The sequence below is a fragment of the Hemitrygon akajei genome, unplaced genomic scaffold (genome assembly GCF_048418815.1).
Source record: "Hemitrygon akajei unplaced genomic scaffold, sHemAka1.3 Scf000133, whole genome shotgun sequence".
Lineage (NCBI taxonomy): Eukaryota > Metazoa > Chordata > Chondrichthyes > Myliobatiformes > Dasyatidae > Hemitrygon > Hemitrygon akajei.
The window spans coordinates 92,119-164,207 of record NW_027332019.1 but is presented as its reverse complement, the minus strand read 5'-3'; the positions used below and the strand labels follow the sequence as shown (position 1 = coordinate 164,207).

Genomic DNA, 72,089 nt, shown 5'->3' with positions numbered 1-72,089 from the left:
TTAGTTGCTTCAGGTGTGATAGAGTAGGTGGGGCCAGAGGAGGAGGTGTTGCATTGCTTGTCCGAGAAAATATTATGGCGGTGCTTTGGAAGGATAGATTAGAGAGCTCCTCTAGGGAGGCTATTTGGGTGGAATTGAGGAATGGGAAAGGTGCAGTAACACTGATAGGAGTGTATTATAGGCCACCTAATGGGGAGCGTGAGTGGGAAGAGCAAATGTGTAAGGAGATAGCAGATATTTGTAGTAAACACAAGGTGGTGATTGTGGGAGATTTTAATTTTCCACACATAGATTGGGAAGCTCATTCTGGAAAAGGGCTGGATTGTTTAGAGTTTGTGAAATGTGTGCAGGATAGTTTTTTGCAACAATACATAGAAGTACCGACTAGAGATGGGGCAGTGTTGGATCTCCTGTTAGGGAATGCGATAGGTCAGCTGACAGATGTATGTGTTGGGGAGCACTTCAGGTCCAGTGATCACAATAGCATTAGCTTCAATGTAATTATGGAGAAGGACAGGACTGGACCTAGAGTTGAGATGTTTGATTGGAGAAAGGCTAACTTTGAGGAGATGCGCAGGGATTTAGAAAGAGTGGATTGGGTCAAGTTGTTTTATGGGAAGGATGTAATAGAGAAATGGAGGTCATTTAAGGATGAAATTATGAGGGTACAGATCTTTATGTTCCTGTTCGGTTGAAAGGAAAGATTAAAGGTTTGAAAGCGCCATGATTTTCAAGGGATATTAGAAACTTGGTTCGAAAAAAGAGGGATGTCTACAATAGATATAGGCAGCATGGAGTAAAGGAATTGCTCGAGGAATATAAAGAATGTAAAAGTAAACTTAAGAAAGAGATTAGAAAAGCTAAAATAAGTTACGAGTTTGGTTTGGCAAATAAGGTGGAAGTAAATCCGAAAGGCTTCTACAGTTATATTAAAAGCAAGAGGATAGTGAGGGATAAAATTGGTGCCTTAGAGAATCAGGGTGGTCAGCTATGTGTGGAGCCGAGGGAGATGGGAGAGATTTTGAACGATTTCTTCTCTTCGGTATTCACTAAGGAGAAGGATATTGAATGGTGTAAGGTGTGGGAAGCAAGTAAGGAAGTTATGGAACCTATGACAATTAAAGAGGTGGAAGTACTGGCGCTTTTAAGAAATTTAAAAGTGGATAAATCTCCGGGTCCTGACCGGATATTCCCCAGGACCTTGAGGGAAGTTTGTGTAGAGATAGCAGGAGCTCTGACGGAGATCTTTCAGATGTCATTAGAAACGGGGATTGTGCCGGAGGATTGACGTATTGCTCATGTGGTTCCATTGTTTAAAAAGGGTTCTAGAAGTAAGCCTGGCAATTGTAGACCTGTAAGTTTGACATCAGTGGTGGGTAAATTAATGGGAAGTATTCTTAGAGATAGTATTTATAATTATCTGGATAGACAGGATCTGATTAGAAGTAGCCAGCATGGATTTGTGCGTGGAAGGTCATGTTTGACAAACCTTATTGAATTTTTTGAAGTAGTTATGAGGAATGTTGACGAGGGTAAGGCAGTGGATGTAGTCTATATGGACTTCAGCAAGGCCTTTGACAAAGTTCCACATGGAGGGTTAGTTAAGAAGGTTCAGTCGTTAGGTATTAATGCTGGAGTATAAAATGGATTCAACAGTGGCTAGATGGGAGATGCCAGAGAGTAGTGGTGGATAATTGTTTATCGGGATGGAGGCTGGTGACTAGCGGGGTGCCTCAGGGATCTGTTTTGGGCCCAATGTTGTTTGTAATATACATAAATGATCTGCATGATGGGGTGGTAAATTGGATTAGTAAGTATGCTGATGATCCTAAGGTAGGAGGTGTTGTGGATAATGAGGTGGGTTTTCAAAGCTTGCAGGGAGATTTATGCCGGTTAGCAGAATGGGCTGAACGTTGGCAGATGGAGTTTAATGCTGAGAAGTGTGAGGTTCTACATTTTGGCAGGAATAATCCAAATAGAACATACAGGGTAAATGGTAGGGCATTGAGGAATGCAGTGGAACAGAGAGATCTAGGAATAACAGTGCATAGTTCCCTGAAGGTGGAGTCTCATGTAGATAGGGTGGTGAAGAAAGCTTTTGGAACGCTGGCCTTTATAAATCAGAGCATTGAGTACAGAAGTTGGGATGTAATGTTAAAATTGTACAAGGCATTGGTAAGGCCAAATTTGGAATATTGTGCAGTTCTGGTCACCGAATTATAGGAAAGATATCAATAAATTAGAGAGAGTGCAGAGACGATTTACTAGGATTTTACCTGGGTTTCAGCACTTAAGTTACAGAGAAAGGTTGAACAAGTTAGGTCTCTATTCATTGGAGCGTAGAAGGTTGAGGGGGGATTTGATCGAGGTATTTAAAATGTTTAGAGGGATAGAAAGAGTTGACGTTAATAGGCTGTTTCCATTGAGAGTAGGGGAGATTCAAACGAGAGGACATGATTTGAGATTTAGGGGGCAAAAGTTTAAGGGAAACACGAGGGGGTATTTCTTTACTCAGAGAGTGATAGCTGTGTGGAATGAGCTTCCTGTAGAAGTAGTAGAGGCCAGTTCAGTTGTGTCATTTAAGGTAAAATTGGATAGGTATATGGACAGGAAAGGAGAGGAGGGTTATGGGCTGAGTGCGGGTAGGTGGGACTAGGTGAGATTAAGAGTTCAGCACGGACTAGGAGGGCCAGAATGGCCTGTTTCCGTGCTCTGATTGTTGTATGGTTATATGGTTACTCACTGCACCCAGCAACAATGCCCCGAGCTCCCTGGTCCCTCACGTGTTTATCCAGCCTCCCCATTACATTCAATCTCTGATGTTCCATTTCAACCACTCCTGTGGCACTGAGTTCCACATCCTCTTCACTAAATTTCTTGTGGGATTTGTTAAAAACCTCCTGGCATTTTATCTTTGACTGAAGGTCTCCCCATAAATAGAAACATAGAAACAAAGAAAACCTACAGCACAATACAGTCTCTTTGGCCCACAATGCTGTGCTGAACATCTTCTTACTTTAGAAATTACCTCCAGTTACCCATAGCTGTCTATTTTTCAAAGCTCCATGTACCTACGTAGAATCTCTTGAAAGACCCTATCGCATCCACCTCCACCTTCGCTGCCAGCAGTTTATTCCACCCAATCCAAAACACTTAGCCCGGACATCTCCACCATACTACTTTCAAGCACCTGTGTCTTCTCGTGTTAGCCATTACTGAGGTACTTCTTCCACCTTCGCGCAATCAAATCCATCACTAATCTTAAGTTGTTCCATTTTATCATTCTGACATCTTTTCCAGATGAAAATGCACAGCCTGTCCTGTCTTTCCTGTAAGCTTCATCCTCTCAGTAATGGTCTAACTTTCAGAAGCATTCCCTGTAATTTACCCCATGGTTCTGTATTGCTGGTGTGTGTTTGTGACTGTGGGAGTCGGAATTTTCAACACCTTGTAATGATTTGGATTAAATTCATGATGTGGACAGTAAGTCCAAGTCGAATCAGATTTGTGTTTTATTTATTTCAGGAGGAAGCTCGTCGGAACAGAAGGTAGGACATGATATTTACTGACACCCTGTATGGATTTGTAAAATAGTTCAAAATTCCAGTTTATCACCAGCAGTTTAATATTTACAGAATCAGTGACGATGTCCAGGAATTGTCAGTGACAGATGAGGCCCTACCGGTTGAAAAATTCTATCATCCCTATTTGTTGGACACAGTGCTGAGAGAAAAACTTGATGCTATTAAGCGAGGTAAAACTTACAAAGATTCATTTTTCCTTGTTTATGAGACACAATTCAGTTATAATTTGAGGCAAAGATTGTCTGTAATACAGGGCTGAAGGGGACTTGAAGTTAATTCCACATCAACCCCACCGACCGGGAGCCATCACTGTCACACAACATGCCAGTCAATATAACATAGAAATACAGTTGTCTCAGCATGAGTTAATCAGTCTGATGGCCTGGTTGAAGAAGCTGTCCCTGGAGCCTGTGCTCCTGACTTTTATGCTGCGGTACCGTATCCCGGATGGTAGCAAGTGCTACTGTTTGTGGTTGGAGTGACTCTGGTCTCCCAAGATTCTTCAGGCCCTTTATACACACCTGTCTTTGTAAAACAAGCTGGCAAACAATATCAAATAGTTTTTCAAGTTTTGTAAACAAATAAAACAGAGATGAGAGTGGATATAGCACTGCTAGAAAATGAGGCAGGATATATAATAACGCGGGATAAAGACTTGGCAGATAAACTAAATATTTTGCACCAGTCTTCACCGTGGAAGGCACGAGCACTGTGCCCGCTGTTGAAGAGTGCGAGGGAGAGAAGTGAGTGCAGTTACTGTTACAAGGGAGAAGGTGCTCAAAAAGCTGAAAGACCTAAATGTACATAAGTCACTTGGACCACATGAACTGCACCCTAGTGTTCTGAAAGAGGTTGCAGTAGACATTGTGGAGACATTGGAAAAGATCTTTCAAAACTGTTGGACCCTGGCATGGTGTCAGAGGACTGGAAAATGGCAAATGTCACTTAACTCTTTAAGTAAGGAGGAAGACAGCAGAAAGGAAATTATAGACCAGTTAGCCTCACCTCTGTGGTTGGGAAGAAATCGGAGTCAGTTGTTAAGTATGAGGTGATGGAATACTTGGTGACACTGGACAAGATAGGACAAGTCAGCATGGCTTCGTTAAGGGAATATCCTGCCTGACAAACCTGTTGGGATTCTTTGAGGAGATTACAAGTAGGATAGGTAAAGAGGATGCAGTGCGTGTTGTATATTTGGAATCTCAGAACCAAGTTCAGTGGCCATGGTAATACAGGAAAGTTACAGGCATGGTTAGAACATTGGCTGATTGGTAGGAAACAGCGAATGAGAGTAAAGGGATCCTTTTCTGGTTGGCTGCCAGTGACTCGTGTTCCACAGGGTTCAGTGTCAGGACACCTTCATTTTACGCTGTATATCAAGATTTAGCTGATGGAATAGACCTTAAGATATAGGAGCAGAAGTAAGCCATTCGGCCCATCGAGTCTGCTCCACCATTCAATCATGGGCAGATCCAATTCTTCCAGTCATCCCCACTCGCTGTTTTCATCCCATACCCTTTGATGCCCTGGCTAATCAAGAACCTATCTATCTCTGCCTTAAATATGACTTGGCCTCAACAGCCACTTGTGGCCACAAATACCACGGATTTTCCACACATTGACTAAAGTAATTTCTCCGCATCTCAGTTCTAAAAGGACGTCCTTCAATCCTGAATTCATACCCTCTTGTCCGAGAATAGATGGCTTTGTTTCCGAGTTTGCATACGATACAGAGATTGGTGGAGGGGCTGGTAGTGTTGAGGATACAGGTAGGCTGGACAAGGACTTGGATAAGGAGTGTGGGAGAGAAAGTGGGAAATGATATACAATGTTGGAAAATGCATGGGCATGCACTCCGGTAGTAGAAATAATGTGCGGATTTTTTGTTTCAAATGGGGAGAAAATCCAAAAAGCTGAGATGAAAATGGACTTAGCAGTCATTCTACAGAACACACTAAAGGTTAACTTGCAGGTAGAGTCAGTGGTGAGGAAGGCAAATCCAATGTTAGCGTTCAATTCAAGGGGTTTAGATAGCATTCAATTCAAGAGCAGGGATGTGATGCTGAGACTTTATAAGGCAATGGTGAAGCCTCACCTTGAGTATTGTGAACAATTTTGGGCTCCTCATCTAAGAAAAGATGTGCTGGCATTGCAGAAGGTTCATTTCATAAGGATGATTCCAGGAATGAAAGGGTTCTCATATGAGGAACGTTTGATAGCTCTGTGTCTGTACTCGCTGGAATTTAGAAAGATGAGGGGGGGGATCTCATTGAAACCTTTCGAATGTTGAAAGTCCTAGACAGAGTAGATGTGGAAAGGATGTTTCACATGGTGGTGGAGTTTAGGACAAGACGGCACAGCCTCAAGATGGAGGGGTGTCTATTTAAAACAGATACAAAGAAATTTGAGCCAGCGGCTGGTGAATTTGTGGAACTTGTTGTGTGTATTTAAAGCAGAGATTGATAGGTTCTAGATTGGACACAGCATAAAAGGTTACGGGGAGAAGGCCAGGTACTGGGGCTGAGGAGGGAAAAAACGATCAGCCATGTTTGAATGGCGGAGCAGACTCGATAGGCAAATGGCCTAATTCTGCTCCTGTGTCTTATGGTTATAAGACCACTACACTGAAGCATTGTGAGAATGAGCTCGAACACAGCAACAAGCATTGACATGGGTCAAGATTTCATCTCGGGAGAAGCACACACAGCATAACCGGCATGGCAAAGCTCCCTCACACACACACACAGGAAGGATTGGCAGATTGTAGTCAGAGCCTCAGCAATGTATACTTACCACACAGATATTTACCACAATCAACACACACACACACACACACACACACACACACACACACACACACACACACACACACACACACACACACACACACACACACACACACACACACACACACACACACACACACACAGCAACACAACCCATACATACTATTAGAGTGTGACACACGGCCACAGAAATAGGCACTAATTCCCATTTAGGATTGAAATCTGCCATCCTTACCCAGTCTGTCTGTTCTGTGGCACTGAGCTGCCCTCTGACGTGACGTCACATCAACACTTCACAGACAGACTCCGGGGTGAGATTCCTCAGGAGGATGATCTCGGAGGGTTTTATGGATGTTTAACCCACGGCCCACTTCATCAATCTGAAAGACTAAGATGTCTTCTAGAACATGTCTCATTGGCCTCTGTTTGCCCCTCTATCCCTCTAACCATTTCCTATGTGTGTACCTGCCCAAATTTATTTTAAAATATTTTATTGTTACCTGTTTCTACAGCGTCTGATGGCAAATTCCATTTACCAACCTCCCTCTCCCATAGACCACATAAAAATTTCCCATCTCACTTTCAATCTGAGCCCTCTGGTTCTGTACTCCCATTTCTTGTAAAAAAAAATATTTAAGCCCCTTATGAATTATTTACCTCAATAACGGGCCATACCTGAACATCCTACACTACAGCTGAATAGTCCAAGTTTATCCACTCTCTGCTTTTATCCCAAGCCCCCCCCCCCCATATACAGTAGCCAGGTTAGAGATGGGATACAAATTACACCACGAGATGGAAAGAAGGCAAGGTGACGATCTGAATGGGGGATTTCAAGAGGTAGATTGGGATGGTGCTGTATTCCATGAGGGAGAATTTGTAGAATGCCTCCCGAGATGGCTTTTTAGAACAGCTTGTGGTTGAGCCCAATGGGAGAAAGAGAATTCCAGTGAAGGATTTGTATAATGAACCAGATATGATTTGGGAGATTCAGTTCAAAGAACCTTCAGGAAGCAGTGATCATAAAATGATAGAATTCACCCCACAGTGTGAGATAAAGTCAGATGTATCAGTATTAGAGTGGAGGAATGTTAATTACAGAGGCATGAGGGAGGAGCTGACCAAAGTAGATTGGAAGGGGACATGAGCAGGGATGATTGCAGAACAACAAAGACTGGAGTTCCAGGGGCAATTCGGAAAGATGAAGTATTATTATACAGGAAGGATGAGGTAACCGTGTTTGACAAGGGAAGTCAGAGACAGCATAGAAGTGAAAGAGAGGGCTTACAATAGAGCAGAAATCAGCAGGATGTCGGAGTATCGAGAAGATTTTGACAACCAACAGAAAGGAATTACAAATCCATAAGGAGAGAAAATGAGTTATGAGAGAAAGCTTACCAACAATACTCAAGAGGACACAAAAATGTAAAGAGTAAAAGAGAGGCAAGAGTGGATATTGGACCCCTAGAAAATGACACCAGAGAGGAGAAATATGACAAAAGACATGGCAGAGGTACTTATTTAACATTTTGTGTCAATCCTCACTGTGAATGATACTAGATGAATGTCAGAAGTGTGAGAGTGTCAGGGGACAGAAATGAGTGTTGTTGCTGTTACTGAAGAGAAAGTGCATGGGACAATTGAAGATCTGAAGGTACCTGGACCAGATAGACTACATCCCAGTGTTCAGAAAGAGTTAACTGAAGAGAATATGGGGTCATTAGTAATGATCTTTCAAGAATCACTTGATACTTGGTCATTCAAGATTAGAAATTGGAAAGGTCACCTCAGACTTTAAGAAGGGAGAGCAGCTGAGGAAACATTATACGTGAGTTAGTCTGGATGTGGTCTGCTTGGGAAGATAATGGAATCCACTATTAAGGACAAGCTTTTGGGTACATGGAAGTTCATGATAAAATAGGGCAAATACAGCATGCCTTCCCTTAAGGGGAAATCTTGCCTGGCAAATCTGTTGGAATTCTTCGAGGAACACAAAGCCAAGATAGACAAAGAACGATTTGGATGACAGAACTGTTGCCTTTGTGGCCAAGCTTGCAGATGATATGAAGATAGGTGAAGGGGCAAGTAGTGCTGCAGAAGCTCAGAATCTGGGGAAGGGCAGAGACAGATCAGGAAATGGGCAAATAAGTGATAGATGGATTATCGGGTAGGGAAGTCATGCATGCACTTTGGTAGAAGGAATAAAGGCATAGACAATTTTCTAAACAGAGAGAAAATTCAAAAATCAGAAGTGCAAAGAGACTTGGGTGTCCTTGTGCAGGCTGAAGGTTAACTTGCAGTTTGTGTCAGTGATAAGATCGGCAAATTCAATATCAGAATTCATTTCGAGAGGACTAGAATACAAGAGCAAGGATGTAATGGTCAGACCACACTTAGAGTATTGTGTGCAGTTTTGGGACCCTTCTATTGGAAAAGATGTGCTGGCATTGGAAAGGGTACAGGAGGTTCACAGGAATTACTCCAGGAATGAAAGAGTTCACATATAAGGAGTGTTTGATGGTTCTGTGCCTATACTCACTGGAGTTTAGAAGAATGGCTGATTTATTATCCCCCTCAACCCTATTCTCCCGCCTCCTCCCCATAACTTTTGAGACTCCGACTAATCAAGAAGTTTACTTATCAACTTCTGCTTTAAAAATCAAACAGGAGGAAATCTGCAGATGCTGGTAATCCAAGCTACACAGGTCCTGATGAAGGGTCTCGCCAGATCTCTCTGACACCTGTCGGGAGAGAGTTGATGTTGGGAGGATGTGGGTGGGTCGAGAACGGTAAGCACAGCCTGCGACTATAGGGATGTCTATTTAGGACAGAGATGAAGAGGAATTCCTTTATCCACAGGATAGTGAATCTGCCTCAGGCAGCTGTGGAGGCCAAATAATTGAGTATATTTAAAGCGGAGTAACACACACAAATTGTTGCGGGAACAGCAGGCCGGGAAGTTTCTATGGAAAGGAGTAAACATTCGACTTTTCAGACTGAAACTCTTCATCAGGAATTGTGTTGCTTAAAGGTTCCCTGAAAATTTATCCCCTTTCCTCATGAGGGGCTGCACGTGATGGGGTTGTGGGAAAGGGGACAAAGGGATCCTCATCTGCCATCTTTGCCCCCTGCACCTTCTCATTACGTCTACACACACAGTTCACCCACAGGCTTTCCACCCCTCCCCCTCCTGGTTCAATCTGCCATTCATCTCTCCCCTACTGGTTCCCATTATCACCTCCTTTACTGTCTCAAACCATCAAACTCCCCCACTTCACACTCACAAATGAATGGGAACATTGTATGACGGGCCTGTTCCTGTGCTGTACTGCTCTATGTTCTCTGTTCCCTGTTTGAAAGAATGAGGGGAGATCTTATGGAAACACAAAATTCTTTCATGGGTCAACAGGCATGAATGAGGGAGGATGTTTCCCCTGTCCAGCGGAAAACCCTTGGGGAGACATTAGTTGTCCAACCGCTTTTGTCGAATCAAAGGTTCGTGTCGGCCACCCGACCGCGCCTGAGGCCCAGCGGCCTTTCCCCCGGTCCCGGGGCCGCCCTGCCCAAGTCTCCCCCCGATCCCCGGGGACTCTCTAATTCTCTGCTTCTCCCCCCAGTCTCTGTCACCCTGGATGTGGAAACGGCGAATCCGCGGCTCGAGGTATCTGAGGATCGGAAGAGTGTGAGATGGACCGGGTCCTGGAGAAATCTCCCTGACACCGGGAAAAGATTCACACACTGGGCTTGTGTGCTAGGATCGGAGGGATTCACATCGGGGAGACATTACTGGGAGGTGGAGGTGGCGGGGAATCGGAGCTGGTGGCTGGGAGTCGCCGCAGAGTCTGTGAAGAGGAAGGGATGGGTTAGCCTGAGACCGGAGACCGGATTCTGGGTCATCGGGCGGTATGGTGACGTGTTACATCGGGATTATGACGTGTTCCGTGTTCTCACCTCCCCCGGGGCCCATCTCGCTGCCGGTCCCATCCCCGGGAGGGTGGGAGTTTATCTCAGTTACGAGTCCGGGACAGTTTCATTTTACAACGCGGAGACCAAGTCCCATCTCCACACCTTCACTGGGAATAAATTCACGGGGAAACTTTATCCTTTCTCCGCGACCTGGGATGGAAACCAGTGGCTGAGAGTCTGCTCCAGTTCCGCTCCGGGTCTGTAAACGGGTCGGGTCCCGGGACCGGCGTCAGGAGTAAAGTCCCTGTAAATATAAATGTGCGGAGAGTGCAGCTAAAACGTGGCTAATGAGATGGTGCAGGAGGGAGGGTTTCATGTTTCTGGACAATTGGCCTTTGTTCCCGGGAAGGTGGGACCTGTTCCGACGGGACGGTTTGCCCCTGAACTGGAGGGGGACTAACATCCTTGCTGGTAGATTTGCTCGTGCTGCTCCAGGGAATTTAATCTAAATTTGCAGAGGGAGGGGAACCAGAGTGTTAGAGCAGATAGTGAGGTGGAGGAGGATAAAGGTCATGCGAGGACTGCATGTATAGACAGAAATCAAAGGTTTATACATTAGGTTGTAAATTAATTTTCAGAACTTTAGAAATTGTAGAAAACAAAGATTTCCAAAAGAAAATAATGAAGAGCATAACCAGAACATATGTGAAAAAGTGGCTACTTCAGTTTTACACCTATCGCAATAATTGTCTATGTTAGGAAATATTTTGGACAGTCTCTCCTTTGTTAAATAGTAACAGTGAACAATTTTAAATTGAATTAAACAGTGACTGGCACATATCAAAGAAGAATTGACCATCTTCATTAACAAAGGTCATATTAAGTTCTCTCTCCCAAACTTATTTAATCTTTAGTGATTAAGGGGATCTGTTTTTCTTTTTGCAGATTTATTTATTTTTATTTTCATTTATTTTGTGATGGTCGATTGATGACTTTTGAAGAGTTAATTAGCAAGTATTCTCTCATACACATTTTCTGCAATACCTTCAGGTTAGACATTTTTTACAAAAATAATTATCTAAATTTCCATATATGCAGGAATCTGATTTGATAGATAGATAGATACTTTATTCATCCCCATGGGGAAATTCAACTTTTTTCCAATGTCCCATACACTTGTAGCAAAACTAATTACATACAATACTTAACTCAGTAAAGAATATGATATGCATCTAAATCACTATCTCAAAAAGCATTAATAATAGCTTTTAAAAAGTTCTTAAGTCCTGGCGGTAGAATTGTAAAGCCTAATGGCATTGGGGAGTATTGAACTCTTCATCCTGTCTGAGGAGCATTGCATCGATAGTAACCTGTCGCTGAAACTGCTTCTCTGTCTCAGGATGGTGCTATGTAGAGGATGTTCAGGGTTTTCCATAATTGACCTTAGCCTACTCAGCGCCCTTCGCTCAGCTACCGATGTTAAACTGTCCAGTTCTTTGCCCACGACAGAGCCCGCCTTCCTTACCAGCTTATTAAGACGTGAATAAGAATCCTTTAGTAAGAGGTTGCATTGGCAGAATGTATAATTTATTTTTAATACATTAATACAAAAAGATAACCTCCCACCTAAGGTTTATACATGATAGAAATATTCGTTGTTTCAGACGTGATAGAGGGGGAGGGATGAAAGGGGGAGGAGTGGCATTACTAGTCAGGGAAAATATCACAGCTGTGCGTAGACCGGACAGCCCGGAGGGCTTATCTACAGAGCACATATGGGTGTAGCTGAGGAACGGGAAAGGTGTGACCACACTAATAGGGGTGTATTACAGACCGCCCAATAGTCAAGGAGAGTTGGAGTAGCAAACCTGTATAAAGATAGTAGACCAATGTAAGAAGCAGGAAGTTGTAATAGTAGGGGATTTTAACTTTCCTCATATTAAATGGGACTCCCAAACTGTAAAAGGGCTTGGATTGTGTGAAAGGTTTTCAGGAAAGTTTTCTAAATCAATATATAGAGGTACCTACGAGAAAGGATGCAATACTTTATCTCCTATTAGGAAACCAGACAGGTCAGGTGACAGAAGTATGTGTAGGTGAACATTTTGTGTCCAGTGACCATAATGTCATTAGTTTCAAGTTAATGATGGATAAAGATAGGCCTGGTCCTCGAGTTGACGTTCTAAATAGCAGAAGGGCTAATTTTGTGGAAATGAAAAAAGATCTAGGAAGAGTGGATTGGGATAAGTTTTTTTTCCTGACAAGGATGTGTTCACTAAGTGGAAGGCCTCCAAATGTGAAATTTTGAGGGTGCAGTGTTTGCATTTTCCTGCCAGGATTAAAGACAAAGTTAACAGGTATAGGGAACCTTGGTTTTCAAGGGATTTTGGCGATCTGGTAAAGAAAAAGTGAGAAGTGTATAGCAGGTAGAAGCAACAAAGAGCAAATGAGTTCCTTAAAGAGTATAGAAAACGTAAGAAAATACTAAAGAAGAAAATCAGGAAGAAAAAAAGAAGACATGAGGTGGCTTTGGCAGATATTGTGAAAGAAAACCTGAATGGGTTTCTACAAGTATATTAAGAGTAAAAGGATAGTAAGGGACAAAATTGGTCCCCGAGAAGATCAGAGTGGTCGTCACTGTGTGGAGCCTTACGAGATGGGGGAGATCTTAAACAGTTTTTTTACATCGGTATTTACTCAGGAAACTGGCATAGTGTATATGGAAGGAAGGGAAACAAGCAGTAGTGTCATGGAGCATTTGTAGATTAAAGAGGAGGAGATGCTTGCTGCCTTACAGCGAATAAAGGTAGATAAATCCCCCGGGCCTGACTTGATATTTTTTCAGACCTTAAGAGAGACTAGTGTAGAAATTGCAGGGGCCCTGGCAGAAATATTTAAAATGTCCTCAGCCACGGGTGCAGTGCCGGAGGATTGGAGGGTAGCTCTTGTTATTCCATTGTTTAAAAAAGGCTCCAATAGTAAACCAGGTAATTACAGGCCAGTGAGCCTGCCATCAGTAGTAGGTAAATTATTGGAAGATGTTCTGAGAGATCAGATTTACACGTATTTGGACAGCCGAGGGCTGATTAAGGATATGTATGGCTTTGTGCATGGTAGATCGTGTTTAATGAATCTTGAAGAGTTTTTCGAAGAGGTTACCAAGAAAGTAGGTGAAGGAAAGGCTGAGGATGTTGTCTACATGAACTTTTGTAAGGCCTTTGACAAGGTCCCACATGGGAGGTTAGTTCAGACATGAGGTATCCATGGAGAGGTTGGAGAGATTGAAAGAGTGCAGAGATTTACTAGGATGTTGCCAGGTCTTCAGGATTTGAGTTACAGGGAAAGATTGAACAGGTTAGGACTTTATTCCTTGAAGCGTAGAAGAATGAGGGGAGATTTGATAGAGGTTTACAAAATTACGGGGGGTAAAGACAGTAAATGCGAGCAGGTTCTTTCCATTTAGATTAGGAATGATAAATATGAGAGGACATGGCTTTAGGGTGAAAGGGGAAAGCTTTAGGGGGAACATTAGGAGGAACTTCTTCACTCAGAAAGTGGTGGGAGTGTGGAATGAGCTGCCATCTGACGTGGTAAATGCGGGCTCACTCTTAAGTTTTAAGAATAAATTGGATAGATACCTGGATGGGAGAGGTCTGGAGGGTTATGGACTGGGTGCAGGTCAATGGGACGAGCGGAATATAAGTTTCCGCACAGACTAGAAGCGCCAAATGGCCTGTTTTCTGTGCTATAGTGTTCTATGGTTCCATGGAGTGAAATAAACACGACATGAGAATTGTCGATCGATTAATTTTAACTCGTTCATCGCATCTGTCAACCGAACAGAAACACCGGGGATTCAGCAGCAGCTGCGGACGGCGGGTCCTGAGCTCCCCCGGGTCCTAAAGTCCACTCGTAATGAGACAGGTTAAATGGGACAAGTGGGGGCGGTGCTGACCGGAAAAGACAGTGAAGATTGTTCATTAAGTTCATCTGCCATTTCTTTGTCCCCCATTACTACTTCACCAGCATCATTTTCCAGTGGTCCAGTATCAACTCTCATCTCCCTTTCACTCTTCATGTAACTGAAAACTAAACTTTTAGTATCCTGATTTATATTATTGGCCAGTTTGCCCTCATATTTTGTCATTACCATTCTTAATGGCTTTCTTCGTTGCCTTTTGTTGGATTTTAAGAGCATCCCAATAATCCAACATCCCACTCACCTTTGCTACCTTATATGCCATTTCCTTAGGTTTAACACAATTATTACATGTCTTTTCCAGCTCAAACTGTGAATTAATTTAAAGTCAGTCCCATAATTTAATAAAGTTTTTATCTGAAAATTATCTACCCTCGCAAAGATTGTACTGAATACTGCATTTGATTTTCTTCAGCCTTATACGCTTCATATTGAAATAGTATGTGTTTCGACAGTTTCATAATGACAAAATGTACATGACACAGAATGTTTTCCAATTAGATACCATTGGAGTATAAAATATTATGGAGTATAAAATGTGAAATGCTAAAATCTATGTGCAATGCTAGAGACAATGGTGTGTTGGTATATGCTAGTGAGAGGTGGCTGGGAGAGGTCGTCAGCTTTGAAGTTGGCTATGTGCTAAACTTGTATTATTTGCTGTGTAACCAAAAACTGTGTGAAATGCTAAAAGACAATGGTGTGTTAATATATGCTATTGTCGTCTACATTCAATTGGATACATGCAGAGCCCATAGCAATCAGCGGCTAGCTCAATGACTGTCTCAGCTTTGATTTGCAAATTAAAGTTTAACCCTTCTTGAAGAATCTTCTGCGTCTCCTGGTCATTTGTAAAGCACGAAAAACCACGACAATACAAGGCATAATTAAGCATAGTGTGGGCATTTCTATGTCATGTCAATATCATTCATTCCCTTGTTTTAAGCCCTTCTTCTATAAACCCAACAGGTTTATGTATTCTGTAAAGGTGTCTGTCCTTATGTCCATTATCCTACATGTCTTGCTATAAGCCCCTAATTCTTAAAAGTACCAACTCTTTAGCTTCTCATTTGCTAAGTGGAAGGTCTATATCCACAGCTTAACATTTAACAGCTTTTGTTGCTAAACAGTCAACCCCATCATTTCCCTCAACAGTGTAATGTGCAGGGCCCATAATGTGCAGACATAAATCAAACTTTATATATGAAATACCATTTGACGAGTTTCCAGCAGTCAATTTGACTGTGGTGAACTACACACGCCCCCCCCCCCCGCCCCCGCTGACTGCTCCTGTGGCTCCTCCCACGGACCCCGGTATAAAAGCGATTGGAGACTGAGCCCTGGCCTCAGTCTCCAGGATTGAGTGTGGTGGTCAATTGTTGCTTGATCTTTCTTCCAGCCAATAAAAGCCTATATCTCGCCTCACGTCTCCGAGAGTTATTGATGGTGCATCAATTTTATTGGCTGGAAGTTTTAAAACCTGGAAAGTATTTTACGTCCGGAAAAATTAGACTTGAACCCCCAAGCCCCAGAAGCAGCTCTTGCCTTTGAACTCTGGCTTGCATGCTTCCAATCATACTTGGAAGCGATTCCAGTGACTGAGCCTGCCACAATGTACAAAATACTACTATCCAGAAAAAGTCCAAAAGTATTCTCCCTTATCAGAGACCTGCCGACCTACCAAGGGGCACTGGACGCCCTCAAAAGACAGTACCTACGGCCGGTGAACACTGTCTACGCAAGACATCGCTTAGCGGCACGGCGACAGCGACCCGACGAGTCGAGCGGGCAGTTTCTCCGAGCCCTACAGACACTCGTGCGAACTTGCGACTGCAGAGGACTGACGGCGGAACAACATGTGGAGCTGCTAGTACGAGACGCCTTCGTTACGGGGATCAGGTCAGTGTACGTGCGCCAGCGGCTGCTGAAAAATGGCGATCTTACCTTACGCTCGGCGATCGAGTCGGCCGACACGCTGGAGGCTGCTCTACACAATGCTGACGCTGTCCAGCCACGCGATCCCCACGAACTCCCCGAAACCGACCACAGTCGCTGCCAGTCGTAAGTCCGCGCAGTGTTACTTCTGCAGACTCGAAAAGCACTCCCGAAAACGCTGCCCGGCCCAAGAAGCGACCTGCTCCAGCTGCGGGAAGAAGGGCCACTTCGCCAAGGTCTGTAAGTCTGAACCGCGAGCGGGGTCGGGCAGCGCTGCGTGTGAGGCATGGGGGTCGCCATCTTGGTCGTTGCCATCTTGCCTGCCCGCCTCGTGCGAGGCATGGGGGCGGCCATCTCTGTCGGCGCCACATCGCCCCGCCCCCGACCCACCGGTGCTTACCGGGCACCAAGACGGCGGTTCAACTCTGGCCTCCGTAATCCTCGACCAAAGCGTCCCACACCAGCTTGCAAGGTCAATGATGGACATCCTGGTGGAGGGGCACAGGACTAGCTGCCTGTGTGACACGGGCAGCACTGAGAGTTTTATTGACCCGGAGATGGTGCAACGCTGCGGACTCGTGACACAGCCGGTAAGCCAGAGGGTCACCATGGCTTCTGGGTCGCATTCCACAGACATCCGGGTGGGTTGTGTAGCGACATTGGTGGTGCAGGGCACAGAATATCGGAACTTTGCGCTACTGGTCATGCCTCAACTGTGCGCGCCTGTGCTATTGGGGCTGGACTTCCAGAGCCACCTCGAAAATGTGACTATGGCATATGACGGGTCCCTCCCACCACTCGATGTCAGGAATCCTCAGTTTTGTGGGACTTTGTCATATACCCCGCTACTGACCACACACACACACCGACCCACACATCCCACCCAACACCGTGCTGACAGCTGCACTACGGACACCACTTGCAGCCTCTCCACCCTCAAGATCCCTCCCCCACTGCTGTTCGCCAACCTGACCCCCGACTGTAAACCTGTGGCAACTAAGAGCAGGAGGTACAGCGCGGGGGACAGTGCCTTTATTCAGTCGGAGGTGCAGCGGCTGCTCAGGGCGGGATCATTGAGCCAAGCACAAGTACTTGGAGGGCCCAGGTGGTTGTTGTTCAGACCGGGCAGAAAAATAGAATGGTCGTGGACTGCAGCCAGACCATCAATAGGTTCACACAGCTTGACGCTTACCCCCTACCCCGCATCGCAGATATGGTCAATCAGATACCTCAGTACAAGGAGTATTCAACAATAGATCTGAAATCCGTTTATCACCAGCTCCCCATCCGCCCAGAGGACCGCCCCTACACCGCCTTCGAGGTGGGCGGCATGCTCTATCACTTCCTGTGCGTCCCGTTCGGTGTCACAAATGGTGTCTCTGTTTTCCAGAGGGAATTGGACCGGATGGTGGACCAGTGCCAACTGAAGGCCACATTTCCCTATCTGGATAATATCACCATCTGTGGTCGCGACTGGTCAGATCAGAACACCAACCTCCAACGATTTTTCCAAGTGGCCAAAGCCCTGAACCTTACTTATAACAGGGACAAGTGTGTGTTCGGAAACACCCGACTCTCTATCCTTGGGTATGTCGTGGAGAATGGGGTCATTGGCCCAGATCCCAACTGTATGCACCCCCTGTTAGAACTCCCTCTTCCCACCACCCTCAGAGCCCTCAGACGGTGCCTGGGCTTCTTTTCCTATTACGCCCAATGGGTCCCTCATTATGTAGACAAGGCCCGCCCCCGGTCAAGTCTACCACATTTCCCCTCTCTGCCGAGGCCTGCGCGGCCTTCAGCTGCATTAAAGGGGACATTGCCAAAGCAACGATGCATGCGGTGGACAAGACCATTCCCTTCCAAGTAGAGAGTGACGCCTCCGATTTCACGCTGGCTGCTACCCTCAATCAGACAGGCAGGCCAGTAGCATTCTTCTCTCGTACCCTTCAAAGCCCTGAAATTCGGCACTCCACAGTGGAGAAAAAAGCCCAGGCCATAGTGGAAGCTATTAGGCACTGGAGGCACTATCTCGCCAGCAAAAGGTTCACCTTGCTGACCGACCAGCGCTCAGTTGCGTTCATGTTCAGCAACCAACAGCGGGGCAAAATCAAAAATGATAAAATTCTATTCTCTACCTACAACTATGATATCCTGTACTGGCCTGGAAGGCTCAATGAGCCCCCTGATGCCCTATCCCGGGGAGCATGTGCCAGCGCGCAGCTCGACCAGCTATACGCCCTCCATGCAGATCTTTGCCACCCGAGGGTCGCCCGATTTTACCATTTCGTGAAAGCCCGGAACCTGCCTTACTCCCTTGAGGACATCAGGACGATGACCAAGGACTGCCAAGTCTGCGCTGAGTGAAAACCGCACTTCTACCGTCCTGAAAAGGCGCAACTTATCAAGGCCACCCGCCCCTTTGAGTGACTGAGTGTTGACTTTAAGGGCCCTCTTCCCTCCACTGACCGCAATGTCTACTTTCTCAACATTATCGACGAGTACTCGCGGTTCCCCTTTGCCATCCCCTGCCCCGACACCACTACCACGTCCGTCATAAAAGCCCTGCGCCAGCTCTTCACTCTGTTCGGATATCACTGCTATATCCACAGTGATAGAGGGTCCTCCTTTATGAGTGACGAGCTGCGCCAGTACCTGCTGGCTAGGGGCATTGCTACTAGTAGGACCTCGAGCTATAATCCCCGGGGAAATGGAGAGGTGGAGAGGGAGAATGCCACAGTGTGGTAGGCCACACTTTTAGCCCTGAAGTCAAAAGGGTTGCCGGTCTCTCAATGGCAGGAGGTCCTCCCTGAGGCACTCCACTCTATCCGCTCCCTGTTATGTATGTCCACCAATGCCACCCCTCACGAGTGCCTATTCTCTTTTCCCAGGAAGTCTGCCACTGGGACCACCCTACCAGTTTGGCTGACGTCCCCAGGGCCAGTGCTGCTCCAGAAACATGCGAGGGGCAATAAATACTCCCCGCTGGTCGAGAGGGTTCACCTTCTACATGCGAACCCCCAGTAGGCCTACGTGGTCTTACCTTACCTGATGGGCGGGAGGACAAGGTCTCCGTCCGCGACCTGGTGCCCGCAGGAGAACCAGACCACTACCCCGAACACTCCACGGTAACTATGAACCTTGTACCCGAGGTGTCACCGCGCACACCGAGCCCTACACAGACTCCTCACGACACTCCTATACCAGGCGTCTCGCACGCGCATATACCAGGCACCTCGCACATGCAAGAAGGATCACTGACGCCTAGTGGGCTGACACCTCCAGTTCGGCCGGAACCAGCACAACCTCCGTCTCCGGTGCAATCACAGCCAGCGACAGATTCGACCACCTGATAGACTTAACCTGTAATTATCTTGTAAGAAACTTCGCCCCATGGGGACTCTCTGTTAAAACAAAGGGGGGAGGGTGAATGTGGTGAACCACACATATACCTGTCTGGACACGCTGCCCCCGATGACTGCTCCTGTGGCTCCTCCCACTGACCGTGGCTTCTCCCACGGACCCCGGTATAAAGGCAATTGGAGACTGAGCCCTGGCCTCAGTCTCCAGGATTTAGTGTGGTGGTCAATTGCTCCTTGTTCTTTCTTCCAGCCAATAAAAGCCTATATCTTGCCTCACGTCTCGGAGAGTTATTGATGGTGCATCATTGACCTACTGCCAGAATGACCTGTTAAGACTCATCAAAACCGAAATGTATTCTGAACAAATTATAAGGACCAACTTCCTCCACCCTCTGTAAGCTAAACTGTTGGCAAAGAATTCTGCTTCCTATGCTGATAAATGTATGGTAAGTCATTTCTTTATCATTTACCTGCAATTCAGGCATACAAAAACAGCCACGCCAACATTGCCAGTTAAATTACCTTTTGATTCATCTGTACAAATGGTTACTGTATGATAATAACTTTTATTAATATACTGATGTACCAACAGACTCTCAGGCAGAAGTGAATCCGATCGTGTAACCTAAAATCAACTGAAGTCATTGGAAAAAACAAGGTGGGGTTACAGAGAAAGCTACAGTGGGACATATTATATCAAATACACCCATATTCCCAGTGTGATAAGAACCCAGCCACCCAAAACAAAAAACACTCTTCTTGTGATGTTCACAACCGTCCTCCAGCACACCTTTAACAGGATGATCATTTCTTTGCCCACTGAAATTAATCCAGTATGTTAACGTCAACTTCAACCTCTAGCAACACACACAAAATGCTGGTGGAATGCAGCAGGCCAGGCAGCATCTGTAGGGATAAGCACTGTTAACGTTTCGGGCCGAGACCCTTCGTCAGGACAGATGCTGCCTGGCCTGCTGCATTCCACCAGCATTTTGTATATGTTGCTTGAATTTCCAGCATCTGCAGATTTCCTCGTGTTTGACCTTGAGCCTCTGTTACTTTGAGGGCAATTGTCCCATTGCAATCAGTAAAGCTAAAACAGGAGACAACATTACTGTACCACAACACAATCTTGAAGTCTGTAATTGTATCACATACAAACATTTTTAATTTGAAGCTGAAGCTGATCCATTAGCCACACAGACATAATCAAGAACAGATCAAATTAAACAAATATAGTCAACAAAGATTTTCATGTTGCACCCAACAATACCCACATAGATGTCTGAGGAGATTTAAAGCTCCTTTACATTTATCAATTATTTTACTGACAGGTGCTTCCATGTCAGCTTATTATCCATCCAGATACTGAGAAATCTTACCACTGACACTTCCTCAAGATATTAATCATATAATTTAAAATCAAGTGGATGTCTACTAATCCTATTTGTAATACACGCAATGTGTTTTAGCAACTGAAAGCTTAAAGTCCTCATCAATTTGCCCACTGTTTGACCTATTAATTGTAAATTGCAATTAATACCTCTAATCTATAAAGCTACATCATCTGTATATTGTGTTTTACCCAGAGTATCCCATTTTCCCACTTCAGAGAAAATATCATTGATCATAATATTAAATAATGAAGGGCTACAAATACTGCCTTGTGGGATCCCATTCTCTATCTCATAGAAACACAAACATAACATGCCGACCGGTACTTGCACAGTCCGTCCAAATAAAAAACTCAGAAAAATTATACAATCTCCCCTCACTCCTAATTTTCATAATTTAATCAAGTCCTTCCATATCATTTCCCTTTTCAGTAACAAAAATACTTCTATTACAACATCTTTATTTAATTGTGCTTTCCGAATATCATCTTCCAAACCTAAAACTGAATCTAATGTCATTTTACCCTTCCAAAATCCACTCTATTAAAACACTTTATCACCACTCTTTCCAAAATATAACTCAAGCGCTTGATTACTATACATTCCATCAGTTCACATAAATGACACATTCACGATATAGGCCCTTAACTAGAAGGATCAAATGGGGATCTGCCAGGTTTTAGAATAGGCGCTACTGCTGCCATTTTCCATGAGGAAAGTAGATGCACAATTCAAACATTTAATATTTTCACAAAAGAGAATTATATACAATTACAATTTCAAATATCACTCTTTCCTGGGGACACCTGACCTGCATTATTAATAAACTTCTTAAATTCATACAAAGAAATCTCTCCATCAGTGATACTATCATTGCTACAGCTGACTTCCAACACATCAGGGTATTCACTGAAAAACATATCCCTACATTGTTTAACTTCTTCACTTAAATTATCCTGATTGTGAATCTCAGCAAATGACCCAGCCAGTAACACAACCTTCCCTGTTTCAGTAACAATCATTTTGCCCTCATTAATCAACACTGGAATATTATGATCCCCACAAATCCCCCCATTTTCTAAATCATATCCCAAACAATTCCATGTTTGATATCCCTTCCAATATTATCTCCATATAACCTCCAGTAAATCACCTCCTTCCTCACCACGGCCTTTGCCCTTTTATTGTTAATAATGTAACTCGGAGACTGATGCACCATCACATAAAAACTCACATTTCTCCCAATTTGCTTCCTGTCCCGTTATAAATCCAAATCCAAACTCATAGAGCCAGGAAGGCTGACTGACGTTCACATAAACTAATCACCCTCTGAGTTCCCATTTGAGTGACAGTCACTACAGCCACAGACAGAAGGGGTCAGTGTTACGTCTGAGCTACGATAGGCTAGAGGAAATCAGCCCATGATCAGCCCCTCCTCTTCCGCTCCATCTCCATGGCGGAGATCAGCGCATCGCTTCTGTCGGTGTCGCCGGCCTCAGCGCCCACCAGGACGGGTGTGATTCCCCTTCACGCCTCTGTGGGTCTGTTTCGGTGACGTCTGTGGTGGCTGACGTAACATGCTTTGACAGGCAGCGAGCGATGACAAATGACTACAACTTCCAGAAGGTCCCAGTGATGACATTGTGGTGTTGTTTCGGGGTAAGGTATAAAAGCAAAATGGAGGAAAATGAAATGCATTACGTTTTCTGTACTGTGTCGTGCCTTCAATAAAAAAATAAATTAAAAGAGAGATTCCAGCGAGAATTAGATAGAACATAGAACAATACAGCACAGTACAGCCCCTTCGGCCCACAATGTTGTGCCGACCCTTAAACTCTGCCTCCCTAAGCTTAAATTCCTCCATATACCTGTCTAGTAGTCCCTTCAACTTCACTGTTGTATCTGCCTCCACCAGTGACTCGGGCAGTGCATTCCACGCACCAACCACTCTCTGAGTAGAAAATCTTCCTCTAATATCCCCCTTGAACTTCCCTCCCCTTACCTTAAAGCCATGTCCTCTTGTATTGAGCAGTGGTGCCCTGGGGAAGAGGTGCTGACTGTCCACTCTATCTATTCCCCTTAATATCAGCTATATATCTATCATTTGTCCTCTCATCCTCCGTCTCTCCAGAGATTAACGCCCTAGCTCCCTTAATCTCTGATCATAATCCACACTCTCTAAACCAGGCAGCATTCTGGTAAATCTCCTCTGTACCCTTCCAATGCTTCCACATCCTTCTTGTAGTGAGGTGACCAGAACTGGACAGAGTACTCCAAGTGTGGCCCAACCAGAGTTTTATAAAGCTGCATCATTACATCGCGACTCTTAAACTCTATCCCTCGACTTATGAAAGCTAACACCCCATAAGCTTTCTTAACTACGCCGTCTACCTGTGAGGCAACTTTCAGGGATCTGTGGACACGTAGCCCCAGATCCCTCTTCTCCTCCACACTTCCAAGTGTTCTGCCATTTACTTTGTACTCTGCCTTGGAGTTTGTCCTTCCAAAGTGTACCACCTCACACTTCTCCAGGTTGAACTCTATCTGCCACTTCTCAGCCCACTCCTGCATCCTATCAATGTCTCTCTGCAATCTTTGACAATCCTCTGCAGTATCCACAACACCACCAACCTTTGTGTCTTCTACAAACTTGCCAACCCATCCTTCTACCCTCATCCAGGACGTTAATAAAAATCACGAAAAGTAGGGGTCCCAGAACTGATCCTTGTGGGACACCACTAGTCACAACCCTCCAATCCAAATGTACTCCCTCCACCACAACTCCCTGCTTTCTGCAGGCAAGCCAATTCTGAATCCACCTGGTCAAACATCCCTGGATCCCATGCCTTATGACTTTCTGAATAAGCCTACCGTGTGGAACCTTATCAAATGCATTACTAAAATCCATGTAGATTACATCCACTGCACGACCCTCATCTATATACCTGGTCACCTCCAAAAAGAACTCCAGCAGGCTTATTAGACACGATCTGCCCTTCAGAAAGACATGCTGACTGTCACTGATCAGAACATGATTCTCTAAATGCCAATAAATCCTATCTTTGTGAATCTTTTCCAACAGCTTTCCCACCACAGATGTAAGGCTCAATGGTCTATAATTATCCGGACTATCCGTACTGCCCTTTTTGAACAAGGGAACAACATTTGCCTCCCTCCAATCCTCCGGGACCATTCCCGTGGACAATGAGGACATAATGATCCTAGCCAGAGGCTCAGCAATCTATTTCCTCTCCTCAGATGCAGAACTCGGAAGTGGCAGATGTAGTTCAACACAGATGAAGAGATTCATTTCTGCAGGTCAAATTTGAACACAGAATATAATCAGAATCAGAATCAGACTTTAATCTCTTGGCAGTGTGGACGGTCAGAGAGATCTTGGGGTTCATGTCCATATGACATTCAAAGCTGCTGTGGAGGTTGGCAGTGTTGTTAGGAAGGCATCTGGTGTGATGGCCTTCATCAACTGTGGGATTGAGTTCAAGAGCTGTGAGGTGATGTTGAAGCTATATTTCAACATAGGGTTGTGGGCTTAGTTGGACACCACTTGGCAGAGTTTGTAATGGAAACATCGGTTAAAATTGATACCTGTACCCGGCTGGAAGCAGGAGAAGAATTTATTATCCTGTTAAAAAATTCATCATCATCGAAGTAAGTTCCTTTATCTTATTACAGAAGTGATAGATTTATCAGAAGCGCTGACTTTTTTGTCTTACAATTCTTGCCATCGTTCTCAGCTCTTTGTTTAGTTTGCTGAGGATTTGTATGTTTGTTTGCACTCCAAGATAAACTGAAATTTTGAAATTAAGGTCATTGGTTATTTTTAACTCCTGGAAGAACTCTAAGCATCAGAAATTAAACAGAGTTTCCACAGGAGAAAAAATCAGTCATTATGGGATGGCAGGCAGACTGGAATTCAGCCATTCGGCTTGTGACAGGCAGCGCTCGATCAACGCACTCCTTACACACGCAAATATTGTCTTTTCATTCTGTTGTCATTTGGCTGAATGCATGCACTTCAATGTCTTCCCTGTTATTTTTAATAAAGTGTTTTAAACCGGGTTGATACACTTGGGTTGGCTTTGTGGTGCTTTTCCGAACATACACGGTGGAATATTCAATGTCTCTGGTGATGGGGATGTGTAAATGTGTATATGTTGTTTGTATACTGGATACAGATAGATAATTATGTTTATTTTGTAACATGATTGTAACTAAATTGTGGGGTACATCATGGACTGATTTAGGTGCAGTCTTCAATAAACTTTGTAGGTAATTAAAGATGGTGTGTCCTGATTCCCAATAAATGGGGCTGGTCGCTCTTGTGAGAGGCTACTTCAGACGTTTTTTCATTGAAGTGCCGAAGGGGAAGGTGAGGTGGGAACATTCACTCAGGGGTTGAGAGTGTGGAACTGGCTGCCAGTGCAAGTGGTGGATGCAGCTTCGGTTTCCACATTTAAGAGTGATCTGCACAGGTAATGAGGGCTGGGATTTGGGGAGCGACACATCCGGTCGATGGGTCGAGGCAGCACGGTAGTTTGGCGTCTGATAGGTGGGATGAATGGCCTGTTTTTGGTTCTATAATTCTATGTTCACGGTCAGAAGCAACTCTTTAACGGTGTGTCCCACATTTCTCTCCCCTCACGCTGCTTTGCCCAGGGTAAAGCGGGTAGGAATCAGTGACCAACGATTGGATGTGATTCGGCTATTTTTATTTGTTTGTTTGAAATTTGTGTTTCTGTCATTTAAATATGACTCGTGGTTCCTACATCACAATGGGAGGGTGTCTGCTGATGATCAGTCCTCCCCACTGAGTGTGGCCAGTCTCACAGGTAACAACAATCGAGCTCATTATTCCAGAAGCTTCTGCCCACTGCGTCACTATATGGACACGGTGCAGAAGAACCCTGAGGATCAGAAATCAAACAGAATTTTCACAGAAGAAGAAATCAGTCATGGTGGGATGGCAGGCAGACTCGATGGGCCTAATGTTCCCATTGTGATCCTTTCTATCATGTCCTTTCGGTCTATCAACCTGTGCAGCTGCTTTGAGGGAATCCTCCAACGTCTTCACATTCAGAAGTGTTGGAATCTGCCGAGGGAGATGGAGGGTTAATGTAGAACTGGCTCGTCTACGGTGAGGGATGTTTACATTCCAGCAGCCTTTCCCCGACCGTTTCAAGCTCAAGTTCCAGTTTGCCGCGATTCAGCTGTACACCCGCATACTGGGTAACAATGCCCTGGGTAAATTTCCTACTCTCCCTCTCTAAAACCTCCACTACTTTCCTATCAGGAGGAGACCAGAACTGACACAAAATTCTCAGTGTCGTCTAACTAGACTTTTAGAGAGCTCAACATGGCCCTTGAGATTAATGTCCCGACTAATGAAGTTCAACACACCATACACATTCTTAAAGAGCCGACCAGCTTCAATGTAAGGATGTGATGATGTGGGCAGCGGGGAGAATATCCCTCTAGGTTTGTCAACCTCCTCGTAGATACACCGTATCCCTTCACTATCCCAACTTTGAGATGGCCCACGTCTTCATTATCCAGGTCCCCCAAGTGTCTTTATTGGGATCTTTCTCCTCGTTAAACCCGTTTAAAAGTTTGAAGTTACCTGTATGTTGAGCTGGTGGGGTTATTACTGATGGACTGGGAGAGACTGCACAGTGTCGCCCTGACCTCAGGCTTTCTCAAGGGAATCTGCTGTTCGCCCCTCAGACGGGCTCCGTTTAAAGTTGGGATTCTGTGCCTCCCCCTCCCGGACTGTTCTGCCCAACCCCCAACAGTCCTCGGCATTGTTTTTCCAAACCTGTTTGTCTGCTTCGGCTGCAAGTCCTGACTGTTGCTAGGATACCGGCCTGTGTGTTTGCTTAGTCTGCTCGAGGTATGTAACATAGAAACACAGAAAACCTACAGCTCAATGCAAGCGCTTCGGCCCACAAAGCTGTGCCGAACATGTCCCTACCTTAGAACAACCTAGGCGCTCTATTTTTCTAAGCTACATATACCCATCCAGGAGTCTCTTAAAATACCCTATTGTTTCTGCCTCCACCACTGCCACCAGCAGCCCATTCCAAGCACTCACCACAATCTGGGTAAACAAACGTACCCCTGACATCTCCTCTGTACCAAGCAGCTTAAAACTATGCCCTCTCGTGCTAGCCATTTCAGCCTTGGGGTAAAAGCCTCTGACTATCCACACAATCAATGACTCTCATTGTCTTGTACACCTCTATCAGGTCACTTCTCATCCTCTGTCGCTCCAAGGAGGAAAGGCCGTGTTCACTCAAACCTATTCTCATATGGCATGCTCCCTTGTAATAAGGCATGCTCCCTTTTTAAGGGAAAACGAGAGTCTGCAGATGCTGGAAGTCCAAGCAACACACACAAAAAGCTGAAGGAACTCATCAGGCCAGGCAGCATCTATGGAAAAGAGTACAGTCAACGTTTTGGGACTTCATTGGTGGATCAACTCCAGTAACACATTCAGTAACACAAAGAGAAACAGGAATGACTCAACATTGTCGGAAGTCTATGAAATCACCATGCGAGAATGGCCAGCTCATAGGCAGCCCTATGTTTCCAGCGCTCTCAGTGAGATGAGACCAACTGTTGGTATGTCAAAGAACGCTGATGTGCCTCGTGCCGTGTTTCCCTCTAAACTGTGCACCAGGGTGTTAGAAACTCTGCACGAAAGGCAGCTGGATACAGTGAAGATGAAGAGTCTCGTCCGGAGTTACGTGTGCTGGCCGGGTATAGATAGATTGCAGACTTTGACAAAAGCTGTTTGGGATGCCACGAAGTTCAAAATGCACCCCTACAGGCACCGTTACAATCGTGGGAATGGCCGTCTTCATTGTGGATAGATGTGCATATTGACTTTGCTGGGCTTTTCATGGATTCCGTGTTTCTGGCTGCTGTGGATGCTCATTCGAAGTGGCAGAAGGTCATACCAGTGAACTCGATCACTCCGCTCTTCCTCCACTCTGACAACTGACTTCTCCACAAGTTGCTGATGGTCAACAAATTATGTGTGACAATGGACCACAATAGACGTCAGGGGAGTTTAGACTATTCATGCAGGAAAATGGCATCAAATACTTCAAATCAGATCACCACCACACCGAAACAAATCTGTTAGTTGAAAGTTTTATCCAAACCTTCAAACATTCGAACAAAACTATGGACAAAGAGGACATTTCTCTGAAGCACAAGGTGAACAGCTTTTTCTCTTTTTAGTGCATTGGATGACATTTAGTCCATGCGACGACACATCAAACACCTGAAATGATGTTCATGAACAGGAGTCTGAGATCTTGCCGAGACATCCTGAAACCAGATCTATGGAGGATAAGCAGTTGAGCCGGTAAAACTGGCTGAGTTTGGTAAAAAAAATTCCTAGCAGGTGATTACCGAGAGGACAAGTGGATGCTGGAGACCATACATGTGGACGTCACGTGGACCAGATATTGGATGCTCAGCTGAAGAACAAATCCGGGTCAATTGCATCCAACAAGATGGACGCATTACAGCCACTAGACTTACCTCTCAATGATGATCATGTCACTAACAGCAATTTGACACCGGCAACCGAGAATGTTGGTGATTACAGAAAGACTTAACAAAGTAACAGAATAATACAAAGTAATACAAAATAATACAAAGTAATGGGCTGGGTGTAGGTCTTGTCCGTTTTACAAAAAAGCTTCAGTTCTTCCTCATGTTCCTCGCAGTGACGTTTACTTCCCTTCCCATTCGGATTCAGGTTTAGATTTCGAGCTTTTTCAGCCAGATTTGCTGAGGCCCGATTCACCCTGAGGGTGCGGTCAGCAAACTCCTCTCTACATTCCGGGCAGGAGTTTCTCTCCTCCCTTTCCCAATACCGTGTGATACAAGAGCGGCAGAAGTTGTGTCCACACTCCAGTGACACCGGATCGATGAAGAAATCCAGACAGACAGGACAATTTGCCTCCTCATTCCAACTGTCGACCTGTCCTTTCGAAGCCATGTTAACTCCCAGCACTTCCTGATTCCGAATGCTTTCACTTTCGGGGAGCTGCTGATCCCCTGCACGCTGCAGTGTCGGGCACTGACCGTGGTTTTGCTGGATGTGTTCATTGGGGAAAAATGTGGCTATTTCCATATCAGGGTGGGATCAGAAAAATGTTAAATAGGTGGGAACTGTAAAGAAAACGTGGCCCTGGACTGCCTAAGCCTGGCTGCAAAAGTTGGAGGGTTGGGCTTGTGACAAAAAAACAGTGCGACAGAAGCATCAACTGAATCTCCAAAGGCCTCATCCCCGGGATCAGAAGGACCATCCCCGGGATCAGAAGGACCATCCCCGGGATCAGAAGGACCATCCCCTTGGAAGACGTTTGAAGTCGTGTGGTGAAAAAAGAAGCCACAGGGCCGATCAACCCAGGCCCTGGATTGGGGTCTCTGGCGAGCTGCTGTTGGCGACCCGTAGGCGTGATGGTTCAGTCTGAGGCCCGACTGAAAGGGACAGGTTCTGAAAAAAGAGGCCCAAGAGACTGCACATGCTGGAACCTGCAGTAAGAAACATGATCCTGGAAGAATCCTGGTGAGAAATGTACAGTCGCCCTTCCTGGTCGAGATCCTTCATCTGGAATGTCGATTGTCCACTTCCCTCCACAGATCGCTGCAGTTACTGCCTGACCCGTTGAGTTCCTCCAGTGGTTTGTTTTTTTTTAAATTTTCTTGGGAAATAAATAATGAGAACGTGAAATAACTGCAGCGGCTGCTGATGGATCTGAGGTGCTCTCACCGCAAAGGCAAACTTGTGCTTTAGAAAATAAGAAACAGGAGGATGCATCGCCATTCGGAACATGCCTGACCTTTCACCTCAGCGCCACTTTCATGCAAAGTTCCCAACATCGCCGAGACACCAAATTTGCCTTTTCAATTCAGAAACCTTGTGGGGAAAATTCAAAAATATTTGCCGCACTCTGGGTGAGAAACTTTTTCCTCATCTCCGTCCTGCTGAGCTGACCTCTGATTTTGAGTCTGGATCCCTGGTTCCAAACCACATTCAGGAAACATCATACCTATAACCATATAACAATCACAGCACGGAAACAGGCCATTCCGGCTCTCCTCGTCTGTGCCGAACTCTTAATCTCACCTAGTCCCACCTACCCACACTCAGCCCATAACCCTCCACTCCTTTCGTGTCCATATACCTATCCAATTTTACCTTAAATGACACAACTGAACTGGCCTCTACTACTTCTACAGGAAGCTCATTCCACACAGCTATCACTCACTGAGTAAAGAAATACCCCCTCGTGTTTCCCTTAAACTTTTGCCCCCTAACTCTCAAATCATGTCCTCTCGTTTGAATCTCCCCTACTCTCAATGGAAACAGCCTATTCACGTCAACTCTATCTATCCCTCTCAAATTTTATACCGCTACCCTGTCCGTATAATCTCTCTAAGGACACCTCCTCATCCTTCCCTCCCCCCAAATCAATCTGGGAAACCTTCTCTTCATTCCCTTCATTCCACAGACTGACTCTCAGGGAGAGAGACCAGACCTGTACACAGTGTTTCATTGTATGCTCTCACCAGGACCCCATATACCTTCAGAGGAGATCTTTATTCTTGTATTCAAACCTTCCTTCCCATTCAATGCTCTTCATTTAATATTGACCTCAAACAGTGAACAGATGCAACACAGCCTCAGCCATGAATTTAAAGGGCAGGTGTTGCAACAGTTTGAGCTTCATCAGGGGCCACGGAGCAAGCAGGGTGTCACAAAGGGAGGAATGTGGGAGTGTTGTATGTCTGAGCCCAGCTGTGTGTGTTTGTGTATCAGAAACAGGTTTAATATCACCAGCATATGTGTGAAATTTGTTGTTTTGTGACAGCAGTACATTGCAATACATAGTAATAAAAAGTATAAATTACAACGTATGTACAACATTATATTTAAAAAGAGAGGAAAAATACTGAGCAACTGTTCATGGGCTCATTGTCCATTCAGAAATCTTATAGCAGAGGGAAAAAGAGCTGTACCTGAAACAGTGAGTGGCTCTTTAGGACCCTGTTCGTCCTCCTTGATGGTAGCAATTAGAGGAAATCATGTCCTGGGTGATGGGGGTCCTTAGTCATGGATGCCACCTTTTTGTGGCATCATCTTTTGAATGTGTCCTGGATGCTGTGGAGTCCAGTGCCCATGAAGGAGCTGGCTGAGTTCACAACTTTCTGCAGCATTTTCCAATCCTGTGCAGTGGCCTCTCCATACTGATATATCACCTTTCTCACTTTTCATTGTTTAAGGATGAGCACATTACACATGTTCTGCATTTACTAAAATTATGCAGCGTATTAATTTAAAATAAAGGACCCAGGGATTTCCCGGCGTTGAGGACGTTTAAATTCTTCTCCGGCTTCCAACTGGGTACAGGTGTCTATTTTAATCAACATGTCATTACCAAACTCTGCATCTTCGTCAGGGATGACACCTGGGCATGTCTAATCGGGGCGGCTGATGGAAATATATATACCACTGGACTAGACATGCCCAGGCATCATCCCCGATGAAGATGGCAGAGTTTGTAATGGAAACATCGGTTAAAATTGACACCTTTACCCGGCTGGAAGCAGGAAAATTTATTATCCTGTTAAAAAATTCATCATCATCGAAGTGAGTTCCTTTATCTTATTATAGAAGTGATCGATTTTTCAGAAGAGCTGGGTTTTTTGCCTTACCCATCTTGCCATCGTTCTCAGCTCTTTGTTTAGTTTGCTGAGGATTTGTATGTTCGTTTGTACTCTAAGGTAAACTGGAATTTTGAAATTAAGCTCACTAGTTATTTTTAACTCCTGGAAGAACTCTGAGGATCAGAAATTAAACAGAGTTTCCACAGGAGGGTAAATCAGTCACGATGGGATGGCAGGCAGACTGGAAGGGCCGAATGTTTTAATTTTGCTCCTTTATCTCAGGGCCCTTCGGTCTATCAACACGTGCAGCCTCAAATGCGCACGTTTGAGGCTGCGCGACGATGGGAGACTATAAGATACAAGAGCAGGATTCGGCCATTCGGCTTGTGACGGGCAGCGCTCGATAAACACACTCGTTACACACACAAACATTGTCTTGTCGTTCTGTTGTCTTTCAGCTGACTGTACACACTTCAATGTCTTTAACGTTATTTTTTAATAAAGTGTTTTAAACCGGGTTGATACGCTCGGGTTGGCTCAGTGGTCCCTTTCCGAACATACACAGCATCAATGTCTCTGGTGATGGGGATGTGTAAATGTTGTTTGTATACTGGAGACAAGATAGATAATTATGTTTATTTTGAAACAGGATTGTAACTACATTGTGGGGTGCATCATGGTCTAGTTTAGGTGCAGTCTTCAATAAACTTTCTGGGCAATTAAAGATGATGTGTCCTGGTTCCCATTAAATGGGGCTGGTTGCTCTTGCAAAAATGTGAGAGGCTATTTCAGACATTTTTTCATTGAAGTGCCGAAGGGGAAGGTGAGGTGGGAACATTCACTCAGGGGGTGAGAGTGTGGAACGGGCTGCCAGCGCAAGTGGTGGATGCGGCTTCGGTTTCCACATTTCAGAGTGATCTGCACAGGTAATGAGGGCTGGGATTTGGGGAGCGACGGATCCGGTCGATGGGTCGAGGCAGCACGGTAGTTTGGCGTCTGATAGGTGGGATGAATGGCCTGTTTTTCGTTCTATAATTCTATGTTCACGGTCAGAAGCGACTCTTTAACCGTGTGTCCCGCATTTCTCTCCTCACGCTACTTTGCCCAGGGTAAAGCGGGTAGGAATCATTGACCAACGATTCGGTGTGATTCGGCTATTTTTATTTGTTGTTTTTTTAATTTGTGTTTTTGTCATTTAAATATGGCTCATGGTTCCTACATCACGATGGTAGGGTGTCTGCTGATGATCAGTCCTCCACCCTGAGTGTGGCCAGTCTCACAGGTAACAACAATCGAGCTCATCAGTCCAGAAGCTTCTGCCCACTGCGTCACTATACGGACACGGCCCCGGAAGAACCCTGAGGATCAGAAATCAATCAGAATTTGCACAGAAGAAGAAATTAGTCATGGTGGGACGGCAGGCAGACTCGATGGGCCTAATGTTCCCATTGTGATCCTTTCTATCATGGCCTTTCTGTCTATCAACTTGTGTAGCTGCTTTGAGGGAATCCTCCAACATCCTCACATTCAGAAGTGTTGGACTCTGCCGAGGGAGATGGAGGGTTAATGTAGAACTGGCTCGTCTACGGAGAGGGATGTTTACATTCCAGCAGCCTTTCCCCGACCGTTTCAGGTTCAAGTTCCAGTTTGCCGTGATTCAGCTGTACACCCGCATACTGGCTGAAACAAAACAATGCCCTGGGCAAATTTCCTACTCTCCCTCTTTAAAACCTCCACGAGGAGACCAGAAATGACACTAAACTCTCAGTGTCGTCTAACTAGACTTTCAGAGCTCAACATGGCCATTGAGATTAATGTCCCGACTAATGAAGTCCAACGCTCCATAAGCATTCTTAAACACCCGACCAGCTTCATTGTAAGGATGTAATGATGTGGGCAGCGGGGAGAATATCCTTCTAGGTTTGTCAACCTCCTAGTGGATACGCCGTATCCCTTCACTATCCCAACTTTGAGATGGCCCACGTCTTCATTACCCAGGTCCCCCAAGTATCTTTATTGGGATCTTTCTCCTGGTTAACCCCATTTTAAAGTTTGAAGTTACCTGTATGTTCAGCTGGTGGGGTTATTATTGATGGACTGGGAGAGACTGCACAGTTTTGCCCTGTCCTAAGGCTTTCTCAGGGGAACCTGCTGTTCGCCCCTCAGACGGGCTCCGTTTAAAGTTGGGATTCTGAGCCTCCCCCTCCCGCAGTGTTCTGCCCAACCCCCAACAGTCCTCGGCATTGTTTTACCAAACCTGTTTGTCTGCTTCGGCTGCAAGTCCTGACTGTTGCTGGGATACCGGCCTGTGTGTTTGCTTAGTCTGCTCGAGGTCTGTAACACAGAAACACAGAAAACCTACAGCTCGATACAAGCTCTTCGCCCCACAAAGCTGTATCGAGTAAGTCCCTACCTTAGAAGAAACTCGGCTTACCCATAGCGCTCTATTTTTCTAAGCTCCATATACCCATCCAGGAGTCTCTTAAAATACATTCCAAGCACTCCCCACAATCTGCGTTAACAAACATTTCCTGACATCTCCTCTGTACCAACTTCCAAGCAGCTTAAAACTGTACCCTCTCGTGCTAGCCATTTACTCTCATTATCTTGTACACCTCTATCGGTTAGAGGCATTCCTCAGGTTCAGTTTTACGAGAATAGTTGCCCCTTGCAGTGATTCAAACTGTGTTAGTTATTGACAAGTGGGAGTGATTCACACTGTTATTTTGTTAAAGCCACTATAATCGATGCAAGGTGTCAGACGCCCATCTTTCTGATCACACAAAGAACCCTGCTCCCGCTAGGGAAGTGCAGGATCTGAAAAACCCTGCGGAAAGAGCCTCTTGAATATACTTGTCCTTGACCAGCATTTCGGGTCCTGAGGGAGAGAAGGAGTCGTTCATGCGCTGGGCAGGCCCCTAAAATAACTTCATGACACAAACATAGCGCCGATGGGGCGGTGTGTGCGTTTGCAATCTGTTTACTGGAAACCCCGAGGAGGTCGGAATACTCCTGGGAAACCTCTTGGGATCGTCATAGGTCGAAAACTTGGGAATGTCAGAGGCAGGAACGGAAACAGGGGTTACAGTCTCGGGAACTCCGTGAGCTTCTGGGAATCGGCCCAGGATAGAGCCATTCCCATGTTTCTGTCCTATGATGATCCCAGGAAGTTTCCCAGGACCATAACGGGGCCATGCTACGAAAACCACAGAAACTCTCAGAAGAAGCGGACCCCAAGGGAATAGATAAAGTGAAATCTGTCAGGACCTCAGAGACGTGACAAACGTGTCCTGACACAAGTGGTCTCCCGTCAAGAGCGCTGGTACTCAGGATATGGTCTAACTCAGACACTGGTACTCCTACTGGTCCGGTCAACCGCAGATCGTAAAAAAATACCTGTCGGTCTGGAGTCTATAAATGGCCAGGGATATGGGATCTTAGGGACCGTCACGGAACTCCATCCAACAACCAGTACGTCTGGACTGTGGGAGGAAACCAGAGCCACCAGAGGAAACACACACGGTCTCGGGGAAAAAGTACAAACTCTTTACAGACAGTGTCCTATACGGCACCCTGTACTCTGTGGCCACCTGTACTGTAAAGCACTGTGCGAACCACCACGCTCCCGTCCCGTCTTGTACACAGGAGTACGGTCGGATTACAATTATACTTCAAAATGAACTTGAGGATTATTGACAGCACCCGCTATCAATCGGACGGGGGGGGGGGGTATTTCCACGTTGTCTCTTTCTGCACCTGAATCACTCCGTCTACTCACACTTACGTCCCAGTGGAATTTTGTACCGCTCGCTAAAATCGGCAAACCTTCTGGACGACTAACGAATCTGGAGCAGATTGTTTTAGTTGTTTTTGTTTATAAAGAATGAATCTCTGTTGGAGCGTGTTTAATGTTAATGTACTGTTCATTTCATGTACAGTGGGTACTGAGCCATAATCAATTTTAAAATGCCGCATCAACAATTGTATTTCTAAACCAGAACCCCTTACACACCGAGCGGACTAAACAAACACACAGGCCGGTATCCCAGCAACAGTAAGGACTTGCAGCCGAAGTAGACAAACAGGTTTGGTAAAACAAAGCCGAGGACTGTTGGGGGTTGGGCAGAACACTCCGGGAGGGGGAGGCACAGAATCCCAACTTTAAACGTAGCCCGTCTGAGGGGCGAACAGCAGATTCCCTTGAGAAAGCGACAGGACAGGGCGAAACAGTGCAGTCTCTCCCAGTCCATAACTAATAACCCCACCACTGATAATTTTAAACTTCAAAATGAATTTAACGAGGAGTAAGAATCCAATAAAGGCAAGTGGCGGATCACAATAAAGAGGTGTCCAAATCAAAGTGGCAGGGTCAAGGGAGGCGGTATGTCCACTAGGAGATCGGCAAACCTAGAGTGGTATTTTCCCCCCTCCACGCATCATCACATTCTTATAACGAAGCTGGTAGGGGGTTGAAGAAAGCGGATGGTATTCTGGCCTTCATTAGTCGGGGCTGAACTACGTCGCAGGTCTCTAAAAGTCTAGGTAGGGAAAACTGAGAATTTTGTGTCAGTCCGGGCCTCATCCTGAATGGACAGACGTGGCAGTTTTTCGAGTGGGTGCATATAAAATTATTCTTTAGTTTTAGCTGCGTGCTGAATCACTTGAAGCGGTCGGGGAAAGGCTGCTGGAATGTAAACATCCCTCACTGTAGACCAGCCAGCTCTACATTAACCCTCCTTCTCCCGCGGCAGATTCCTACACTTCTTAATGTGAAGATATTGGAGGATTCTGCACAAAACAAATCAAAGCTCATGGAATGTATGAAAAACGATGCCTTAAGAGACAGAGACGGACAAAACAATCAATGTGCAGGGAAAATAAAAGATGCAAATAAAAATAATGAGACTACATCGAGAAAGTGAGTCTGTAGGTTGTGGAATCAGTTGTGGACTCTGTGAAAGTGAGTCTGTCGGTTGTGGAATCAGTTGTGGACTCTGTGAAAGTGAGTCAGTCAGTTGTGGAATCAGTTGTGGACTCTGTGAAAGTGAGTCTGTCGGTTGTGGAATCAGTTGAGATTTGTTGGTGATTTAAATTATCCACACTGCTTCAGGAGCCTGACGGCTGTAAGATAACGACTGGTCCTGAACCTGGTGGTGTCACACCGAAAGGTCTCCATATGTGGTGGTGATAAGAGGGCATATCCTGAATGCTGGGCGTCCTTGATGATAGATGCTGCTTTCTTGAGGCAGTGGTCATTCTGAATGTATTCAATGGTGTGGAGAGGTTTGCCTGTGATGGACTGGCCTCTATCCATCACATTCTCTTCACCAGGTTCCTGAAGTAAACATGACTGTAGGCTGTCCCTGAATATCAGAACGTGGAACAAATTGATGAATCAGATGTGCAAAGGGAGTTGGGAGTTGTTCAAAAGTCTGAAAGTCTATAATTGCAAATATCACTCCACTCTTCAAGAAGCGATTTTGCCAATAGCCTGAGCTCAGTGGTTGGGAAGGTGTTGGAGTCGATTAATAAGGAAAAGGTTTCGGGGTACTTGGAGGCCCATTATAAAATAGGCCAATAGCTGCACAGTTTGAGTAAGGGAAATTCCTGCCTGACTTATCTATTGGAATTCGTTGAGCCAATAACAAGCAAGATGGACAAAGTAGTATCTGTGGATGTTGTGTATTTGGGTTCTCAGAAGGGATTTGACAAGGTGAGGCTGCTGAACAAGGGAAGAGTGCAGGGTATTACAGGAACGATACCAGCATGGATAAAGTATTGGCTGACTGGCAGCAGACAGAGTGTGGGAATAGTGGGAGCCCTTCCTGGTTCGCTGCCACATGGGTCTGTGTTGGGATCATTTATTTTCATATTACATCTCAATGATTTGAATGATGGATTGGTGGTCAGGTTTGCAGACAATACGAGAGCAGGAAGGGGGCGTGGGGTGCAGGTCGTGTTGAGGAAACAGGGTTACAGCAGAAGAAATTAGATAGATTAGTGAAGTAGGAATCAGTGCACAATTGTAGGTAGTTTTAAACCCATAAAATAGGAAACAATGGAGAGGGTTCAATAAAGGTACACAATACTGATTCAGAAATGAAGGACTTATATGAAGAGTGGCTGAACACACTGGGCCTGTATTCACTGGAATTTAGAAGAATGAGGGGTGCTAATTGAAACCTACTGAATAGTAAAATGGCCTAAAGTCGATGTAGAGTGGACGTTTGTAGTGTTGCAGCCTACGACCAGAGGACACGGGTTCAGAATAGAGGGACATTCCCTTTGAATGAAAATGGGGAGGAATTTATGAAGTGTGTGGTGAATCTATAAAATTTCATTTTACAGACGGTGGCAGAGGCCTCATCACTCGGTGTATTTAAGGCAAAGGTTGATCGTTTCTGGTTTGGTCAATGTGTGAACATTATGGGGAGAAGGCAGGAGGATGTGGTTGAGAGGGCTAATAAATCAGCCACGATGGAATGGCCGAGCGGAGGTGATGGAGCAAATGACCTAATTCTGCTCCTGTATCTTATGGTCTAGTGACCTAATTGATTCTGGAAATGAATTATCTAACCGACTTTACTTGAGGTACAGGCGCGGGGAACTGGAATTGCTGACACTGTAAGGAATGGTGTTGGCGGAAAACAGGAAGCTTGTGAAGTACTATGGGAATGGGAACGGACCCTCATGCAGACCTTAGCACAGCAGGACAACAGTGAAAGCTGATGTACCTGAGCATGAAGTTGGTACAGCTTTTGCATTCCCATTTGACAAAATTACCAGTAGAGCTCAATTTTGATAACAGAAAGAATTCATGAAATAATAATCTAGGTCCTGATGATTGAATAAAATGTTTATGTACATGTCTAACAGTACAACAAATTCTCTATGACAACCAACTGGTGTACACCATAACGTCATTAGTGAAGTTCCTGAAACATGTGTTTCGTCACTGTTCCAATATACTGTTACTTACACTTTGAAATTACTCTAGTACTATTTATTTGAGCACTACAGCACCAAAAGGCCATTCAGCCCGTCTAGTCCTTACTGAACGATTATTTTGCCTGGTCCCACCGACCTGTAGTGGCCCATACCCCTGCGACACATGTAGTCATCCAAACCTCTCATCAATGTTGAAATTGATCTTCCGCTGGCAGCACATTCCACACACACCACACTCCCAGTGAAACAGTTCCTTTAAATTTTTCACATTTCACCCTTAATCTCTAATGTTGAATTTTTTGAGGATGTGACAAAGTGTATTGAAGTTAGAGCAGTGGATGGGTGTATTCAGAGAGTCAGGAGGCATGGGATGCAGGGAGACAAGGCTGTGTGGATACAGAATTGGCTTGTCTCCCAGAATTAACTTATAGAAAGTAGAGGGTGGGTGCATATAGAGGGTATTTTGCCTAGAGGTCAAGGACGTGGTGTTCTGCAGGGATCTGAGCAGAACAATTGTTCTTTGCGAATTTATAACAGTCAAATGCACACAAAATGCTGAAGGAACTCATCAGATCAGGCATCATCTATGGAGATGAATAATAAATCTACGGTTCAGGTCGAGACCCTTCTTGCGGACTGGAAAGGAAGGAGGCAGAAGGGAGAATGAGAATGGTTTGGGAGGGGAAGGAATGCAAGCAGACAGGTAATAGATAAGTGGGTGAACGAAGAGAAATGAAGTAAGAAGATGGGAGGTGATAGGGAGGAGAGATAAACATCTGAAGAAGGAATCTGAGAGGAGAGGAGTGCGGACAATTGCAGAACCGTAAGGAGGAGAGGTATCTGAGGAAGGTGCTGGAGATGTGAGGAGAAGACAGGAGGCGAGAGGAGAGCCAAACTGGAGGAGGGGAGAATTTTCTGTAAGTTGGGGAAATCAATATTCATGCTGTAATATCGGCAGCCGGAGTATGATGTTGCTCCTCCAACCGGGGAGTAGGGTCGTTGTGGCAGAAGGGTCGGCCATGGACAGGCATGTTGAAATGGGAATGGGGTGTGGAATTACAATGGGTAGCCAACAGGAGATGCTGTCCATCAGACCGCATGACATAGGAGCAGCGTTAGGCCATTCAGTCCATCGAGGCTGCTGCGCCAGTCCTTCATGGCTGATCCCCAATCCCAATCAAATAAAATACGCCTGCTTGCTTGTCATATCCTTCGAGGTCCTGACTAGTCTGGAAATATCAATTTCCGCTTAAAATGTACCCATGGACTTGGTCTCCACCACATTCCACAGATGCATTACTTTGACTAAAAAGAAAAAAACTTTCCTTCCCTCTGTTCTAAACGGTCTCACCTCAATTTTGAAGCTCTGACCTTTAGTTCGGGATACCCCCACCATCTCTCCGCATCCATCGCGTTTCAGCATTCAGTAGGTTTCAGTGAGATACCCCGAATTCTTCTAAATTCCAGTGGGTGGAAGCCCAAAGCTGCCAAACGCTCCTCATACGTTTACCCCATAATCATCCCTGTGAACCCAGAATCATATGGCATGGTGGATATAGCAAAGTTACAGAACAAAATTTTCCCCACTCGGTATCATGTCTGGTCACTGCAAAGGAGTCTGGAAAGAGTCCCTGTCCCCATCAATCTCACAGGTGAAGGGTCACCTCTCCTGGGGGTACTGTTTCTGACCTTGAATATTGGTGTGTGAGTAGGTGAATAGGCATTTGTAGCACTTGCTGAGATCTGACGTTGATTATAAACAGAGTTTGGCCAAACATGTTGTTTTCTCTGGAGTTGTGGAGGCTGAAGGGAGATTTAACAAATCTTTGTACGATCACAGAGTTATAGAATAGACAACTGGCGTAGTTGTCCCAGGACTGAAATATCACAGACTAGCAGGCATGCATTTACACTGAGGGGAGTTAATTTGAATGGAAATATGCCGGGCAAGTTTTTGTTCACATATTTTGGTGGGTGCATGAAATGCCCTTCCAGGGCTGATACTCGAGGCAAGTATGACAGGGGCGATAAAGTCCCTTTTAAACAGGTGTTGGAATGAGCAGGGAATGGACAAGTGAGGGTATTATATCAGCCGATGGCATTAGTTTAGTGGGGCATTAAATGATACTTTAATGATATGTTTCTGGACTGCATTGCTCAGTGTTCGATGTTGATCGGAATGTTGTTCCACCCTGGGACTGGATACAGCAAATCCGGCTGATTATATCAGTTCTTGTGAAATCTTCATCACCATCCACACCCTCATAGCAATAAATCAAACCTACATACTTTCTTGACAGTTCCACGCAAATTTATTATCAAAACCCGCATACATTACCACATACCTCATGGGCAGATTCCATTTCTTGTAGCTGCTTAGAAGAAAAATAAACACAACAGAATTTAATAAACACTATGCAGGGAGATTCAAAGATGGAGAAACAACCAACGTACGGGAAAATAAATTTGCAAATAAAAAAATGATGAAATTGAGTTGTAAACTCCTTGAATGTGAGTCTGTAGGTTGTGGAACGAGTTGAGATTTGTTTGTGATTTAAGTTAGCCACAGTGGTTCAGGAGCCTGATGGTTGTAGGGGAACAACTGGTCCTGAACCTGGTGGCGTCAGACCATAAGGGTCCAGTATCCCTCTCCCAGATGTAGTGACGAGAAGAGGGCATGTCCTGAATAGTGGGCGTCTTTTGTCAGTGTTCCATGGGAATGTATACAATGGTGTGGACGGGTTTGTCTGTGATGGACTGGGCTGTATCCACCCCTTTCTCTACACTTTCTCTTCACTAGACTGCTTTAGTAAACATGACAGGATGCCGTCCAGGAATACAATACCTCACATCTGCGATAGTTTGTCATAAATATTCATTCTGACCTGTCGGGGTATTAAAAGCTGTCTTCCACTCATCCCCTTTATGAATGCGAATTCAGTCAGAAGGGTTCCTCAGGTTCAGTTTTGTGACAATAGTTGGAATAGTCTTGGGAAATTTCCTGGGATCATCATAGGTCAAAAACTTGGGAATGTCAGAGGCAGACTCGGAAACAGGGATTACAGTCTCGGGAACTCGGTAAGCTTCTGGGAGTCAGCCCAGGATACTGCCATTGGACCATAACGGGACCATGCTATGAAAACCACGGATACCGTCAGGTGAGATTGTCCTCAGGGGAAGAGATAAGGAGAGGTCTATCGGTAACCTCAGGGTCCATCAAACATGACACACGTTTCCTGGCTCAAGATGTTGCTTGTCAGGAGCAGAGGCTCTCAAGGGGTAGCCGAACTTAAAGGTTGGTACTCCTACTGGTCGGGTCACCCGCAGATCTAAACAAAATACCTGTGGAAACAAAGTCTATAAACGGCCGGAAGGGCCAGTTCCTTGGTTTCCAAGGCGAGGTACCCCAAAGACTGAGGGATGAGGAGGTATCTTCGAGACCGTCACGGAACTCCCTTTACCAACCAGTACACCTTTGGACTGTGGGTGGAGATTGGAGCAACCGGAGGAATGTGGAAACAAAGTCTATAAACGGCCGGAAGGGCCAGTTCCTTGGTTTCCAAGGCGAGGTACCCCAAAGACTGAGGGATGAGGAGGTATCTTCGAGACCGTCACGGAACTCCCTTTACCAACCAGTACACCTTTGGACTGTGGGTGGAGATTGGAGCAACCGGAGGAACCCACACAGACACAGGGAGAATGTACAAACCCATTAAAGGCAGCGTCCTATCTGAAACCCTGTACTGTATGGACCCGGTACTGTAAAGCATTGTCACCACTGCGCTACCGTGCTGTCTCGTAAACCGGAGTAGGGTCGAATGACAATTATACTTCAAAATGAACTTGAGGATCATTGACTGCAGCGCTATCACTTGGAAGGGGGTGTGCTTCCACTGTGTGATGCACCATCAATAACTCTCCGAGACGTGAGGTGAGATATTGGCTTTTATTGACTGGAAGAACGAATAAGCAGTAATTAACCACAATACTACATCCAGGAGACTGAGGGCCAGGCTCAGGCCTCAATCGCCTTTATACCGGGGTCTGTGGGAGGAGCCACAGGAGCAGTCAGCAGGGGGGCGTGTCCATACAGGTATATGTAGTTCACCACACTGTGTCTATTCTGCCCCTGAATCTCTCCGTCTACTCACACTCACGTCCCAGTGGGATTTTGTACCGCTCGGTAAAATCAGAAAACATTCTTCTAAACGACTAACGAATCTGGAGCAGATTGTTTTACTTTTTTTTTGTTTGTAAAGAATGAATCTCTGTTGGAGCGTGTTTAATGCACTGTTTACTTTCTGACACAGGGGGTCCTGAAACAAAATCAATATTAAGATTCCGCCTCACCAACACCCGATCCAATTGTATTTCTAAACCCGAACCCCTTGCATACATTGAGCGGAATAAACAAACACACAGGCCGCTATCCCAGCAACAGTAAGGACTTGCAGCCGAAGAAGACAGACAGGTTTGGTAAAACAATGCCGAGGACTGTTGAGGGTTGGGCAGAACAGTCCGGGAGGGGGAGGCACAGAAGCTCATGTTTACACGGAGCCCACCTGAGGGGGGTTGGGCAGAACACTCCGGGAGGGGGTGGGGAGACACAGAATCTCATGTTTACACGGAGCCCACCTGAGGGGGGGGGTTGGGCAGAACACTCCGGGGGGGGGGGGGTGAGGCACAGAAGCTCATGTTTACACGGAGCCCGTCTGAGGGGCGAAAAGCAGATTTCCTTGACAGTGTGTAACTGTGGGGGCTCTCCCAGTCCGCGAGTAATAACCCCATACTGAGCATACACGTAACTTTAAACATTAAAATGGGTTTAACGAGGTGGAAGATCCCAATAAAAACACGTGGGATGCCTGGATAATGAAGACGTGAGCCAATTCAAAGTGGCAGGGTGAAGGGATACGGTTTATCCACTAGCAGGTCACAAACAAGGGGGATATTTCCTCGCTGCTGCATCGTCACATCCTTACCATGAAGCTGGTGGTGTGTTTCAGAATGCGTATGTTGTGTTGGCCATCAGTCGTGGCATTTATCTCAAGAAACATGTTGCAGCTCTCCAAAAGTCTGGTTAGACAACACTGAGAATTTTGTGTCGGGTCTCGTCTCCTCCTGATAGGAAAGACCTGGATGTCTTTCAAGAGGCATAGGAATTTTACCAGGGCATGTTTAGTTTTCGCTGTGTTTTGGTAAACAGCTGAATCACGACAAGCTGGAACTTGAACCTGAAGCAGTCGGGGAAAGGCTGCTGGAATGTAAACATCACTCACTGTAGACAGTTTTAATGTAGCTCTACATTAACCCTCCTTCTCCCGCGGCAGATTCCTACACTTCTGAATGTGAAGACATTTGAGGATTCTGTACAAAACCGGGCCCCAATGGTTATGCTGTGGATAAAATCTTCTGGAATGATGAGCTGGATTGTTGTTACCTGTGAGACTGGCCACACTCAGGGTGGAAGGCTGATCATCAGCAGACATCCTACCATCGTGATGTAGGAGCCACACAACATGTTTAAATAACAAAAACACACAGTAAAAAACAAATAAAAATTAAATCTGAATCGCTGCTGCATGTCGGTTACTGGTTCATATCCGCTTTACCTTGGAAAAATCACTGTGAGAGGGCAGAAATGCGGGATCCACTGTCAGAGAGCCGCTGCTGACCCTGGTGAAAATAGAATCATAGAACCGAAACAGACCATTCGGCCCATCTAACTGGTGCCAAACTACCATGCTACCTAGAACCATCGACCCGGTACCCCTCTTATACATGTACATATCCAAATTAATCTTAAACGTTGAAATCAAATCCGTTTCCACCACTTGCGCTGGCAGCTCGTTCCACACTCTTACTACCTGAGTGAAGTTTCCCGATCTCACCTTCCCGTTGAGCATTTGGACAAAAATTGGCTGAAATCGCTTCTCACTTTTATGCAAGAGCTCTTGCATAAACAGAATTATCTGTCTTTATCCAGTATACAAACGACATGTACACATTTACCCATCCCCATTACCAGAGACATTAAATATTCCACCGTGTGTGTTGGGAAACGCACCACAAAGCCAACCCGAGCGTGTCCCCTCTGTTTAAAACCCTTTTATGAACACATTGAATTGAGTCCATTTAGCCGAACGACAGCAGGACGGCGAGTGTGTAAGGAGTGTGTTTACCGAGCGCTCTCTGTCACAAACCGAGAGGCCAAGTCCTGCTCCTATATATTATGGTCTATGGTCAGAGATCCCTCAAAGTAGCTGGTCAAGTTGGTAGACAAAAGACCGCGTTACAAAGGGTTAGGCCATTCGGCCCATCGAATCTGTCCTGTCGTTCCGTCATGATTGATTTCTCTCTTCAATTTCTCATCCTACTGTTCGATAGGGAGTCAAACATAACGTGTGACCTTATGTTCAAGATTTTAGCTTATCTCAGAGGACAAGCTCAGAAATAGTAAGGAAACCATATACAGAGCTGAGAAACGATGCTAATGCTAAGAACTGTAAGGCAAAGAAATAAAAGCTGGTGCTTCTTAGGTCTATTATTTTGATAATAAAAGACCATTCACAAGATACCAATTTATTAACTAATAGGCTACTAAACTCTTCCCGGGCTTCCAGCCGGGTGCAGCTATCGATTCAAACGATATTCCGATGACAACCTCTGCCATCTTCATCAAGGATGATGCAGGGACATATCTAGTCCAATGATGCCCAGGCATCATCATCTGGAGTCATTTCAACTCGCCTGCAGTGGCTGGCGTCTATCCACATACTTTTAACTTCTACCTGAACTGCTGAATTGGTAATCAACCGTACTTGGTCAGGAGCTTCCCGCCGAGCTTCCAGGGGTTCCTTATGCGGTTTCCTGACCAGGTCCCAGTCGCCATGGATCAAGCGATGTCCTCCTGCTAATGGACCACTTCAAGCAACAGAAACCTGTTGAGAATCAGACTGAACAGATTTGTCAGTTTTGCAATATTATCTACTAAACTATCTGACATAACATGTCTATCAGCCTCTCTGAGATCGAGAGCTTCCTAGAGGTCGTCCCGTCACCACTTCTAATTGCCTACATTTCGTTCTCATTGTTGGGGCTGTCCTGATGCTCCATTTCATCAAACGGGGGCCATGGTACGTCTTCCTTGTGAGAGCTGGTCAGCCGTTGTTTGATGATGCCCATTTATTCCATCAACTTGTCTTAATCTCTCTGGTGGTTGTGAGCAATGAAAAGCCAGTCAATATTCATCATTCAACATAATTATTGACAAACATTTCCAGTGAGATGTGGTTCTGGTTTCTACCCATCCTGCAAATGTGTCCACTGCTGATATAAATATCCTTGGCTCGTTGGTGAAGTGACGTCATCCACTTGCAGATGTAAAAATGCATCAGGTGGGCAGCAGAGCTTGGTTGAGGTAGCTTCCCCGGTGATCCAGGCCTGTTTTCTGTTTCATACATCTCTCGGCTGTCAGTTGGGCTTGCATCATGAACTATGGATTTCACCTCCATTGGAAAAATGTCAATTACCTTTTGCACTCGAGTGTGTCCTCGGGAGTGGATTAGCCGAGCGAGATAAGGAAGCAGTTCAGCTGGCGCTACCAGACTATGAGTATTAACCCAGTCAGCGTCAGAAAAGTTTCTGTTATTCCCACTCTCTGTCTGCTGCCAATCAGCCAATGCTTTATCCATGCTACTATCATTCCTGAAATAGCCTTCACTCTTATTTTCTTTAGCAGCCTCACCTTGTCAAAGGTTCTGAGAATCCAAGTGCACAATACCGACCACTTTTCCTGTCATGCTTTTTAAAGTCCTCAACGAAGTCAAACTGATTCGTCAGGCAAGGGTTTCTCTTCAGGGAACTCTGCAGACTCCGGCCTATTTTCTTATTTGGCTCCAAGTACCCCGAACCCTCATCCTTACTAATCGACTCCGACATCTTCCCAACCTCTGAGCTCAGCTACTCACTCCTTCCCTTCTTGAAGCATGGAGTGACATTTGCAATTTTAGACTTTCAGACATTTAATCCTAACTCCCTTTGCACATCACCATCAAATCTCAACTGATTCCTCAAATGACAGCCTCTACAACTCAATGTTATCGTCATTTTTGTTTTATTTGCACCCTTTATTTTCACTGCACATCAGTTGTTTCTCTATCTTTGTCTTTTCTTGTGTAGTTTTAATAAATTTGGTTGTGTTTTTTTCATACAGTATAAGCAGCAACAATAAATTGATTCTCCATGAAGTATGTGATTTGATAATAAATTTACCTAGAACTGCTAAGAAAGGATTGTTGGCTTGATTTATTGCTAAAAGCGTTTGAACGATGATCACGGTTTCAAAAGAACAGATGCAATCAGCCAAATTTGCTATCTGCCAATATAATGTCCCTAATTGTCCATTCCCTGCACATTCATCTACCTATTTAAGAGCCTCTTGATCCCGCCTGCCATATTTGCCTCCAGTATCACTCCTGGAAGGGCATTTCATTCACCCACCACAGTGTGTCAACAAAAAATTGCCCCGCACACCTCCTTTCAGCTTAAACCATCTCAGCTAAATGCTTGCCGCCCAGTCTGTGATATTTCAATCTTGGGACAACAAAACCAATTGTCTATTCTGTCTGTGACTCTGTAATCTTACAAACATTTGTTAAATCTTCCTTCAACCTCCACAGCTCCAGAGAATACAAGCTTGTCCAGTGTCTGCTTATAATCTGCGTTGTGTCTCAACAATTGCTACACCTGCCCATTCACCTCCTCACATACCAATAATCTAGGTTCTAAACAGTGCCCCCAGATGAGGTAACACTTCGCTTGTGAGTTTGACCAACTGTTCCCCGTCCCCTCTGCAGTGACCAGATCTGACCACTACAGGGAACTACTTTTCTTCTTTCCGGGTGATTCCGTGTTCACGAGGATAATTCCGGGAACAAAGAAGTTACACGTATGAGGAGCGTTTGGCATTTGGGCCTGTACTCCCTGGAGTTTAGGTGAATGCGGGGGGGGGGGGGGGGGGCGGTCATTGAAAACTACCGAGTGTTTGAAAAACTAAATAAGGTCGATGTTGAAAGAATTTTTCCTGTGTTGGGGGAACTACATGACAGAGCCTCAAAACTGAGGGTATTTTTTAGCCAGAGAATAATGGATCTGTGGAATGTGCTAGAGGTCAAGTCCGTGGGTAGATTTAAAGTGGAAGTTGACAGTTTCCTGTCTGCTCTGGACGTCAAAGCATATGGCGAAAAGATATGGAGTTGTTTGGGATCCGGAGTCAGCCATGCAGTGATAGTGGAACAGACTCGATGGGTTGAATGGCCTAATTCTTCTCCTACGTCATGTGAAGTCTTATGAAAAGCACCTCCTGTTGGCTGCCCATTGTAATTCCACTTCCATTCCCATTCCAACATGCCTGTCCATAGCCTTTCCTACCGCCACAATGAGATTACTCTCAGGTTGGAGGAGTAACATCATACCCTGGCTGCCTACCGACCTTACAGCATGGACACAGATTTCCCAACTTCCAAGAATTTCTCACCCCCCCCCCCCATTCTCCATGTTGGCTCCCCTCTCATCTCACCACATCTCCGGCAACTTTATCTGGTACCTCTCCTCCTTATCATTTTCCCATGGTCCACACTCCTCTTCCATCAGGTTCCTTCTTCAGCTGTTTATCTCTTCTCTCTATCACCTCCCAGTTTCCAACTTCACATCCTTTCCCCCAACCACTCACCTTTCCCCTCATCTATCACCTGCCCCCTTGAACTCCTTCCACTCCCACACCGCCCTTATTCTCCCTTCTGCCCCTTTCCTTTCTACTCTGCAAGAAGGGTCCCGACCTGAACCAGTAACTCATTATTCATCTCCAGAGATGCTGCCTGATCTGATGAGTTCCTCTAGCATTTTGTGTGTATTACACAGTTATATAAATAGGAAAGAGAAAATCCCTGCAGAGCACCACCTCCAGGCAGAATACTCTCTATCTGCAACCACACTCTACCTTCAATGGAGAAGACAATTCTGTATCTGCACTGTCCAGCTCAGATCCCTGCAGAACACCACATGTCACTGACCTCCAGGCAGAATACCCTCTATCTGCCACCACCCTCTACCTTCTATAGAGAAGACAATTCCGTATCCACACATCCCGTGCCTCCTGACTCTGAATGAGCTTACCATGAGGAACTGATGCCTTGTTAATATCCATATACACCACATCCACTGCTCTAACTTCATCAATACACTTTATCACACCCTCAAGGAATTCAATACGATGTTTACGAAGATGTTACTGACACCAGAAGCTCTTGGTTATAGGGAAAAATTGAATGGGTTAATTTCAGTTCAAAGGAGAGGTGATTTGATAGGTGTGTATAGTTTACGAGGGTATAGATAGGGTGGCTAAAATTTTCCAGTTAGCTTAGGCGAACCACATGCGAAGATGATCGGTTAAGGGCGAAAGGTGAAAATTTTAAGGGAACATCCTCACTGAGAGTGTGGTGGGTGTGTGGAACGAGCTGCCAGCAGAAGTTCAACATTGACGAGAGTTTTGGATGACTACATGTGTGGGAGAGTTCAGTACAGATCGGTGGGACCAGGCAGAATAATAGCTCGGCAAGGTCTAGACCGGCTAAATGGCCTGGTCTGTGCTGCAGTGTTTAAATAAACAATGCTAACGTGAAGGGAAACTGCTGGCAAGGTCTAGAAGTAGAGACATGGATTGGAGCAGTGACGACACCCAAGTTTCAGGAACTTCACTGATGATATTATAGTGTATATTGCTTGTTGTCATAGAGAATTGACTTTGCTGTTAGACCTGTGCATCAGCATTTTATTCAGCCAACAGGACCTAGTCTGTTACTTTGTTAAGTCTTTCTGTAACCACCAACATTCTCGGTTGCCGGTGTCAAATTGCTGTTAGTGACATGATCATCATTGTGAGGTAAGTCTAGTGGCTGTAGTGTGTCCGTCTTGTTGGATGCAATTGACCCAGATTTGTTCTTCAGCTGAGCATCCAATATCTGGTCCACGTGCCGTCTCCATACAGGGTCTCCAGCATCCACTGGTCCTCTCGGTAATCACCTGCTAGGACCTTTACTCCAATCTCGAAGTTCCGTGCCGATCTGCTGGAAACCGGCTCAACTGCTCTTCCTCCATAGATCCGGTTTCAGGATGTCTCGGCAAGATCTCAGACTCCTGTGCATGAACATCATTGCAGGTGTTTGATTTGTCGTCGCATGGACTGAGTTCCAATGCACCAAAAAGAAAAAAGCTGTTCATCTTGTGTTTCAGAGAAATGTCCTCCTTGTCCATAGTTTTGTTCGAATGCTTGAATGTCTGGATAAAACTTTCAACTAACCCATTCGTTTCTGTGTGGTGGTGAGCTGATTTGAAATATCTGATGCCATTTTCCTGCATGAATAGTCTAAACTCTTCTGACATCTCTTCTGGTCCATTGTCACACATAATTTGTTCACCATCAGCAACTTGTGGAGAAGTCAGTTGTCAGAGTGGAGGAAGAGCGGAGTGATTGAGTTCACTGGTATGACCTTCTGCCACTTTGAATGAGCATCCATAGCAGCCAGAAACACGGAATCCATGAAAAGCCCAGCAAAGTCAATATGCACATCTATCCACAATGAAGACGGCCATTCCCACAAGCGTAATGGAGCCTGTAGGGGTGCATTTTGAACTTCGTGGCATCCCAAACAGCTTTTGTCCAAGTCTTCAATCTATCTCCCATTCCTGGCCAACACACGTAACTCCAGACGAGACTCTTCATCTTCACTGTATCCAGTTGTCTTTCCTGCAGAGTTTCTAACACCCTGGTGCACAGTTTAGAGGGAACCACGAGGCACATCAGCTTTCTTTGACATACCAACAGTTGGTCTCATCTCTCTGAGAGCGCTGCAAACATAGGGCTGCCTATGAACTGGCCATCCTTGCATGGTGATTTCATAGACTTCCGACAATCCTTGTTTCTCTTTCTGTTACTGAATGTTTTACTGGAGTTGATACACCAATGAAGTCCCAAAACATCAACTGCACTCTTTTCCATAGATGCTGCCTGGCCTGATGAGTTCCTCCAGCATTTTGTGTGTGTCGCTTGGACTTCCAGCATCTGCAGATTCTCTCGTTTTCCTTTAAAAAGGGAGCATGCCTTATGAAAAGGGAGCTTTGCATATGAGAATAGGGTTGAGTGAACACGGCCTTTCCTCCTTGGAGCGACAGAGGATGAGAGGTGACCTGATGGAGGTGTACAAGATTGTTATGGGTGATGAACAGACCTGATGGACAATGGGGTACAGAGTTAATCATCCCCCCCCATGAGAAACACGAACTATTACTGTTGCTATGCTGACCATGAGAAAGAGAGATGGAAAAACAAGCAAGAACATCGGCGACAGGTAAGAGAGAGGGGGAAATTGCTGATTAACCGTATTGTGACTCCTTTTTGAATTATTTACTGTTTCGCTGCAAGGACAATAGTTTGCTCATAAACATTCCTCAGTGGACTGAAGGAGTGGCCTTATTTGGTGGACAGAGTCATTCAGGAGTGATGGATAGCTGAGTCCCCGTGCGTAGGGATAAAAGACAGGTCTGGAGAGACACCCTCCAGACCCGCCAGTGGACACTGATTGAGTGTTGGAACCCACAAGAAAGGTGGGGGCTTCGGAGACCGAACCAGGAGATCGGTCAGTAAAGCTCACAGTGTTACAGCAGGGCCGGTGGGGACTTGTGTGTGTGTCCACTCATGCCAGAGTGACGAGTCCACCACAGAAGAACGGTCTAGCAGAAAGACGGAGAGGTCATAACTGAATGACCACACCGATACGATGGATTAAGAAAGCAAAGGAAGGTTTGCCTGACTGTAGCTGTTACATCTCGCTCGCTCTCTCTCTGTCTCTCTCCAACGATTACAACAACCATAATTACATCAGCACTCATGAACTGAACTGAACTTTATACTTTTCTATGACAATTTATTTACCCCTAGACATCGATAGAGCTTGTTTATTATTATTATTATTATTCCTACACTTTTAGGTTTGTTACTGCTAACTTGTTTTATATGTATATTTGCATTATTGATATGGTCTTTGCTTATTTTTATTAATAAACACCTTTAGTTTGTTACCACCAGACTCCAACGAATTCTTCTTTCTCTGCTGGTTAGACACCCAGCTACGGGGTAGGTAACAAGATAATGAGAATCATTGATCGTGGGGTTAGTCAGAGGCTTTTTCCCCAGGGCTGAAATGGCTAGCACGAGAGGACATAGTTTTAAGCTGCTTGGAAGTAGGTACAGAGGAGATGTCAGGGGTAAATTTGTTTACCCAGATTGTGGTGAGTGCTTGGAATGGGTTGCCGGCGGCAGTGATGGAGACGGAAACAATAGGGTATTTTAAGAGACTCCTGGATGGGTATATGTAGCTTAGAAAAATAGAGCGCTATGGGTAAGCCTAGGTTGTTCTAAGGTAGGGACTTATTCGGCACAGCTTTGTGGGCCGAAGCGCTTGTATCGAGCTGTAGGTTTTCTGTGTTTCTATGTCGAGCAGACTATGCAAACCCACAGTCCGGTATCCTAGCAACAGTAAGGACTTGCAGCCGAAGCAGACAAACAGGTTTGGTAAAACAATGCCGAGCACTGTTTGGGGTTGGGCAGAACACTCCGGGAGGGTGAGGCACAGAATCACAACTTTAAACGGAGCCCGTCTGAGGGGCGGAACAGCAGATTCCCTTGAGAAAGCCTCCGGACAGGGCGGCACTGTGTTGTCTCTCCCAGTCCATCAGTAATAACCCCACCAGCTGAACATACAGGTAACTTCAAACATTAAAATGAGGTTAATGAGGAGAAAGATCCCAATAAAGACACTTGGGGGACCTGGATAATGAAGTCGTGGGCCATCTCAAAGTTGGGATAGTGAAGGGATACGGTGTATCCACGAGGAGGCTGACAAACCTAGAGGGATATTCTCCCCGCTGCCCACATCATCACATCCTTACAATGAAGCCGGTCGGGTGTTTAAGAATGCGTATGGAGTGTTGTTGAGCTCTCTAAAAGTCTAGTTAGACGACACTGAGAATATTGTGTCATTACTGGTCTCCTCCTGATAGGTTTTAGAGAGGGAGAGTAGGAAATTTACCCAGGGCATTGTTTTGTTTTAGCCAGTATGCGGGAGTACGGCTGAATCACGGCAAACTGGAACTTGAACCTGAAGCGGTCGGGGAAAGGCTGCTGGAATGTAAACATCCCTCACCGTAGACGGGCCAGTTCTACATTAACCCTCCATCTCCCTCGGCAGATTCCAACACTTCTGAATGTGAAGACGTTGGAGGATTCCCTCAAAGCAGCTGCACAAGTTGATAGAGCGAAAGGCCGTGATAGAAAGGATCACAATGGGAACATTAGGCCCATCGAGTCTGCCTGCCATCCCACCATGACTGATTTCTTCTTCTGTGCACATTCTGTTTGATTTCTGATCCTCAGGGTTCTTCCGGGGCCATGTCCGTATAGTGACGCAGTGGGCAGAAGCTTCTGGAATGATGAGCTCGATTGTTGTTATCTGTGAGACTGGCCACACTGAGGGGGGAGGACTGATCATCAGCAGACATCCTACTATCATGATGTAGGAACCACGAGCCATATTTAAATGACAAAAACACAAATTTTATACAAACAAATAAAAATCACCGAATCACACCGAATGGTGGTCACTGATTCCTACCCGCTTTACCCTGGGCAAAGCAGTGTGAGGGAGAGAAATGTGGGACACCCCGTTAAAGAGTCGCTTCTGACCGTGAACATAGAATTATAGAACCAAAAACAGGCCACTCATCCCACCTATCAGACGCCAAACTACCGTGCAGCCTCGAGCCATTGACCGGATGCGTCGCTCCCCAAATCCCAGCCCTCATTACCTGTGCAGATCACTCTGAAATGTGGAAACCGAAGCCGCATCCACCACTTGCGCTGGCAGCCCGTTCCACACTCTCACCCCCTGAGTGAATGTTCCCACCTCACCTTCCCCTTCGGCACTGCAATGGAAAAACGTCTGAAGTAGCCTCTCACATTTTTGCAAGAGCGACCAGCCCCATTTATTGGGCACCAGGATACACCATCTTTAATTATCCACAAAGTTTATTGAAGACTGCACCTAAGTTAGACCATGATGCACTCCACAATGTAGTTACAATCCTTTTACAAAATAAACATAATTATCTATCTGTTTCCGGTATACAAACAACATATACACATTTACACATCCCCATTACCAGAGACATTGAATATTCCACTGTATATGTTCGGAAAGGCACCACAAAGCCAACCCGGGCGTATCAACCCGGTTTAAAGCATTTTATTAAATATAATGGGGAAGACATTGAAGTGCGTACAGTCAGCTGAATGACAACAGAATGACAAGACAATGTTTGTGTGTGTAAGGAGTGTGTTGATCGAGCGCTGCCTGTCACAAGCCGAATGGCCGAATCCTGCTCCTGCACCTTATGGTCTCCCATCGTCGTGGAGCCTCAAATGCGGCTGCATGTGTTGATAGACCGAAGGGCCATGAGATAAAGGAGCAAAATTAGAACATTCGGCCCTTCCAGTCTGCCTGCCATCCCATCATGACTGATTTATTCTCCTGTGGAAACTCTGTTTAATTTCTGATCCTTACAGTTCTTCCAGGAGTGAAAAATAACCTTAATTTCAAAATATCAGTTTATTTTACAGTACAAACCAACATACAAATTCTCAGCAAACTAAACAAAGAGCTGAGAATGATGGCAAGAAGTGTGAGGCAAAAAGTCAGCATTCTGAAAAATCTATCACTTCCCTAATAAGATACAGGAACTCACTTCGATGATGATGAATTAATTAACAGGCTAATAAATTCTTCTGCTTCCAGCTGGGTACAGGTGTCAACATTAACCGATGTTTCCATTACAAACTCTGCCATCTTCATCGGGGATGATGCCTGGGCATGTCTAGTCCAGTGGTATATATATTACCGTCAGCCGCCCCGATTAGACATGCCCAGGCATCATCCCTGATGAAGATGCAGAGATTGGTATTGACATGTTGATTAAAATAGACAGCTGTACCCAGTTGGAAGCCCGAGAAGAGTTTAAAGGTCATCTTCGCCAGGAAAGCACGAGATCCTTTATTTTTAATTAATACGCTGCATAATTTTCGTAAATGCAGCTCCTTTTTGCAGCTCATCATGTAATGTTCTCATCCTTAAGCAATGAAAAGTGAGAAAGGTGTTATATTGGTATGGACTGGCCACTGCATATGATCCCCTTCTGCAACTGGATCCCCACCAGGAGACCCCAGTCTGTGTGGATCAGAAATAACATCTCCTCCTTGCTGACAATCAACACTGGCACACCTCAACGATGCGTGCTCAGCCCACTGCTCTACTCTCTCTACACCACGTCTGTGTGTCTCCGCTCATCTATAAACTTGCTGACGACACAACTATTGTTGCTGGAATTTCAGATGGTGACGAGGAGGAGTACAGGAGTGAGATAGATCAGCAAGTTGAGTGGTGTCACATCAACTTCATTAAGACAAAGGAATTGATTGTGGAATCAGGAAGGGGGAAGTCGAGGGAACACACACCAGTCCTCATCGTGGGATCAGAAGTGAAAAGGGTGAGCAGTTTCCATTTCCTGCCTGTCAACATCTCTGAGGAACTATCCTGGGCCCAACATATTGATGCAGTTACAATGAAGGCACAACATCGGCTATATTTCATTCGGAGATTGAGGGGAATCGGTCTGTCACTAAAGACACTTGCAAATTTCTACAGATGTACTGTGGAGAGCATTCTAACTGGTTGCATCACTGCCTGGTGTGGAGAGGCCACTGCACAGGATCGGAAAATGCTGCAGAAAGTTGTAAACTCAGCCAGCTCCGTCATGGGCACTGGACTCCCACAAAAAGGTGGCATCACCCAGGGTATACCTTCTTCCCATTGCTCCCGGGAGACACGCTCACCAGTGCAGGAACAGCTTCTTTCCCACTATCAGATTTCTGAATGGACAATGAAGTCAAGAACACCCCCTCAGTATTTTCCTTAACCTTTTGCACTACATTTTAAATATAATTTTACACATACTAATTGTAACCTGTAGTTTTTATTACTATGTGTTGCAATGTACTGCAGACACAAAGGAACAACTTTCATGACATTTGCCAGTGACATTAAACCTGATTCTGATACACAAACACACACAGCTGGGCTCAGACATACAACACTCCCACATTCCTCCCTTTGTGACACCCTGCTTGCTCCGTGGCCGTATGAAGCTCAAACTGTTGCAACACCTGCCCTTTAAATTCATGGCTGAGGCTGTGTTGTGTCTGTTCACTGTTTGAGTTCGATATTAAATGAAGAGCATTGAATGGGAAGGAAGGTTTGAATACAAGAATAAAGATCTCCTCTGAAGGTATATGGGGTCCTGGTGAGAGCGTACATGGAACACTGTGCACAGGTCTGGTCTCCCTCCCGGAGTCAGCCTGTGGGATGAAGGAATGAAGAGATTTCCCAGATTGATTTAGGAGGTGAGGTAGTGTCCTCGGAGAGATTATACTGACCAGACCTGTCTCAAAATTAGAGAAATAAAAGGTCGACTGACTGTGGTGAGGAATGGGGGTCACAAAATCCGAGTTCACCTCAGCACGACTGAGATGAGGAGAAATTTCCTCACCCAGAGGGCAGTGAATCTTTGGAATTTTCTCCACAAGGTTTCTAAATTTGAAGGACAAGTTTTGGGGCTCTGCGATACTGGGAACGTTGCGCGAAAGTGGCGATGAGGTCAAAGATCAGGCATGTTCTGAGTGAAAGGCAGAACAGACACAAAGAGCCGAATGGCCTGCTCCTGTATATTATTTTCTAAAGTCCGAGTTTACCTTTGCGCCTGGTTCTCCCTTGACCTTCAGCCTGACCTTTTGCACAGGGGAGCGCTCACAGCACCGGAGTTCCAACGGCAGCCGCTGCGGGCCAGCTCCCGTATCCCAGCAGCAGGAGACAGGTCTGGGAGGAAACTCCGGACAATAGGCCCCGATCCACGGCGGGGAAAGACCGGGAACCCCCTGTGTGGCTGAAACATCTCACGGAATCTCTGCCTGAATCTTCACCTCCGCCATCGGAAGGATTCAAAACTCCGGCCGCTGTTGCAGCCTTTACCCGGGGAGCTGCTCCCAATCTCGGGTTTCTCACCGGGTCCGCTCGTTCCCGATTCCAAACTTCGGTCCGCCCAGCGTCCCGCCCACTGACACTCCTCAGCCAATGGAGGCAAGAGTCTCTCAGTGGTGTTCTCTGATTGGCTGTGATTGTATCCGAGGGCGGGCTACTGCCGGGAGCCGGAGATGTCAGTCACTGTTTGTTCTCAGAATCAAAGCAAGTTCCCCGAGGCTCAAAGTTCAAAGTGTTTTTTATTATTTTTTTAATTTTTATTAAGCACAATCAAAAACAGAAACACTAAGCATATGCGAACAAAGCCAGGGAATCACACAAAAGCAGCAACAAATATATAACTATTAACTTTAAATATACAAATAAACAAGGAAATCCACTCTAAATACTGTTGGACAGAAGGAACTGTATCTAAGAGGAGTCACAAAACAGGAACATTTACAGAGATAACACAAAACGTTGACAGATTTGTACAGTCTTTACAGCTTTCTGGTTATGGGAAGTTTTCAGAGGATAAACGTATAGTTTGAAGTCTGATGTAAAAAATATAAATGAAGGTTTCTTATTGCTGTGATTGCATTTATGGATATAAAATTAACTGTAAATTAACAAAAGATTTATGATAAAGAAATGATCCCTGTGAGATTTGGTGTTATTAGTAAACCCAAATAAGACATTTTCAAAACAAAAAGTAAAATCCACATTAATATATTGATCTACAAATTGACAAACAACAACCCAAAATGTTTTAACATATTCACAATCCCAAAACAGATGAAATAAATCCTCTGGATATAAACCACAAAAAGAACAGTTAGTTTCAATATCAGAATTAACCTTTGTCAAATAAACATTGGTTGGATAATATCTAAGTATAATTTTAAATAAGCCTCCACATCAGATTCCCCAAGCGACTATTCCAAAAACTAACAGAGTACGTATAAGTCGCCACATACAACTCCTACAAACATACAGAGCAAAGCTACAGAATGGTAACTATATCTGGATCACTGAAAGATCAACCAGAGTGCAGAAGACAACAAACTTCGCCAATGCAAATAAACAACGAGAACATGAAATAACCGCAGCAGCTGCCGATAGATGTCCGGTGCACTCAGCGCTCCCTGTTCAATCTGACAGGCCAAGAAACAGTGAGGCGCAAAGGTAAACTCGTGTTTCAGAAGATAAGAAATAGAGAAGGCGTGGCGATTCGGCCCCTTGCACCTCTTTGCCCTTCACTCAGAACATGCTTGACTTTTGACCTCAGCACCACTTTCCTGCAAATTCCCATCACCGCTGAGCCCCAGGATATGTCTATTCAATTTAGAAACCTTGTGGAGATAATTGCAATGATTCACTGCACTCTGGGTGAGGAAATTTCTCCTCATCTCAGTCCTGCTGAGTTGTCCTCGGATTTTGAGTCCGTGACCGCTGGTTCCACACATTATGGGAAACATCATTCCAGCCCTTCCGCTGTAAATATCCTGTGAGATTGTATTTCTCTAATTCTGAGACAGGAATGTGATCTGTCTCAGTCAAACCACCTCTTATTTCACTCATTTTGAGACAGTCCCAGTACGATGAATTGTTGTGGGAGCATCTCTATGGTCAGCAAGTGAGTGCAGTTATCCTGTGTTGTTCCACAGCCTGATGGCTGAGGGGTAGTAACTGTTCCTGACCCTGGTGCGGTGAGTCCTGAGGCTCTTGTACCTTCAACCTGATTACAGCAGTGAGAAAAGAGCCTGCCTGTGTGTTGAGCCTGATCACAGCTGCCTGTATCACCATCCCCTCTGGCCTGACCTATCCGGGACCAAAGGGATTGTGGAGAATAAATGTGGTACTCTGTCGAGTATCACTGTGATCCGTCCCCTCTGGCCTGCCCTATCCGGGACCAAAGGGATTGTAGAGAGTAAATGTGGTACACTGTTGAGTATCACTGTGATCCGTCCCCTCTGGCCTGCCCTATCCAGGACCAAAGGGATTGTGGAGAGTAAATGTGGTAGTCAGTCGAGTATCGCAGTGATCCGTCCCCTCTGGCCTGTCCTATCCGGGACCAAAGGGATTGTGGAGATTAAGTGTGGTACTCTGTCGAGTATCACTGTGATCCGTCCCCTCTGCGCTGCCCTATCCGGGACCAAAGGGATTGTGGAGAGTAAATGTGGTACTCGGTCGAGTATTACTGTGATCCGTCCCCTCTGCCCTGCCCTATCCGGGACCAAAGGGATTGTGGAGAGTAAATGTGGTACTCTTTCGAGTATCACTCTCATCCGTCCCCTCTGGCCTGCCGTACACGGGACCAAAGGGACTGTGGAGAGTAAATGTGGTACTCTGTCGAGTCTCACTGTGATCCGTCCCCTCTGGCCTGCCCTATCTGGGACCAAAGGGATTGTGGAGAGTAAATGTGGTACTCTGTCGAGTATGACTGTGATCCGTCCCCTCTGGCCTGCCCTATCCAGGACCAAAGGGATTGTGGAGAGTAAATGTGGAACTCTGACGATTATTACTGTGATCCGTCGCCTCTGGCCTGCCCTATCCGGGACCAAAGGGATTGTGGAGAGTAAATGTGGTACTCTGTCGAGTCTCACTGTGATCCGTCCCCTCTGGCCTGCCCTATCCGGGACCAAAGGAATTGTGGAGAGTAAATGTGGTACTATGTCGAGTCTCACTGTGATCCGTCCCCTCTGGCCTGCCCTATCCGGGACCAAAGGGATTGTGGAGAGTAAATGTGGTACTCTGTCGAGTATGACTGTGATCCGTCCCCTCTGGCCTGCCCTATCCGGGACCAAAGGGATTGTGGAGAGTAAATGTGGTACTCTGTCAATTATTACTGTGATCTGTCGCGTCTGGCCTGCCCTATCCAGGACCAAAGGGATTGTGGAGAGTTAATGTGGTACTCTGTCCAGTATGACTGTGATCCGTCCCCTCTGGCCTGCCCTATCCGGGACCAAAGGGATTGTGGAGAGTAAATGTGGTACTCTGTCGACTATCGCTGTGATCCGTCCCCTCTGGCCTGCCCTATCCGGGACCAAAGGGATTGTGGAGAGTAAATGTGGTAATCTGTCGAGTATTAATGTGGTCCAGGCTCTCTCCCTGCCCCTTATTATTCTTGTCTGTGATTGCAGTGCGACAATCTCTGGCCCAATGTCCCCTCTTTCTACAAACCCCGTTTCTGTCCTTAGCCAAGTGTCCCCTTCATCTGCACCGTCCGCACGATCCTGCACCCGTTCTGGGTTCTTCGTCGGGTCCCGAACTCCATCTCCTCACTACCGGTTCTCTGTGCACACTCTCGTTTTTCCCCAGTCCCTTTAAAGAGTCAATTGCACTCCCTATTCATCAGAATTTATGTCACCCGAGGCCAGGTCTGACACAGCGAATTGAGATTAGTTAACTTAAAGGAGTGGGCAGGCTTGTGTCTGAGACAGTTTAGAAAAGTCTGCACTGCCAGCTGGACATACTGATCTGTCCAGGGGTTTGCCGGCATTGGACTCTCACGTATCCTTAAAATGAGCTATAAATTACGCAAGGGATTCTCATTTTTTCTGTAGTTATCGGGTAAATTCAACAAAATCCACGTGCAGTCGGGCTGTCATTCAAATGGGTTCCCTTACCTCAGTGACCCACCGTGCCATGGCTTGTATTACATCAGCCCCTCTGGTGGCTCCCGGTCACCTTCGGGCGTCTGCCTGGGAAAGGGGAACCCACTCCCTGTCCCTGTCCGAGAGGTTCCATATATAACCCTGAGGAGTGGCACAAGTCCCCGGGCAGGGTCTGGAAAGGGGAACCCACCCCCTGTCCCTGTCCGAGAGGTTCCATTTCTAAACCTGAGGAGTGCAGGCAAGTCCCCGGGCAGGGTCTGGAAAGGGGAACCCACTCCCTGTCCCTGCCCGAGAAGTTCCATATATAAACCTGAGGAGTGGCACAAGTCAACGGGCAGGGTCTGGAAAGGGGAACCCACTCCATGTCCCTGCCCGAGAGGTTGCATATATAACCCTGAGGAGTGGCACTTCCCCAGGCAGGGTCTGGAAAGGGGAACCCACTACCTGTCCCTGTCCGAGAGGTTCCAGATATAACCCTGAGGAGTGGCACTTCCCCGGGCAGGGTCTGGAAAGGGGAACCCACTCCCTGTCCCTGCCCGAGAGGTTGCATATATAACCCTGAGGAGTGGAACTTCCCCAGGCAGGGTCTGGAAAGGGGAACCCACTCCCTGTCCCTGTCCGAGAGGTTCCAGATATAACCCTGAGGAGTGGCACTTCCCCGGGCAGGGTCTGGAAAGGGGAACCCACTCCCTGTCCCTGTCCGAGAAGTTCCATATATAAACCTGAGGAGTGGCACAAGTCACCGGGCAGGGTCTGGAAACGGGAACCCACTCCCTGTCCCTGCCCGAGAGGTTCCATATATAACCCTGAGGAGTGGCACTTCCCAGGGCAGGGTCTGGAAAGGGGAACCCACTCCCTGTCCCTGTCCGAGACGTTCCAGTTATAACCCTGAGGAGTGGCACAAGTACCCGGGCAGGGTCTGGAAAGGGGATCCCACTCCCTGTCCCTGTCCGAGAGGTTCTATATATAACCCTGAGGAGTGGCACAAGACCCCGGGCAGGGTCTGGAAAGGGGAACCCACTCCCTGTCCCTGTCCAAGATGTTCTATATATAACCCTGAGGAGTGGCACAAGTCCCCGGGCAGGGTCTGGAAAGGGGAACCCACTCCCTGTCCCTGTCCGAGAGGTTCCATATATAACCCTGAGGAGTGGCACAAGTCCCCGGGCAGGGTCTGGAAAGGGGATCCCACTCCCTGTCCCTGTCCGAGAGGTTCTATATATAACCCTGAGGAGTGGCACAAGTACCCGGGCAGGGTCTGGAAAGGGGATCCCACTCCCTGTCCCGGTCCGAGAGGTTCTATATATAACCCTGAGGTGTGGTACAAGTCCCCGGGCAGTGTCTGGAAAGGGGATCCCACTCCCTGTCCCTGTCCGAGAAGTTCCATATATAACCCTGAGGAGTGGCACAAGTCCCCGGGCAGGGTCTGGAAAGGGGAACCCACTCCCTGTCCCTGTCCGAGAAGTTCCATATATAACCCTGAGGAGTGGCACAAGTCACCGGGCAGGATCTGGAAAGGGGAACCCACTCCCTGTCCCTGCCCGAGAGGTTGCATATATAACCCTGAGGAGTGGCACTTCCCCAGGCAGGGTCTGGAAAGGGGAACCCACTCCCTGTCCCTGTCTGAGAGATTCCATATATAACCCTGAGGAGTGGCACAAGTCCCCGGGCAGGGTCTGGAAAGGGGAACCCACTCCCTGTCCCTGTCCGAGAGGTTCTATATATAACCCTGAGGAGTGGCACAAGTCCCCGGGCAGGGTCTGGAAAGGGGAACCCACTCCCTGTCCCTGTGCGAGAGGTTCTATATATAACCCTGAGGAGTGGCACTTCCCCGGGCAGGGTCTGGAAAGGGGAACCCACTTCCTGTCCCTGTCCAAGAGGTTCCATATATAACCCTGAGGAGTGGCACAAGTCCCCGGACAGAGTCTGGAAAGGGGAACCCACTCCCTGTCCCTGCCCGAGAGGTTCCATATATAACCCTGAGGAGTGGCACAAGTCCCTGGGCAGGGTCTGGAAAGGGGAACCCACTCCCTGTCCCTGTCCGAGAGGTTCCATATATAACCCTGAGGAGTGGCACAAGTCCACGGGCAGGGTCTGGAAAGGGGAAGCCACTCCCTTTTTCAATGAATTCAGGTAAAGCCCCTGGTCCGGACGGTTATACTGCTGAATTTTAAATCCTTTTCTTTTATACTCGCTCCTTGGCTTTGTAAAATTTTTAAAGATGCGTTAACTGTAGGTAAATAACCACAATCTTTTTATGACGCCTCTATTTCTCCAGTTCATAAAAAAAGATAAAGACCCCACTGAATGTGCATCCTATCGGCCAATATCCTTGCTGAATACGGATTCTAAGATTTTTACCAAAATTTTGGCCACTAGATTAGAAAATGTATTACCGCAAATTATCTCTGAAGATCAGACCGGATTTATTAAAACCTGTTATTCATCTTTTAACATTAGAAAATTAATTAATATAATTTATACTTCTTCATCTAAAATACCAGAATGTCATTTCCTTAGATGCTGAAAAAGCGTTCAATAGATTTGAATGACTATATTTATTTAATACGTTGCAGAATTTTAATTTTAGCTTAAAATTTATATCACGGTTAAATTAATGTATTATAAACCTTTGGCTTCGGTTCATACCAATAATCAAAGATCTCCTTTTTTTCAGTTATCCCGTGGTACGAGGCAAGGCTGTCCTTTAAGTCCTCTATTATTTGGCATTGCTTTGGCACCTTTAGCCGTTGCCATTCGTGAATCACCTAATATTTTTGGTATTACTCGTGGGTAAGGGACATAAGTTATCATTATATGCTGATGATTTGTTACTATACATATCTGACCCTGAGAGATCTATTCCTGCTATTTCATCCTTGCTTGCTCAGTTTAGTAGCTTTTCTGGCTACAAACTGAATTTTAATAAGAGTGAATTATTTCCATTAAATATGCAAGTTCAAATTTATAAACACTTACCATTTAAAGTTGTCACAGATCATTTTACTTATTTGGGTATTAAAATTACCAAGAAACATCAGGGTTTATTTAAATTTAATTTTTTACCTTTAATTGAACAAATCAAGCAACTTGTTAACAGGTGGTCCCCATTATCTCTGTCATTGGTTGGTCGAATTAATACTATCAAGATGATAGTATTACCCACATTTTTATATTTATTCCAAACATTACCAATTTTTATTCCTAAATCTTTTTTTGATATTATTGACTCCAAAATATCCTCGTATGTGTGGCAGAATAAAAATCCTAGATTAAGTAAAAAATATTTACAGAAGCCTAAGAAGGAAGGTGGATTTGCTTTGCCAAACCTGAGATTTTACAGTTGGGCAGTTAATATTCAATATTTAATATTTTGGACACAAGAATCGGTCATAGTACCTTGCCCACAATGGGTAAATTTGGAGTGTAAATCTGTACAAGACTTCTCATTGTTTTCTATTTTAGGATCTTCGCTTCCTTTTGCTTTATCTAAACCGAATAAACAAATACCTAATCCTATAGTTAAACATACATTAAGAATATGGTTTCAATTTCGTAACTTCTTTGGCTTGAATAATTGATACTTGCAAGTTAGAAATTTCTTGAATGTTAGTATTTTCTGAAATTATGTCCAATGGACATTACGGAAAAAATTCTATCTCTGAATCCTTGCCAGAAGGGTTAAGTAGCCATCATTTATCATATGATCATGAAAATACAGCTAGGTGTATCAGAAATAATTAAGAAGGAATGAGAAAAAGAACTTCACTGTCTTATACCCACAGAGCAGTGGGAGAAAATTTTACAATTAGTCAATTCTTCTTCTATTTGTGCTAAACATGCCTAATACAATTTAAGGTTGTTCATAGGGCTCACATGTCCAACGATAAACTCGCTCGATTTTATTCTTATGTTAATCCAACCAGTGACAGATGTCATTCTGAAGTCGCTTCATTGACCCACATGTTCTGGTCTTGCCCCTGTTTGGAAAATTATTGGAAAGATGTTTTTGGTATTACTTCAACAGTTCTGAAAATCCAATTGCAACCGCATCCTATTACTGCAATTTTCGGTTTACCAATGGTGGATAATAGTCGTTTATCCCCCCGCAGCCCGGCGGATGATTGCATTTGTTACATTAATGGCGAGAAGATCTATCCTATTGAATTGGAAAGAAATTAATCCTCCAAATATATTTCAGTGGTTTTCTCAAACTATTTCTTGTTCGAGTTTAGAAAAAATTACAAGTGTTGTCTTTGACCCTTCAGTTAATTATGAAGAAACTTGCAGACCATTTATTCAACATTTTCATATAAGCTAAACTGACTTTTCCTAAACCTTACTTTTATTATCCTTAATTATTTGGATGGAGGTGCAGAGTTATTGACGCTACTGTCTATAATTGATATAATGCAATGGCCCATGTCAGTCAGGATTTTTTCATTTTTTGGGGGGGGAGGGTTTCTTATTTTCTCCATTTTTTGTAACCACTATGAGTTTGGGAGGTTATTATCATCTATTTGTATTTATACCTCAACCTATTAATTATGTACTCGCAAGCTCTTTATATTCATGTTTCATTTATGTTTGTTTAAAATCAATAAAAGATTTAAAATGAAAGGACTATTCTGAGGAAAGGGTGGAATAGGCGCAACGGGCCGAGTGGCCAGGCATGCTCCTGTTACTTATTTTCTAAAGCACGAGTTTACCTTTGCGCCTTGTTCTCCCTTGGTTTTCAGCCGTTCGGATTGCACAGGGGAGCGGTGAGAGCTCCGGAGATCCACCGGCAGCCGCTGCGGGGCAGCTCCCGTCTCGCAGCAGGAAGGGACGGGTCTGGGAGACAACTCCAGACAACAGGCCCCGATCCTCGGCGGGGAAAGGCCGGGCGCCCTCCGTGTAGCTGAAACATTTCACGGAATCTCCGCCGGTCTCTTCAGCTCTGCCTTCGAAAGGATTCACGACCCGCCGGTGGTGCAGCCGAAACCCGAGGCGCAGCTCCCGGTCTCCGGCCTGACTCGGACCCGGTTCCAAACCCCGGCCCGGCCGGGCGCTCAGCATCCCGCCCACTGACACCCCTCAGCCAATGGGAGCACCCTTCTCCCAGCGCTGGTCGCTGATTGGCTGTGAGTGTGTGAGGACGGGCTGCTGTTGGGAGCTGGAGATGTCAGTCACAGTTTGTTCTCAGAATTAAAGGAAAATCGCCAAAACTCAAATTTCAAAGATAAGTCACCACATACAACCCCGAGAAGCATTTTCCTGCGGACATACTTAGAAAAGATATAGAATAGCAACCATAACAGAAGCAGGCAGTGAAAGATCAGCCAGAGTGCTGAAGGTAACAAACTGTGCAAATGCAAATATGGAGAAACAGGATAAATAACAAGAACATGAAATAACCGCAGCGGCTGCTGATGGATCTCCGGAGCTCTCACCGCTCCCCTGTGCAATCCGACAGGATATAGGCCAAGGGAGAACAAGGCGCAAAGGTCAACTCGTGATTTAGAAAATAAGAAACAGGAGCAGGCGTTGTCATTCGGCCCGTTGCGCTGTTCTGCCCCTCACTCAGAACATGGCTGATCTTTGACCTCAGCGCCACTTTCCTGCAACGTTCCGAACATCGCCGAGCCCCTAAATATGTCCGTTTAATTTAGAAAACCTCAGGAGGAAACTCCAAATATTCACTGCACTGTGGGTGGGGAAATTTCTCCTCATCTCAGTCCTGCTGAGGTGATCTCGGATTTTGAGTCTGTGATCCCTGGTTCCACTGCCCAGCCAGGAGAAACATCATTCCTGCCCCTACCCTGTAAATACCCTGTGAGACTGTGTCTGTCTCAATCAGGAAGCTTCACCATGTGAACCTTGTGTTAATGAAATTGGTGACAGTTCTTTCAGACCAGCAGCTTTGACCACAAGAACACCAGGCAGTGGTCAGCACAGAATGTCCTGCAGTTACTGCAGGAGAAGGACTGGATGGACACAGTGGAGTGGTTCCCTGATCAGACAGTCCAGACCATCTGGCAGAATGCCTCATCACCAGATCTCATCAACAGGCAGCAAGACCTCACCTGTCTGGCGGCGAGACGGTCCCTCCCAGTCTGATCCTTGCTGCATGCCCGGAGATCACTCCCACAGCGCGCTGCCCCGAGATTACTGCAGTGGAGACGAGAGGGCCCCTCCCAGTCTGATCCTTGCTGCATGCCCGGAGATCACTCCCACAGCGCGCTGCCCCGAGATTACTGCAGTGGAGACGAGACGGTCACTCGCCTCTTTGCGGACTTTGGACTGGCGAAGATCTGTGGAGAAAGATGCAAGGGCCTGTGCCACAGCAGCTGCGTGACAGAAGGCTCACTGATCCTCGGGCTGTTCCCAGGACGCGCAGGAAAACGGACAGCGAGTGTTGCTGGAAGATCATCAACTCGGGGAAAGACGCTCGAAACTTGTTGGCCTGCCATCACATCGAGATGTCCGGAGAGCAGGAGTTCCCAACCTGGGGTCCACGGTTACTGGTATTGGTCCTTGGCATAAAAATGTTGGGAACCCCTGTCGTACAGGAATGCTGCCGACTGACACATTCCAGATTACAGGGACACCACTGGAACTATCGGGTCCCTCTACTGCTCGACTGGGAGAGGCCGGGTTGGCTGAGGAAGCCTCTCAATTATTGTTCACCACCCCAGGGGGCACTTGAGCGACAACAAACAACAGAATACCCCATAGATAACGAATGTAAATTCATTTGGTAAAGGTATTCGAAAGTTTTATCATTCTAAATATTTTATATAAAGCTTATTTTGATGCAAAAAAAGTTTCAACATCTGATCTGTGTCCAGAGTGAAGGAGACCAGGCCTTCTATTGGCGACGGGACGGACAAAGGTCAAGTCACGAAGTTTTTCTCACGAAGGGCTGTTGAAATCAGGACCTCACCGAAAACATAACATTTTCCACCCGGTGACGTAGAATGTCCAGTCCTGTGCTTTTTCCTGCAGCCACAGGTCGGTCATCACCACTGCATCTCTCTCCTCACAGCACAATATTCTCTCCGCATCCCCAGTTTAATGGCATGTTTTCACTGTTTACTTATCCACCGTTTTACACTCCACTCTGACTCTCTTAGACCTGGAGAAAGATAAAAAAGGAGCTGCTGGAGGAACTCAGCGGGTCGGGCAGCATCTGTGGAGGGAAATGGAGAATCGACATTTCGGGTTGAGACAGTTCAGATGGAGGATCTCGACCCGGAAAGTCGATTGTACATTCCTCTCCATAGATTCTGCCGGACCCGCTCAGTTCCTCCAGCATCATGTTTCTCATTCGAGATTCCAGCATCCGCAGTCTCTTGTGCCTCTCTGTTCAGAATTTGCCCCTTTCAGCCCTGCCTTAGACAGTAGACTGAACCAGGCTCTCCTCTCTGGCTTCTTCTTTAGCCCATCACGCCTAATGGGGCACAGGCCGCCAGCAGCAGCTCGCCAGAGTCCCCTGTCCAGGCCGAGGATGATCACACGACTTCAATCGTCTTACAGGGGAAGGTCCTTCCGATCGCAGCGATGGGGCCTTTGGACATTCAGCTAACGTTTTTTGTCGCTCTAGGTGTTTACGAGATGGGGTTGCTGGGCATATGGCAAACTCACCTACGCTCGTCGCCGGGCTTAGACAGTCCATTGGGCGTTTTCTTATCTTTTCCCTGTTTAATTTGTTTTTGATCCCACAGTAACATGGAAATAGTCAGAATTTCCACTGAACATATCCAGCAGCAGAATGTTCATTCCCCGAGTCTGCAGCGCGCGTAGTGGACAATCGCGGTACTGCAGGGGATCAGCAGCTCCCCGAAAGTGAAAGCATTCTGAATCAGGAAGTGCTGGGAGTTAACATGGCTTCGAAAGGACCGGACGAGAGTTGGACCGAGGAGACAATTTGTCCCATCTGCCTGGATTTCTTCACCGATCCGGTTATACTGGAGTGTGGACACAACTTCTGTCGCTCTTGTATCACACGGTGTTGGGAAAGGGAGGAGAGAAACTCCTGCCCGGAATGTAGAGCGGTGTTTGCTGACCGCACCCTCGGGGTGAATCGGGCCTTAGCAAATCTGGCTGAAAAAGCTCGAAATCTAAACCTGAATCCGAAAGGGAAGGGAAGTAAATGTCACTGCGAGGAACATGAGGAAGAACTGAAGCTGTTTTGTGAAACGGACAAGACACTGATCTGTGTGGTCTGTGCAGTGGCGGAGGAACACAGAGATCACCGCTTCAAGCCGATTAAAGAAGCTGTTAAAATCTACAAGGTAAAAACTAACGTTAGTTCAATACTTAAAATATTTCCTTTGTCCTACATATCATCACACGAGCCTCTATAACTAACACATAACTCTCTGCAACTTCCGCCATCTCCAACGGGATTCTAGCATCTCTCCGTCCCACAGCACACCTCCGCACCCCGCAACTCTCCGTTCTCTATACGGATCGCCCTCTACCTACTGTATCGCCCTGATCCACTCGCTCCTCCCCACTGATCTCCCTCCTGGCACCGACACCTGCAAGCGGGACAAGTGCTACACCTGACTCCTAACCTCCTCCCTCGTCACCATTCAGGGCCGCAAACAGCCCAGTTCCTCCCGTTTCTTGCATGGTCGATTGTCCTCTCGTATTAGATTCTTTCTTCTCCAGCTCTTTACCTGTTCCACCTGTCCCCTTTCAGCTTCTCACTTCATCACCCTCCCCCACGTACCCCCTCACGTTGTCTCACCCGTCACCTGTCAGCTGGTTCTCATCCCCAACCTTTTTATTCTGGCTTTTGTCCCATTCCTTCCCGGTCCTAATGAAGGGTCTCATCCCGGAACACCGACTGTTTATTTCCCCTGAATAGATGCTGCCTGACTCACTGAGTTCCTCCGGCATTTTGTGTGATAATCGGGTTTGATCACCAGATTCTTTTGATACATCTTTGCTTCTATTTCCTTCACTCTCTGACTTCTAGGATCAGCTAAAATCTTCCTTAGACTCTCTCACAAAAAAGAAATCAGACTTCCAGGAAAAGGAGCAGCAACAGAAAGAGAAGATTTCCGGAGTTCGGGTGAGGCTTCCTGAGCGGAATTTCTGATATTACTGTCGAGTTTTGTTCCATTCAATACGGAATTACCGAGTATCGCAGCTCCAGTGACCTGGGTTCGATCTTGACCTCTGCTGCTGTCTGTGTGGAGTTTGCATGCTCTCCCTCTAGCCATGACAGTTTCAGACACTTTCCAGGGACATGCTGGATGAATGGTTAATTACAATTAACCCTGTAAAGGTGGGGAGGGTGTGTGTGAATCAGATGGGAGTTTATAGGTCAATAAGTGAGAATAGGTTTCAGGAAAACGTGAGGGAATGGTGTTGTCGGGAATGCAGTCAGAGGTAGCATGGACTCTAATAGACCGAACTTAACGGCAAAAGGAAACAAAACACAGCAATGCAGTATATCAATCTTCACCTTTCATTCAACAGGAACAGTCACACAGCCTTCAGTCCCATGTCACATCCCAGTTTGCTGAACTGCACCAGATTATCACTGAGAAAGAGCAGAGCTTACTCAGGGATCTCAGGGAAGAAGAGAAGAGGATTCTCAACCCAATGGAGAAAAATCTTCGGGAGATTCAAGAGAATATAAGGTTTATTCAGGAGGAAATCTCGAAGTTAAAGGGACAGATGGATAAAAAAGACAGTGTGATATTTCTCAAGGTGAGGGATTCTATTTCAATTTGTTACTGTCAAAGGGCACTAAATAAACAGTGGTATATTTGAAATAAACACAGCACAGCGGCCAATTCTAACAAATCAATTGCCGCTGCTGGCGACCTCACACAAGTTGTTATACTTGCATGACGCACCCTCCCATCACTCCAATAATGACATTTCAAAATGTCCAAGATACGCTTTCAGTCCTTCATTAGCAAAATACAATATTGAAGCGATGAAACTTCAGGGTAATTCATTGTAAAGTAAGTTGCAACACAGCGGTCAAGAACAGAATGACATCCGCCGGTCCCCAGATCAAAATAGCGCAGAACAAAGTATGAATACATAACTTATTCCCTTCGCTTTTACCACGTCCCCACTCACGTGACTGGTTATCGTAATAAACACGTAACACAAAATACAATGCAGACAGAAAACAAATGCATTGCTTCTACACACAGCATTTACAAATGGCAGTAAACTGTTTCTCACCAGACAATTGATACAACTGTTCAGGGTTGTTGTCCTAAAACTGGACTTCCACAACTCCTGTACATCCCAGGACAGAATGCAAATTTCTCTGTAATTATTTACTCTGATCGTAACACAGAGCTGCTGACTGTGTCCTTAATTCTGCATTAAATATCTCCTAAAACTCTCATTAACTCCCATTTCCAGTCACAGGCTGTGAGTGTGTCTGGTGCGGTGGGTGTGAGGGTCTCTTTGTCAATCAACGAGAACAAAGAATTTGACCCACACATCAGACTTATCTTCTATATCCGGTTTCCGCCAGATTAATGAAACTATTACTGTCTCTTTACTTTTACAGATAACATTCAAATGAATGTTCAATCGTTCAAAACATAACCAGGCCATTCGGCCCATTTCCTCCTCTCAATTTCCCCTCTGCACGATCCTCTTGCCACTTGCTCACCACAACCAGCAACAGTGCCCCGACCTCCCTGGTCCCTCACGTGTTTATCCAGCCTCCCCATTACATTCAATCTCTGCTGATCCATTTCAACCACTCCTGTGGCACTGAGTTCCACATCCTCCTCACTAAATTTCTTGTGGAATCTGTTAAAATCCATCTGGAATTACATCTCCCCACGAGTCTCCCCATAAATAGAGGTACTTCCTCCACCCGCACACAATCACAGACATCACTGATCTTAAATTCCTCCATCCTATCACACTGACGTCATATCCAGATGAAAATGCACAGCCTGTCCTGTCTTCCCTGTAAGTTTCATCCTCTCAGTAATGGTCTGACATTCAGAAACTTTCCTTGTAAGTTACCCCGTGGTTCTGTATTGTCCGTGTGTGTGAGTGATTGCGGGAGTGGGAATTTTCAACACCTGGTAATGATTTGGATGAAATTCAGGATGTGGACAGTAAATCCAAGTCTAATCGCATTTGTGTTTTTATTTATTTCAGGAGGAAGCTCGTCGGAACAGGAGGTAGGACAGGCTCTTTACTGAACACTTAATGGAATTGTAAAATAGTTCAGAATAGCAATTTATAACCAGCAGTTTAATATTTACAGGATTAATGACGATGTCCAGGAATTGTCAGTGACAGATGAGACCGTACCGGTTGAAAAATTCGATCACCCCTATTTGTTGAACACAGTGCTGAGAGAAACGTTTGATGCTATTAATCGAGGTAAAACTTACAAAGATTCATTTCCCCTTGTTTATGAAGCTCAATTTAGTTCCAATTTGAAGCAAAGATTGTCTGTAATACTGGGCTGAAGGGGAACTGAAGTTTATTTCACATCAACCCCACCCACTGGGAGGCATCACTGTCACATGGTCAGCTGGAGATGTCAGACCCCTGAACACACCAGCACAGGGTCACAATACAATCAATACACGGGACTGGCAAATGAACCACTGTGTTCCAATCCCAGGCAAACGCACTAACACACCAGGACATGAGTATGGATCTACCAGAGGAGCTGGGAATTTAATACTGATGATAATATTGT

General features: G+C 45.7%; 3 long non-coding RNA genes across 3 annotated transcripts in view; 1 reads left to right on the top strand and 2 right to left on the bottom strand.

The window, feature by feature from the left end:
- LOC140723758 (uncharacterized) overlaps window positions 1–3,737 on the top strand; it is a 5,396-nt gene extending 1,659 nt beyond the window's left edge. The window contains exons 2-3 of the long non-coding RNA XR_012097962.1: window positions 3,526–3,548; window positions 3,636–3,737. This is a non-coding gene — a long non-coding RNA (uncharacterized lncRNA). The remainder of the gene's footprint in view (window positions 1–3,525; window positions 3,549–3,635) is intronic.
- A 29,057-nt stretch (window positions 3,738–32,794) lies between these two features.
- Window positions 32,795–43,705, bottom strand: LOC140723760 (uncharacterized). The gene is made up of 3 exons (XR_012097963.1): window positions 43,581–43,705; window positions 40,944–40,970; window positions 32,795–33,008 (listed from the first exon to the last, which is right to left on the bottom strand). It is a non-coding gene; the product is annotated as an uncharacterized lncRNA (long non-coding RNA).
- Window positions 43,706–64,069: 20,364 nt separating this feature from the next.
- LOC140723756 (uncharacterized) lies at window positions 64,070–65,448 on the bottom strand. The gene is made up of 2 exons (XR_012097961.1): window positions 65,104–65,448; window positions 64,070–64,374 (listed from the first exon to the last, which is right to left on the bottom strand). It is a non-coding gene; the product is annotated as an uncharacterized lncRNA (long non-coding RNA).
- Window positions 65,449–72,089: the final 6,641 nt, after the last annotated feature.